This window comes from Oryx dammah, unplaced genomic scaffold (assembly GCF_014754425.2).
Source record: "Oryx dammah isolate SB20612 unplaced genomic scaffold, SCBI_Odam_1.1 HiC_scaffold_15, whole genome shotgun sequence".
Lineage (NCBI taxonomy): Eukaryota > Metazoa > Chordata > Mammalia > Artiodactyla > Bovidae > Oryx > Oryx dammah.
Genome location: NW_024070199.1, coordinates 7,383,617 through 7,455,705, shown reverse-complemented (window position 1 = coordinate 7,455,705; position 72,089 = coordinate 7,383,617). Strand labels below are relative to the sequence as shown.

General features: G+C 41.3%; 1 pseudogene; it reads right to left on the bottom strand.

The window, feature by feature from the left end:
* Nucleotides 1-53,212: 53,212 nt before the first annotated feature.
* On the bottom strand, nt 53,213-53,834 carry LOC120874232 (annotated as a pseudogene).
* Between the last annotated feature and the right edge of the window lie 18,255 nt (nt 53,835-72,089).

Here is a 72,089-nt window from a genome sequence, read left to right as displayed (position 1 = left end):
TCCTTCACTCTCTCCCAATCAAGAAAGGGTGGAATCATCCCAGATCACCAGCTTTTTGTAAAGACTGCATGAGCAATTGGAGAGAAAACATTAGGGCATCGTAGGGCTTCCCTGGTGGCTTAGATGGTAAAGCATCTCTCTGCAATGCAGGAGACCCGGGTTCAATCCCTAGGTTGGGAAGATCCTCTGGAGAAGGAAATGGCAGCCCACTCCAGTATTCTTCCCTGGAAAATCCCATGGATGGAAGAGCCTGGTAGGCTACAGTCCATGGGGTTGCAAACAGTCAGACACGACTGAACGACTTCACTTTCACTTTTCACTTTCAGGACCCTCACAAAGGCTGGGTGAAGATGGCCATGATTCTCAGACACCCTGAGGCCAGGTGAGCTGCTCTTATAAGAAGGCAGGTTCTGGATTCGGCAACCTCAAGTCATGCTAGTTTGAGTGACGTTGAGAATGAATTATTGCAGAACGGGAGGGGGTGGAGTAATGTACGGAATAACCGATACTAGCCTTTCAGCCAGTCATTTAGAACCTTGCTCTCAAAGCCTTGTAGGTAAGTCAGCACCTGGGGTGTCGTTAGGAAGACAGGATCTCAGGCTCCACACAGGAGCCATTGAACTGAAATCAGCATTTTAACTAGATCCCCAGTTGATTCCCGTGTTCACTGAACTTTGAGAAGCGCGGCAGTCTGGTAGAGTCCATACGAAACTGGCTTTCGGCAGGCTTCTAATTAGAATCATGGTACAAATCTCAGTATTGATCGAAAGTCCCTCCTTTCGATCAGCCAGGAAGAGGAAAACCCTTTTTCTTTTTAGCTCTCTTTTGAGCAAACATGGCCTTCAGCTGCTTTTTCTTTATATAATGAATTAGGTTTCAGATGAAAAATAATGCATGAGTTTCATTAGCACCTTTGACAGCAAAGGTTGATGAACGGCTCGCTTAGTCATATCTGAGAGGGAGGAAGGGTAGCCGAGGGAAATGGGAACCTACACCCGTGGGAGGAATACAATTTCCATACGCTTTCACTAATTTCTCACAAAAACGCTATTGGGAGTTTTATTGTCAGTACTTTACAGACCAGAAACAGGCCCAGCGAGGCTGAGTACTCACAAACTCTGTGTAGTGGCGGACAGCTGGAACTCATATGCAGGCCTGTTTGACTTTACATCCTATATACACTGTTTGTCCTAGGTGCTCCTTATAAAAATTATTGGAGTGTAATTGATTTACAATGTTGTGTTAGTTTCAGGTGTACAGTAAAGAGATTCAATTTTACATATATTCACTCTTTAAGATTCTTACCCATACAGGTTCTTACAGAATATTGAGTAGAGTTCCCTGTGCTATACAGTAGGTCCTTGTTGGCTATCTATTTTATATAAAGTACAGTGTGTATGTTAATCCCAAGCTCCTAATTTGGGCTTCCCAGGTGGCACTAGAGCTAAAGAACTTGCACGGCTATGCAGGAGACATCAGAGATGCAGGTTTGATTCCTGGGTTGGGAAGATCCCCTGGAGCAGGGCATGGCAACCCACTCCAGTATTCTTGCCTGGTGAATCCCATGGACAGAGGAGCCAGGCAGGCTATGGTCCATGGGGTTACAAAGAGTTAGACACGACTGAAGTGATTTAGCATGAATCCTGCCTCCCACCACCCCTCCCCCCCCACCACGTTGTTCCCTTTGGTAGTCACAGGTTTGTTTTCAAAATCTGTTAGTCTGTTTTTATTTTGGAAATAAGAGGTTACTCTTGCTGCTAACAGATTAATGCAAATGTAGCTGAAAACTACCATTTTATTAATATTAAGCCCATGGAGTCCGTGGGTCAGAAATTCCAGACAAGGCACTGTGGGAATGCCTTGTCTCACCCCTAAATGGCTAGGGTGAGTTTATGTCTGGGATGGGATTAGTAAGAAGGCATCTTTACCTCCACATCTGGCAGTTGACAGTGGCTACCAGCTTGGACCTCAGCTGGTGCTGTGGACTAGAAAACCCATGTGTGGCTCCTCCAGGTGGCCTGGACTTGCTAACACTCTGGCAACCTCAGGGGAATTGCACAGCTTCTATGAAACCCCAGGGGTCCAAGAGTGAGCGTCCCGTGAACAAGGCCGTGTCACCTCTGCTGACTGAGCCTAAGAAGTCTCCAAGCCTCTGTTCTGTCCCATTCTATTGGTTACAAGTAAGTCACAAATACTTTGGCCACCTCATGCGAAGAGTTGACTCATTGGAAAAGACTCTGATGCTGGGAGGGATTGGGGGCAGGAGGAGAAGGGGACGACCGAGGATGAGATGGCTGGATGGCATCACGGACTCGATGGACATGAGTCTGAGTGAACTCCGGGAGTTGGTGATGGATAGGGAGGCCTGGCGTGCTGAGATTCATGGGGTCGCAAAGAGCTGGACACGACTGAGTGACTGAACTGAAGTCACAAACTTGCCCAGATTTAACGGGAGAGGACTCAGATCCCATCTCTGATGGCGGGATTGTCAAAAGACCTGTAGCCATTTTTCTTTAATTTCCCCAAAGTTTGAGGGGACACCCGCAGGGTCTACTTTGCTAGAAGAAGGTAGATCACTTGCAGCTGTGTTTTACTTCCCACCATCACTCAGGGCCAACTCTATTAAGCAGGAAAGCAGCAAGTGGGACCACAGGCCAGGCCTCACCTGAAGGCTGACTTGTTGACATCACCTAGTTGTTTTTGTGGCTTTGCCAAGGTGGATAGGACTTTTGAGCTCTGGTGTGCATCAGCAGGAGCTAGAAACCTCCATGAAAGCTGCCAGCAGAGATTGAAGATGGCCAGGTGGAGTCTTTGTGTCATCTGGAAGGAAAGTTTAATGCCTGGGAGGTGGACATTTTGACAAAAGGCATTCATGCTTTCCCATTACTTTTGCTTTTTGCCCTTTCTTGACCTGATTTACTTTGACAACAAAGACTCCATTTTCCAAGATGTTGTTGCTTCTCAGTTTATTGGAGTTAACTGTCAGGGAGTCAATAGAAAAGATAATTTATGAACCTGAGGGGAGTTAGCAAATCCCAGGGAAGAAAGGCCTCAGTTCAGTTCAGTTCAGTTGCTCAGTTGTGTCCGACTCTTTGAGAGCTCGTGAATTGCAGCACGCCAGGCCTCTCTGTCCATTACCAACTCCTGGAGTTTACTCAAACTCATGTCCATCAGGTCTGTGATGCCATCCAGCCATCTCATCCTCTGTCATCCCCTTCTCCTCCTGCCCCCAATCCCTCCCAGCATCAGAATCTTTTCCAATGAGTCAACTCTTCACATGAGGTGACCAAAGTACTGGAGTTTCAGCTTTAGCATCAGTCCTTCCGATGACCACCCAGGACTGATCTCCCTTAGGATGGACTGGTTGGATCTCCTTGCAGTCCAAGGGACTCTCAAGAGTCTTCTCCAACACCACAGTTCAAAAGCATCAATTCTTCAGTGCTCAGCTTTCTTCACAGTCCCACTCTCACATCCATACATGACTACTGGAAAAACCATAACCTTGACTAGACGGACCTTTCTTGGCAAAGTAGTGTCTCTGATTTTGAATATGCTGTCTAGGTTGGTCATAACTTTCCTTTCAAGGAGTAAGCGTCTTTTAATTTCATGGCTGCAATCACCATCTGCAGTGATTTTGGAGCCCCCCCCCCCAAAAAATAAAGTCAGCCACTGTTTCCACTGTTTCCCCATCTATTTTCCATGAAGTGATGGGACCAGATGCCATGATCTTAGTTTTCTGGATGTTGAGCTTTAATCCAACTTTTTCACTCTCCTCTTTCACTTTCATCAAGAGGCTTTTTAGTTCCTCTTCACTTTCTGCCATAAGGGTGGTGTCATCTGCATATCTGAGGTTCTTGATATTTCTCCCAGCAATCTTGATTCCAGCTTGTACTTCTTCCAGCCCAGCATTAGAAAAGCCTAGATACGTGTAAAAAAGATCTCCTTAGCTTGATTCTGATGGATTGCAGTCATGGTCCAAATAAACGGTTTTTCTGTGACTCTAGAAGACCTGAAAACCATGACTCACTGAGTCTAGAAGGACGTGTCTCACCTAACATAATGCTTCAGTTCAGCTCAGTCACTCAGTCACGTCCGACTCATAGTGACCCCATGAATCACAGCACGCCAGGCCTCCCTGTCCATCACAGACTCCCGGAGTTTAGTCAAACTCATGTCCATTGAGTCGGTGATGCCATCCAACCATCTCATCCTCTGTTGTCCCCTTCTTCTCCTACCTTCAATCTTTCCCAGCATCAGAGTCTGTTAAAACATAATGCTTGTGTACATGCTAAGTCACTTCAGTCGTGTCTGACTCTTTACAACCCTGTGGACTGTAGTCCACTGGACTCCTCTGTCCCTGGGATTCTCCAGGCAAGAATACTGGAGTGGGTTGCCATTCCCTTCTCCAGGGGATCTTCCAGACCCAGGGATGGAAGCTGTGTCTCGTCATGTCTCCTGCATTGTCAGGCGGGTTCTTTACCACTAACACCACCTGGGAAGCCCACCTAACATAATGTTCAGTGTTGAAAAGGTCACTGTTGTTAGCCTCAGATGAGAATAACCATTGGCCTAAGAAGAGGGAAGGCCATGAGCAGAGCTGACAATAATAGTAGTGCATGTAACAGTCATAAATGGCTCTGCCGCGTGAGGAATAGCTCCCACATGCCACTCTGCTGGATGTCCATATCACCTCACTCCCCGACGGCCAGGACAGTTCCTGTTACATGAAGGCAGTCATTCAGCAGCTTTGTTCAATGACTGAATGACGGCGTAGAATCAAACAGGTTACAGAGAATGGCTTTGACAGCCTCTAAGTTGTCAGTGTGCAGTTGTGAGTAGAAGCCCAGTCCTCCAATTTGCTGCCCTATTTTGTTCCCACAGAAAACCACCAACATAAAGTCAAACCATTAGCAGAGTCATCCTCTCCCATTGTAGAGCTTCCCAGCATGTGGTGCTACGGCACCCCAGGGACTGACTTTCTTTTGCTATGTGAAGAAGTGACATAAGGACATTAACATGTATCCCTTGATATTATGATCTGGGGCTTAGCAGTGAGGAAAATTAGGGAGAACAGGGTAGGCACAGGATTTATTGAGATTTATGGGGAAGATACTGAACCCAAAACAAGACAGGTAGATCAGGCCATGAGTTCATAGCTGGCCCATGAACACAGAGGTTGAAAGGAGGGTGGTGAAAGCCTGTGCCTGCCACACATTTTGCTCTTAGTACTCTGAATCACAAAGGATTTGAAATCTTCTGACATGAGGAACTGCAGCAGAAGCAAAGTGGTCTTCTGTCTGAAGTTGCCTTGACTCCAATTGCTGTGCCCTGGTGGGCTGCCCTTCTGCCTCCGTGTAGATGGAAGTGATTTCCTCGCATGGAGCTGCGCTCATCATCAAAGGAACAGCAAAAAGAGCCTGCAAACTTTGAAGTGAGGGTGGTGCTTGCTGAGATAATGATGAACCACAGCCGTAGCTTTCAGGTTTACAGAGATCCTGGCACAGAATCAAGCAGTGGTGCTGTCCTCGGGCCTAGTTCCAGATGAAATTGGACCAGGTCCCAGACTCCATCCTAAGCCAGTTTCCCCACACTCTCTCTCTTCAGGATATGGAGAATTGGCTGGTTTGTTATCTTCAAGTAAAGAATACGTGTTGGGGACATGTGGGACCTAAGTTCCCCCGCCAGGGATTGAACCCACATCCCCTGCATTGGATGGTGGATTCTTAACCACTGGACCACCAACTAGACGAGCCCGTGTACCACCATGGAGACCCAGCAAAGCGTGTTTCTCCTTCCCTGTATCTAGTGTCCTCGTCTGTGGTTTGGACACATTAGAGGTCTAGGACTTAGTCCAGCTCTCTGGTCGGGGCTAGTGGACCCCACGGGCTGTTACTTCAGGCTGAGAGGCCAACAAGGTGTGTGAAGCCATCTCTCACCATAGACGTCTGCCGGCCTCCTGGTAGTTCTTGCTGCAAAGGGAGAAGTGAGAGTGTGGATGGATGAACACATCTTCCTGCTCACTCCCCACGGATGGGGTTCTACCTGATTTCATTCAATTCAGGGTAATGGAGTCCCTTGCTCTGCTTCCCCAGTCCATCCTCTCCCATTCCAGCTCAGCCCATCTCCTTCCATTCCATCCATCTGATTTGCAAGCTTCATTCCATTTATTAGATATAAAATTCTATTCTATTAACTGAGCCCCTCACCCACCATGGGAGGACAGAATATCCTATTAGCCATCCAGGGACACATGAAGGTTAGTAAAGCCCAGGCAGCCCATCATAGAAATGACTTAGGGAGTTTACCAAATTATCTTCAATTTAATCCACTCCAAGCTCCCCTTTCCGCTTCTCTTCCTTTGAGTCACTGTGAAAAGGAGGAAGGGAGCCCAAGAAGGAAGGCTGGCACCTTCGACTCTGACCAATTCTCATTTTCCCTCCAGAGTGTGTCCAATACAAGGCATATACACTAAGTCCTCTACACACAGACGTTTAAGTTGTGAACTTTCAAAGATGCAAACATAGGTTCCATCAACGTCAGGCACAGGCAAAACTGCAGCTTGCCTGCTGTCTCTGTTGCTGACGATCCTTCAGCTCTCCAATCACCCACCGCCTCCAATTGGTAACTCTTCTTGCCTGTTCACTTGATGCCAGACCCTATAAGCCAGATGTTGGACTGTGCTACTGCACTTTTCAAGGTACGGTACTGTAAGATTAAGAATGTTTTCTTTATTTTTTTGCGATTGCTTGTTTTTTTTTTTTTTTTTAATGTATTACTTGTGTGAAAGCATTACAAACCTACTACAGTACTATACTATATAGTGTTAGCCAATTGGTTAACTAGTTAGTGTTAGCTGATTGTGTTAGTTGGGTACCTAGGCTAACTTTGTTGGACTTATGAACAAACTGCTGTTATGAACACACTCTTGGAACAGAATGCATCCATAAGTAGGGGACTTACTGTCATTGTCACACTACGACATGTATGTGAGATGTCGAGTGAAGGTTATGTAAACATATGAGATGTTTACTTGACATCTCTGTTGGTTGAATGAACAATAACCTGTGTGGCCTTGGACAAGACTCTTCCACTCCCCGAGTCTGAGTTTTCCATTCCTGCAGACAGGTGGTTTGAATAGGTTAGTGAATTTTAGACCATGACAGTTTCTGAGTTAGGAGACTGGTTCCCTCGGGATCAGGCTCTGAGAAGCAGGCTAGCACAATGGTTAGAGGACTTATGATGAGCCCATGGGGCAACTTATACACATGGAGAATTTTCTTGGAAAATACTGTTTATGATTAACCCTATTACCTAAGAAGAGGGGTAGTGTTGGTGGTAGTTTAGTTGCAAAGTCGTGTCCAACTCTTTGTGACGCCATGGACTGTAGCTTGTCAGGCTCTTCTGTCCATGGGATTCTCCAGACAAGGATGCTGGAATGGGTTGCCATTTCCTTCTCCAGGGGATCTTCCTGACCCTGGTTCCAAACCTGGATCTCCTGTGTTGCAGGCAGATTCTTTACTGTCTGAACCACCAGGAAAGCCCGGAAGAGGTAGAGGCCTCAGTGAGTGTGTGATTTATGCTATATTATTCTGAATAAATGAATAAAAATAATTTTGTCATAGCCAATGAGATTTGTACAGGAACATGTTTTAATTTCCAAGTATTATTCATTGTTGTTGGGTGAGCATGATAAATTTGCTGAGGTTAAACTTATTTGTCCCTCTATTTTCCGCATGGACCTTAGGATGAACTAGCTCTACTTCTGTAGCTGCGCAAAAGGGAAGATTCCAGTGAATGTGCTGCTAGGGGTGTTGTTGAGGAGCTTCCATCTGCACGCAAGATGCCAGAACTAGAAACAGATGCTCTTCTAGCCCAGGGGCTGGGGAAGAGTCTTGGTCACGTGTTTATTTTCTAGATCCAACAATCAGACCTCTTTTCTTTTTATTGCCAACTAGTAAATATCAATTGCGAATCTACTAAGTATCAGGAAGTGATGGTGAGTAAGAGAGGCAGAGCCTCTGTCATCAGTATTAATTAGTATTTTTTATATGATGGGCACTAAATATTTTGCATGTATTAACCCATGTAATCCCTGCAAACTTAGAAGGGAAGTACTTTCATCATCTCCAGTTTAGAGAAGTGAAAATAGAGATACAGAGAGATCAAATATTTGCAGACCTTCACAGCTACTTAACTAGAGGGGAGATGTTGCTGGGATTTGAATCCACGCTTCATGGTTCCAGAGCCCAACTCCTAAACATTTATGCTATCCCACACCATATAGGTATATGGTGAGCCTGCAGAGAACCTCTATTGAGTGTATAATTCACAGGGGCAGATTAGAAAGGATTAAAACACACAGGGTAGAGAGGATTAAAATTGGCCATTAAACATCCAGCAAGTAATTTATAAACCACTTTGCAGTACTTTTTTTTTCTTTCTGAGCCTTTGCAAAAGCTGTCTTCCTGCTTAAAAAGCCCTTCTATCTACCCATAGATTGGCACCCTTAAAAATATGTCTGAGATATGATTTACATAAGGTGATGTGCCAGATCTTAAGTACACATAGTTAAATGAGTTTTCACAAATGAATACATTGGTATAGCCACCACCCCAAACAAGATTTTTATCACCTAGGAAAGTCCTCTGTGCACTCAATGACCCCACCCTCTACTCTTTCTCCCCTCAAACAAGGTTCTGATTTCTACTAACATAGCTTAGTTTTGCCTGTTCCAGAATTTCATGTAACTGAAATCATGTAGCCACTCTTTTTTTGTCTAGCTTTGTTCACTCACCATAACGTTTGTGAGATTCATTCATGATGCCATGGAGGTTATTTTGGTTTTGTTGTATTACTCAGTCTATTGCATGAATTTACCATGCTTCTAAAATTCATTTACTTATTGATGTTTTGGATTTTTTCTAATTTGGGACTATTATGAATAAAGTTTCTATGAACATTATTTTGTGTGAACACATGTTTTCATTTCTTTTGAGTATATACCTAGAACTCCAATCGCTAGGTCATATGGCAAGTGTATGATTAATGAGATTATTTTATAAAGGGGCTGCATCTCTTTTGCATTCCCACCAGCAAGCAGCCCAGGAGAGTTACAGTGGCTCCGTATCCTCACCAATATTTTGCACTGTTGATCTTTTTAATTATTCTAGTGACTGTAATGTGATATCTCATTGTGGTTTCACTTTGTATTTTTCTGATAACTAATGATGTTAAATATCTTTTCATGTCTTTCTGGGACAGTCATCTATCTTCTTTGAGGAACACTTGCTTGAATCTTTTGCCCACTCTTTAATTTGTCTGACTTTCAAAATATTGAATTATAGGAGTTCTTTACATATTCTGAATTCCATTTTTTGTTTAATATATGATTATGGTTTTTTCCCCCCAATCTGTGGCTTATCTTTCATTATCTTAATAGTGTATTTTGAAGAACAGATGTTTTGAATTTGGATGAAATTCAGTTTACCAAGTTTTTCTTTCATGACTGACGCTTTGTACATCTTAGGTAACTTGCCTTACACTAAGAATATGGAAATGTTTTCCGTCATCTTTCTCTAGCAGTTTTATAGTTTTATGCTTAGATCTGTGATCCATCTTAAATACATTTTTGCCTATTATGTGAGCTAAAAGTCAAAGATCAATCTGAATTATGTTGATATCTAGGTTTTCCAGTAATATTTGTTAAAAAGAATGTAATTTTCCTATGGAAATACCTTGAAAGCATTGTTGAAAATAAATTAATTGTGTATATATGAATCTATCTTTGGTCTGTATTCTTTGATCTACCTGTGTGCTCTTCACATATACCACACTGACTTGATTACTGTAGCTTTTCAGTAAATCTTTAAATCAGGTTGTATAATTATTCCATCCTTATTCATTTTCAAAATTGTTTTGTCTATTCAAAGTCCTTTGTATTTCTAGATAACATTTAGAAATGTTAGTCTTGCCATGCCTGCTGAGATTTTGACTAGATGAATTTGGGCAGACTTGGCAACTATGTAATATTGAATCTTCCTATTCATGAATAAAATCAATTTTTCCAAAATTTATTTGTCTTCTGTAGCATATATCTGTAATGTTTTATACTTCACAGTATAGAGATCTCACACATTTTTGTCAAATATATTCCAAATATATTTTTTAATGCTATTGTAAGTGGTATTGTTTTTTAATCTTCATTTTCCAGTTATTTTTCCTGCTATATAAATGCAGTTGATGTTTGGATATTGAACTTGTATCTTGTGTCTTTGCTTAGCAGTAGGTTTTGGGTAGGGTAGCTATGGCATTCCCCTGTAAGGAATCATACTGTCTATTATAAAGACAGTTTTACTTATACTTGGAGAAGGGATAGACTACTCACTCCAGTATTCTTGGGCTTCCCTTGTGGCTCAGCTGGTAAATAATCGGCCTGCAATGTGGGATCCCTGGATTTGATCCCTGGGTTGGGAATATCCTCTGGAGAAGGGAAAGGCTACCCATTCTAGTATTCTGGCCTAGAAATTTCCATGGACTGTATAGTCCATGAGGTTGTAAAGAGTCAGACATGACTGAGTGACTTTCACTTTCAATCTTCATACCTCTTATGTTTTTATCATGACTTATTGTACTGGCTAGAATCTCTAGGACAATGTTCAGTAGAAATGCTGAAAATGGATCAACATGTCCTATTCTCAACAGTTAACATGCATCATTAAGTGTGATGTTAATGAAGAATTTCTGTAGATATTTTTTATCAAATTGAAAAAATATTCTATCTTTTCTTTCCTGAAAGATACTTTTTAATTCCTCTATTTTTTCTTTGCTGAAAGATACTCTTTAATATGAATGAGTGTTGATTTATGTCAAGTGTTGTGTCTGTACCTATTACTGTGATCATATTTTTTCCCTTTATTCTGTTTATTGGCTGAAATTTTGACTAGATGAAATTGGACAGACTTAGCAACTTTATAATATTGACTCTTCCAATTCATGAATAAAATTAATTTTTCCTAAATATTTCTGACTTCTTTAGCATCTTTCTGTAATCTCTGTCCAAACTTGCAGGGTAACTCTCACTTGGTCATAATATATTATTCTTTTTGTATATTGCTAGATTTCATTTGCCATTATATTATTCAGTATTTTTGTGCCTATATTAATGAGGGATTTTTTTATTTTGCCACTTTATTTCTTTTTTAATTGAAGGATAATTGCTTTACAGAATTTTGTGGGTTTCTGTCACACGTCAACAAGAATCAGCCATAGGTACACCCATGTCCCCTCCCTCCCAACCTTCCCTCCCATCTCCCTCCCCATCCCATCCTTCTAGATTGTCACAGAGCCCCTGTTTGAGTCCCCTGAGTCATACAGCAAATTCCCACTGGCTATCTATTTTAGAAACATTTTGTAGATTTCCATGTTACTCTCTCCTACATCTCATCCTCTCCCTCCTCCCCTTCCCCTGTGTCCATAGGTCTCTTCTCTATGTCTGCTTCTCCACTGCTGCCCTGAAAATAAGTTCATCAGTACCATCTTTCTAGATTCCATATATGTGCTTCCATATGCAACACTTGTTTCTCTTTCTAACTTACTTCACTCTGTACAATAGGCTCTAGGTTCGTCCACTTCGTTAGAACTGACTCAAATGTGTTCCCTTCTATGGCTGAGTAGAATTCCATTATATGTATGTACCACAGTTTCTTTATCCATTCACCTGTCATGGACATCTAGGTTGCTTCCATGTTCTAGCTGTTGTAAATAGTGTGGCAATGAACACTGGGGTGTGTCTTTTTCAATTTTGGTTTAATGCGGGATTAAAAAAAATCCTCAAATATTTTTTATCAGGATTACAGTAACCTAATAAAATGAGTTGGGAAGAGGATATTTTCTGAACTGTAAAAATATTTGTACAGTTATTGTACAGTATTGTACAACTGTATAAGTATTAATACAGTTATTAAGATTTTCTATTTTTTCTTATTTTAGTTTGGCAAGTTGTGTTTTTAAGAAATTCATCCATTTTATCTAAGTAGTCAAATTAGTTTGCATAAAATTGCTCATAATATATCCTCATTATTCTATGGCTGTGGGATCTATAATGCAGATAACTTGTCTTCTCTCTTCTGTCTCTTTTGATTAAACCAGCCTTGTTTTCTTGCAAGACACAGTTAAGAGAATGAAAAGACTAGCCATAGATTGGAAAAAGACATTTGCAAATCGTAGATCTAATAAATAAATTTTATCCAGAATATGTAAAGTACATTCAACACTCAATAGTGATAGAACAAATGAGGCAACAACAAAAAAAAATGGGTAAAAACTTTTAGCGGACACTTTACCAAAGAAGATATACAGATAATTAATAAACATATGAAAATATAATCAAAGTTGTTGGTACTTAGGGAAAGCCAAATGAAAACTATAGTGAGTTAATCCAGCGTGCCGTTTAGAATGACTAAAATTAAAAAGACTGGTCATATCAAATGTTCGCAGGAGTGTGGGGTAACTGGGACTCATACATCTACTCACCAGTTGTGGCTGGTGGTGATGTAAAATGTATAACAAAAAGTTGTACATAGGGCTACCATAATTCACTCATTCCACTCAAGAGAAATAAAAGCATACATCCATACACAGATTTATACTTAACTATTCAAAGAAGCTTTATTTGTGTTATTACTACTATTTATATGCATAACAACATGGATGAATCCCAAAATAATTAAGCTAAGTGAAAAAAGAGTACACAATGTGTGATTCCATTTATATAAATTCTAAATAATGCAATCTGATCTAATGTTAGAGACAGAAAGCAGATCAGTGATTGCCTGAAATGGAGAATGGTAGATTACATTCTACCATGTAATGCTAAGATTACAAAGGTGCATTGAGTTAGCTGTGGGTAATGAATATGCTTATTTTGACTGTGGTGATGGTTTCACAGGTATATACATATATGACAAAATGTATTAAATTTTACTCTGTACATATGTATTGTGTATAGTATGTTAATTACATCTCAATAAGACAAACTAGATAATTATGCAACTTTCATGAGAATTTCATTATTTCTCTCTCTCTTTAGGATAAGAGATATATATACTAGGCAAAACATAAATGTAACCATTTAGAAATATTTTTATCTTTTAAATATCTTCATGGAAATAAACCTAAGATATATATACAGCATGATTCTATCCCCAAAGATGGAAAACAGAAAAATGTAGGTTCGAAAAACTGAAACCTTGGCTCCCACTGTCTCTTTGTTAGGATGTATAGTTGGAGCCGGGCATTTTCATAATGTTAATGATGAACATAACTGTTGAGTTGAATTTTAAGTCTTGAAGCTGAAATAGCTATCACCAGGAGCTATGTGAAGCCCAATTATAAATGAATTGAGTTGTAAGTGTAAGTTGCTGAATATAGTAAGACAGTGCAGATGTACAGTAATTAGCTTCTAGCACTAAGCTTTTTACTTTGTGATTTTTGCAATACCTTCTAAAAGAGGAGAAGTAACTATGGACAGGCAGAATCGGATTTGGAATCTGAAGTGTTTTTAGGAGTTATTTTTCTGCAGAGAGCCAGGGCTTGAATGTTGGCAAGCAATGCTATGAAAGAAGATTCTGGCTCAGGAATTACAGATGAAATAGAGCGTGGTGGTGAAAGAGCTAGATGCTACAGTTGGGCAAGGAAATGTATGATTTTTGAGTGGGATGTCAATATATAAAGGAATAATACCACTGATTCGCTGGTAATAGCTAATTGACAAGTTATAACAATTGTTGTTTAGTCTCTAAGTCGTGTCCAACTCTTTTCTGACCCCATGGGCTGAAGTCCGCTAGGCTTCTTTGTCCATGGGATTTCTCAGCAAGAATACTGGAGTGGGTTGCCATTTCCTTTTCCAGGGGATCTTCTTGACCCAGGGATTGAACCCTGAGTCTCCTGCTTTGCATGTGGATTCTTTACCACTGAGTTGCTAGGGAAGCCCTATCATTACAGTTAACAAAACTTTGAATCAAGTTCTGTCAGTATATTCATAGCCTTAAGGAATAGAATAGAAGTATTGATAGTATCAATAAGAAGAATCTGGGAGCTGGGTAAACAGGTTGGAATCCAACCAAGTGAGGAGTCTTAGCCACTAGACCACCAGGGAAGTCCCAAGAAGCTGGGTTTTAAATATCACCTTGTATGCATGTGTGTGTGCTAAGTCACTTCAGCTGTGCCTGACTCTTTGCAACCCTCTTGCCTGTAGCCCCCCAGGTCCATGGGGATTCTCTAGGCAAGACTACTGGAGTGGGTTGCCATCCCTTCCTCCAGGGGATCTTCCTGACTCAGGGATGGAACAGGCATCTCTTACATTCTGCGCACTGGCAGGCAGGTTCTTTACCATTTGTGCCACTTGAGAAGCCAGCTACTATGTATATTGTTAGAGAAACTTGGTTAGGGATCCAAACTAGGATTCCAAGGACCCAGTCCAGGTTGAAGTTCTACTGTAAACAGCTGTGTACCCTTGAGCAACTTATCACTTCTTTCTGTGCTAATGGCCACTAATGCCCCTTCTACCAATGTAATTCTATAACTTATTTCTTCTTCTGTTCTTAACTTCTTAATTATGATAAAACAATACAAAAACAAAAATTCCAACAGTGAGTAGAGAATGGTGTTGGTCTCTGTCATCTAGATCCTTAACTACTATCAATTGTCTTTTGTGTATTCTTTCAGGAAATGTTTGTGCTCTCTCTCTCTGTTTACTTTTACACAGTAAGATACACGTATTATTCTATGCCTCTTGTTCTATATCCTAATCAAACTTTCCACAAATGCAAGTTTATCTTGAAGACCTTTCCATGTCAACACACATAAATCTTCTGCATTTGCTTCATGTCAATGGCATGGTCTTCACGACCTAGATAATCACAATGGTGTGATCACTCACACTCACCTAGAGCCAGACATCCTGGAATGTAAAGTCAAGTGAGCCTTAGGAAGCATCACTATGAACAAAGCTAGTGGAGGTGATGGAATTCCAGTTGAGCTGTTTCAAATCCTAAAAGAGGATGCTGTGAAAGTGCTGCACTCAATATGTCAGCAAATTTGGAAAACTCAGCAGGGGCCAAAGGACTGGAAAAGGTCAGTTTTCATTCCAATTCCAAAGAAAGGCAGTGCCAAAGAATGCTCAAACTACCGCACAATTGCACTCATCTCACACGCTAGTAAAGTAATGTTCAAAATTCTCCAAGCCAGGCTGCAGCAATATGTGAACTGTGAACTTCAAGATGTTCAAGCTGGTTTTAGAAAAGGCAGAGGAATGAGAGATCAAATTGTCAACATCTGCTGGAACATCAGAAGAGCAAGAAAGTATCAGAAAAACATGTATTTCTGCTTTATTGACTATACCCAAGCCTTTGTGTGGATCACAATAAACTGTGGAAAATTCCTCAAGAGATGGGAATACCAGACCACCTGACCTGCCTCTTGAGAAACCTGTATGCAAGTCAGGAAGCAACAGTTAGAACTGGACATGGAAAAACAGACTGGTTCCAAATAGGAAAAGGAGTACATCAAGGCTGTATATTGTCACCCTGCTTATTTAACTTCTATGCAGAGTACATCATGAGAAATGCTGGCTGGAAGAAGCACAAGCTAGAATCAAGATTGCTGGGAGAAATATCAATAACCTCAGATATGCAGATGACAGCACCCTTATGGCAGAAAGTGAAGAGGAACTAAAGAGCCTCTGAAAGAGGAGAGTGAAAAAGTTGGCTTAAAGCTCAACATTCAGAAAATGAAGATCAGGGCATCCGGTCCCATCACTTCATGGGAAATAGATGGGGAAACACTGGAAACAGTGTCAGACTTTATTTTTTGCGCTCCAAAATCACTGCAGATGGTGATTGCAGCCATGAAATTAAAAGACACTTACTCCTTGAAAGGAAAGTTATGACCAACCTAGATAGCATATTCAAAAGCAGAGACATTACTTTGCCAACAAAGGTCTGTCTAGTCAAGGCTATGGTTTTTCCAGTAGTCATCTATGGATGTGAGAATTGGACTATGAAGAAGGCTGAGTGCCGAAAAATTGATGCTTTTGAACTGTGGTGTTGGAGAAGACTCTTGGGAGACCCTTGGGCTGCAAGGAGATCCAGTCAGTCCATCCTAAAGGAGATCAGTCTTGGGTGTTCCTTGTTAGGACTGATGTTGAAGCTGAAACTCCAGTACTTTGGCCACCTGATGTGAAGAACTTGTGGGGTCCTGAATGGGAAACCTTGAAGAGAAGGGCTAGCTTTGCAGTTTAGAGCTAAGATGGCACCTGGTGGAAGAGATGAGGGCGTGGCCTAAGTTGTCTGTCAAAACTTGTGATTGGCTCTCTTGATTTCCGTGCACGTGGACAGCACGTGATCACCATAGAATCCTGTTATAATGATGGCACATGACGATTTGACCTTTAACATGATTGGTGCAACTATGGAAAGTCCCTTGCAACCCCGCCCCCCTCCTTGCCTTTATAAGTCGGGCGCTTGCGGCAATAAAGCGGAAGTGCTTAGAGGGAACCCCTGTCGTGTCTGATTGTCTGTCGCTCACTGAGGGGCTGGGTTGGCGGACAGCAGGCTCACCTCTCCTCGGGACCCCTTGGCTTTGCTGAGGGAAGTTCCACTGCCTCTCTCTTTCTGCGGAGCGCCCCCCACAGAACTGACTCATTTGAAAAGACCCTGATGCTGGAAGGGATTGAGGGCAGGAGGAGAAGGGGATGACAGAGGATGAGATGGTTGGATGGCATCACAGACTCAATGGACATGGGTTTGGGTAGACTCTGACAGTTGGCGATGGACAGGGAGGCCTGGTGTGCTGTGGTTCATGGGGTCACAAAGAGTCTGACACAACTGTGACTGAACTGAACTGAACTGAATTACATGGTAATAGCTGCATGATATGCCAAATAAATGGAAGTAATATTGTTGTTAGTTTCCTATTTAGCTTAGTAATCCATTTCCTATTAATAGACTTATAGGCTATTTTCTTTGTTTTTAAAAATAATGCAGTAAACATCTGTGCACATTATTTTTTGTATATGCATAAATGGTGAGTATAATAAAATTTTAATAAATATTCTCCTATTGACCTCCAGAGAGGATGAACCAATTTATATAACCACTAACTATGTGTTTGTAATTATTTCCTCCCACACTTACCAACCTTGTGATAACTTTCTTTTGTGCAAAGAGTAATTTTTTTAATTGACATTATTCACAATTTATCCTCTATTAGTCTCACTTTTCCCCCTTCAGTGGAAATGACTTGATTCAACAAATATTTAATCTTGTAAAACTTCATTCTGTTGAAGTATAGTATCAGATATTTTCAGAAGTCAAAATTCATTAGATACAGTTTCTGCCCCTGGCCAGATGCTAATACTATTGAGAGAGGCAGAGACAGTGTGGCTTCAGATTATTTTTCCCACCTTGTCTATTTGTAATAACTTTTGTGACCATCGTGGGACTGAAATAAGCAAGTTTCATGAATATTTTAAGTGAGTACTAGAAGTTTCATGAATATGTTAAGTAGGTGTGAGAATTTCCATGAATATATTAAGTAGAAGAATAATGAACATGGATAGGGCATCATAGCTCACTAACCTCCATCTCCTACATGTTCTTTTAATACCATCTGCATCTTTTTTTCACGCTACAAGCTAGTACAAGGAGGTGTGACTGGGAATTTATGATTTCATGCCTCTTTCACAGATCTTCCTGGTCAGCTGACTTACAATCTCACCTGCCTATAATTACATTACAAAGGTTCTGCATCATTATGGAAAAGTGATCCCTTCTGGAAAATAACAATATCTTAATGAGCAGCCATTTGTCACGATTGGGACAACATACAAAACAGTAAACATGAATGAGGCTTGTGAAAGGTAGAAATGAGTGTCTGGAGTGAGGAGAGGATGGTTAGGGGAAATGAACGCACTGACCTCTGGCATCTATGAGGGAGGGACAATGACAAGAGCGAAATACACAGAGGAAGACAAGTAATGGCCGTGTGGAAGTTCTTGTGGGCCTTGTGTTCGATTTTTAATATTCATGTTCATTAATTTTAGGCTGCCTGTGCACAAGAGGTGTTCTATATGGGACACATTTTCCTCATTAAATGCGTCATAGTGAATATTGACACTCCAATACTTTGGCCACCTGATGCAAAGAACTGATTCATTGGACTAGACCCTAATGCTGGGAAAGATTGAAGGCAGGAGGAGAAGGGGACGGCAGAGGATGAGATGGTTGGTTGGCATCACCGACTCAATGAACATGAGTTTTAGCAAGCTCTGGGAGATGGTGAAGGACAGGGAAGCCTGGTGTGCTGCAGCCCACGAGGTCACAAAGAGCTGGACATGACTTAGTGACTAAAAACAAGTGAATAGTGTGCTAGCCTCCTCTTTGCCCTAAGTTTAGCTCTTGGGCTGATGGGATGAGAGTCATGTCAACTCTCTAATGCAAGTAGCTGGATACCCTATAGTTGAGGAGTGAGGAAAATAATTTTCTCTTCTTACAAAAGAGAAGAGGCAGGGACTTCCCTGGTGGTCCGGTGGCTAAGACTCCACACTCCCAGTGCAGGGGGCCTGGGTTCGATCTCTGGTCAGGGAACTACATCCCACATGATGCAACTAAGCATTCACATGTGACAACTAGAGATTCCGAAACAAAGGTCAAAGAGTCTGTGTACCTTAAGTAAGACCCAGTGCAGCCACATGAATAATAATCTAAAAAATGTTAAGTATTTTAATAAAAGGAGAAGGCAGTTGTCTCTAATCTCTCCTGAAAGAAGAGACAATAGATCTTTGGCTTGCAAAGGAGTTTGAGGGTTTCTTGCCTCTAGTTTCTTGTGACAAAAAGTACCCAAGGTAAGGGGCTCATTCCTCCTTGAAATGGAAGAGCCTAGGGAGACAATGCTCCCTTCTCCAAGCACCTTCTAAACTAATCCAGGGACCCAGCCTGGGGCATACCCACTTAACTTTTGGATCAATAGGAGAAATATTAAGCTATACATCTAATCCTTATGGCATGTAGAAATGTTTTTAGAAGCGAAAGTAAGTTTTCCTTTACTTGAGTGTATGCAAGTTTTCATAGCTCAAAGGCTAAGACTTTTTACAGGTTCACTGTCAGATTGTGGGAAATGTCAGTTCCCTACATCTTGTATGCTGGCATTCAGTGGCTTTTACTGAGATATATTAGTTTGTGGGGACTTCCCTGTTGACAAAAAATCCACCTGCAATGGAGGAGTTCGATCCCTGGGTTGGGAAGATCCCCTGGAGAAGGAAAGGACAACCCACTCCAGTATTCTTGCCTGGAAAATCTCATGGACAGAGGAGCCTGGTGGGCTACAGTCTATGAGGTCACAAAAGAGTCAGACACCACTGAGTGACTAAGCACATATGCACATATATATATGGAACATATATATATACATATACACATATAGTAATGTATGTAATTTAAAGAAAAAGAAACATGGATATCCCTCAATTATTTTATTGTTTATGTATTATCACATAGTATAGATGTACCAAAATTTATTTAACCATCCCTTTTATGATAGACATGTAGGTTGTTGGTAAGAATGTCTTCATTTAAAAGAAGCATCAGCTACTTGGATGCTAGTCACAGTGCAAATTAAGCCATCTGGTGAGTGAACAATGAATCCATTTAAAATTTCTATTTTAGAAAACTTACTTAAATTTGTTGTTTAAAATATTTGTTCACAAGATGATACTATTGATGGAGAAGATGAGAGAAAATGATCACTCTCAGATTCTGCTAGGAAGAGTGGAAATTAATGCAGTTTTGCTGAGAAAGAATTTGACAATGTGTACCAAGAGTTTTAAAAATGATTTATCCCCATTGATCCATTAATTCCATTTCTGGGGATTAATTTCAAGGTAATAATAAAAGCTGTAGAAAAAGATTTATGGATACAGACATTTAATAGTCTTATTTATAATGGGAGAAAAACATGGAAACATACTAACTAGTGATTCAGTAAATTATGGCCCATTAACATGACTGCATTGTAGTTTGCCGACAATATAACCATGTTTTCAAAAATTTAGTTGCATGAAAAACACTTGTGCTATAATGTCTAATGAAAAAACTAGAGTTATCTCTTGAAATGTCCATTTTACATTTTAAATTTCAGCTTTCTATAAGGAACACAGTTTTACACATAAGAAAATTTTTAAGAATAAACCTTATTGAGGTAGTTTGTGCTGGAGGAGATAGCAGGTGTTTATGAAGGGGATGTCTTTAGCTCCTTCCTGCTGACATTGTTTATAGAAACCAGGAAGATTCCTAGGGGGCTTCCCAGGTGGCACTAGTGGTAAAGAACCCACCTGCCAATGTGGGAGATGTAAGAGATGCGGGTTCAATCCCTGGGTCAGGAAGATGCCCTGGAGGAGGGCCTGGCACCCCACTGCAGTACCCTTGCCTGGAGAATCCCCATGGACAGAGGAGCCTGGTGGGCTGCAGTCTATGGGGTGGCAAAGAGTCAGACACGACTGAAGTGACTTTGCCCCTCACCTGCCACCCCCCCCAACACACGCAAGGTTCCTAATGATTGACTCCAAATCAGGGGAGTACCATTTTTTAAATTAATTTATTTTGTTTCCGTTTTTGTGGTAATGGGACAGCGTCTACTGGATATACTGCCTGAGGAAGGGAGAGCTCACTCTGGATAAGACGTTGAAGGACCCATTAGAGGGTTGTAGGGCAGAACGTGTTGTTTGCTGACTTGGGGTTTCTTGCGCATTTTTCAGACACAAAGCACATGTTCCTCTCATCCCCTAACAGCATTCCTCCCATGACTGAGATAGAGGACAAAGTCCAGATCCACCACTCTAAAAACATTTTATAGATTTGTATTCTAGGTGAAAGCATGTATTGGAAAATTGCTGTTCAAACCTCAAAGTTTTGAAACTTAAAGGCAAATAGGAGAGAAGCTATTTTCCTCTTTGAAGTTATAAAGTGAAAGAAGGCAGAAGGCACAGGATTCTAACATTTGCGAAGTACTGAGGGAGCACAGAGATTTATGTAGGGGTTATTTTATTTGAAACATAAAGTCTACCTATTACTTCTATCATAATTCTTGATATTTTTAACGTTTTAACTTAAATATGTTAGGAAGAAAATTCTGATCTGTAGTTCCAATAAAACTGCTAGTTGTTGTTCAGTCACTAGGTCACTTTTGACTGCTCGTAGCTTAGTTATTTCTTTGGATTGTGTGGTTAAGACACCTACCATTACTTGGGTCTCCCTGGTGGCTCAGATGGTAAAGAATCCACCTGTGATGCGGGAGACCTGGGTTTGATGCCTGGATTGGGAAGATGCCCTGGAGAAGGGAAAGGCTACCCACTCCAGTATTTTGCCTGGAGAATTCCATGTACAGAGGGGCCTGGCAGGCTACAGTCCATGGGGTCGCAGTCAGACATGACTGAGTGACTAACACTTTCACTTTCTTTTTTTCCACCATTACTTGATGGTGAACTGTAAGTTGAATAAGCAAATCTGAAGTGTCAGATGGATGATTGTAGCAGACTGGTCCAGATTTCTGACTATTCATTGAGTGCTTTTATGTGTCCTGACCTTTTCCCCTCTCCCCTCATCTTCCCCTTCTTTTCTTTCTAATTGGGGTATAGTTGCTTTACAATGATGTGTTAGTTTCTGCTGTACAACGAAGTAAATCAGCTAGATGCATACATATATCCATCCCTCTTGAATCCCCTTCCCATCTGCCCCCAAACCCCCTCTAGGTCACCACAGAGCACTGAGCTGAGCTCTCCGCACGCTATACAATAGGCGCCCACTCGTGTTCATGCCGCGTGCTTGGTGGTATCCCACTCTTTGTGACAAAGTTGTTTTTGCAGCTAACTCTCAGTAGTGCCTGACTCTGTGACCCCATGCACTATAGCCCGCCAGGCTCCCCTGTCCACGGGATTTCCCAGGCAAGAATACTGGAGTGGGTTGCCATTTCCTTCTCCAGGGGATCTTCCCGACCCAGGGATTGAACCTGAGTCTTCTGCATCTCCTGCAATGGCGAGAAGATTCTTTACCACTGAGCTACCTGGGAAGCCCACCAGCTATCTATGTTACACATGGTGGCGTATCTCCTCCTCCTCCTTCTTGCTTATTTTAAATAGCTCCTTCCTCATCCAAACTATGTGATTTTAGTCAAGTTTTTTTCATCTTTCCTACCACCATGAGAATGCCATTTTCTAAAAAAGATTATCATCATCTAGATATCCCTTAGATAGATTTCTATTTTTAAAAGCATGCTGAAATATTTGAGATTAATATGTCCCATATCAAAATCTAAGTGCTGTCAGTCACAAAAATCATTACACCTCAGGCTTGGGATATAGAAATCAGAGTTCTTTCTGAACATCTCTTGAGTTGGAGGTAGACAGTAATCTTTCTTGCTTTCTGGCCATGGAAATAAGTCTGGGGTTGCTTACAGCTATATTCACAGGCTTGCAGGAAAAAATCCTATATATAATGGGGAAGAATAAGCCACAGCACAGAAAGATGCGGAGATGAGTAACACATACCCACACACACACAGAGCAAAAGAGAGAAGCTTACCACCCTTTTCCTTTTTTGCAGTTGTAATACTTTTCCCTTTTGGCATAAACTCATTTGGGTTGGATTTCTGTCACTTGCAGTCAGAGAGTTCTGATTATTTCAATGACCATATGGGATTAGCAGTCAGAATCAGATATAGCAGCAGGTATATGAAGTTATCCTTGGATATACTAACTTCACTTTTTTTGTTTTAACTGCCAGAGAAAGATAAGTATTTAAGGAGTTAAAAAAAAAAAAAAAAGCGAAACTTCAGTTTCTTTGAAACTGTTTAGCTTGGGGCAAGTGCTAGGGATGATTAGGACAAAGAGTTTGACTTATAAATAAGAAATGAGAAGGGAGCAGTGAGACCCTTATACAGCACAGAAGCTGTGTCTTGAAAAGGAATAAAAGAAATTAATTTAGAATCCCAGGCATCCCACTTTTCATCTGCTCTCAGACACAGAAATGTGATTGAATACATTATATAGTGATAATACAGAATTTGCCCTTTTCATATTTAAGAAAGATGAGTCTGTGGATAGATTTTTTTTTTTTTTTTACTATCAGTTCAGATAAAGAAAATCCTCTTTCAATCTGTATTCCTCATATCAGGAAGGCTGGTATTGCACAACGTCCGTGTATCCTTCCTGATAGGAGGAATACAGGACTGAAAGATTTTTCTTTATCTGAACTCCAGTAATCTTGCCTGGAGAATTCCATGGACAGAGAGTTTGGTGAGCTATAGACCAGAGAATCACAAAGAGTTGCATGTAATTAACACTTTCACTTTCACCTTAGGATTTATAACATACACCTTTAATTTATTGTGCCCTTCAAGTAATGTCCCATTTGGCATATAGTAAAGAACCTTAACAACAGTATACTCTCATTTTCCCCCTCCTGAATTTTGGGCTATTCGGTCACATATTTTACTTTTATATATGTTACAAGCATCATACTGCATTTTTTTCTATTTTTGTTTAAACCAGGGATTGGAAAACTTTTTCTATAAAGAGATAATCAATATTTTAGGCTTTGTGTACCACATGATCTTTATTACAAGTTACTTCTACCACTGTAGCTCAAAGAAGCCTTAGATAAAAAGTACATAAATGAATAAGCATAACTCTGTTCCAATAGTTCTTCATTTAAAAAAGAGCAAGAAGGTTTGGTCTGTCTTAGTCAATTTGGGCTGCTATAACAAAATACCACAGACTCATAAACAACAGAAATTTACTCCTCATAGTTTTGGAGACTGGAAGTCTGAGAATAGGGTGCTGGTATGGTCAGGTGAAGGCCGTTTCCAGGTCATAGACTTCTTGCTGTATGACAGAAGGAGTTATGGATATTTCTGGAGTCCCTTTTATAATGTATTAATTCCATTCACTAGGGTTCTACCCTCATGACCTAAGTACTTCCAAAAGACCCCACCCATAAATACTATCATCTTTGAGCATTAGGATCTCACCATGTGAAGTTTGAGGATTTTCAGACCATAGCATCGTCTGTGAGCTATGATTTGCTAATCCTGGTTTGCTGTTGTTCAGCTGCTAAGTCATGTCTGACTCTGTAACCCCATGGACTGCAGCACACAAGGCTTCCCTGCCCTTCACTATCTTCTGGAGTTTGCTCAAACTCATGTCCATTGAGTTGGTGATGCCATCCAGCCATCTCATCCTCTGCTGTCCCCTTCTCCTCCTGCCTTCAATCTTTCCCAGCACCAGGTTTTTCTCCAATGAGTCAGCCCTTCACATCAGATGGCTGAAGTATTGGAGCTTCAGTTTCAGTATCAGTCCTTTGACTATCAAATCCCTGGTTTAAATAATCATTTACCTTTTGAAAGATTTTACTGGTGTTCTTCACTCCTTTATGTAGATTCATATATTCCTCTGATATAATTTCCCTTCTACTTGAAGGAATCACTTTAAACTTTCTTGCCATGCAGATCTGTTGATGTTAAATTTTTTCAGCTTTTGTATGTCTGAAATATTCTAAATTTCACCTTCCTTTGTAAAAGATATATTCTGGGTATAGAAGTCTAAATTAGCAGTGTTTTCCTATTGTTGTTTAAAAATATTTCTGTACTCTTTTTATGTTTGTGTTTTCCAGCAAAATGTCTCTTGCTGTTCTTGTCTTTATTCTTATTTGCACGAAACTTGCATTTTTTTTTTCCTTTTGGTTGCTTCCAAGATTTTTCACTGTATTATTGTTTTTGAGAAATCTGATACATGGTATAGTTTTCTTCATGTTTCTTGTACTTGGGATTCTTTAAAATTCTTGGTTTTATAGATTTATGGTGCTTGTGCTCAGTTGCGCGATCATGTCCGACTCTTAGTAACCCCCGAACTGTAGCCTGCCAGGCTCCTCTGTCCATGGGATTCTTTGGGCAAGGATACTGGAGTGGGCTGCCATTTCCTTCTCCAGGGGATCTTCCCAACCCAGGGATTGAACCCAAATCTCCTGCATTGGCAGGTGGATTCTTTACCACTGAGCCCCTGAGAAGCCCTTATAGACAGTTTTCATCAAATAAATAAAAATGTTGACCCTTATTCTTCAAATACCTGCCAGCATTTCAGAGACCCACTCATTTGTGATTTAGGGTTCTTGATGCTTTCCTCCCCTCTCCTCCTTTCCCTTCTCTTTCCCTTCCAACACATTCTCTTTCTGTGATTCATTTTGCAGAGTTTCTGTCACTGTGTCATCAGGTTACTAGCTTTCTCTTCTGCATTTTCTAATTTGCCATGCATTCCAGCCAGCATATTTTTCATTTTATGCATTTTAGCTTTTAGTTCTAGAAGCACCATTTGGGACTTTAAAAAACATCTTCCATATCTCTAGTTAACTTTATAACATATGGAATACCATTATAATATCTGTTTTAATTTCCTTTTCTGCTAACTTTAACATTTATGTCAGTTCTGGATGGGTTTTAATTGAATGATTTTTCTCCTCATTATGGGTTATATTTTCCTGCTGCTTTGCATGTGTGACTAGATGCCAGACATGGATGTTTACCTTGTTGGATTCTGGAGAACTCTATATTCTTATAAATTTTCATGAGTTTTGTTTTGGATGTACTTATGTTACTTGGAAATAGCGATACTTTTGGGTCATGCTTTTATGCTTTATTAGGTGGGTCTGAAGTAGTGCTCAATTTAGAGATCACTATGTCCCACAATCAGACTTTTATTTTTTTTGACCTATAAAGTTTCCCAATGTCCCCATGTGTGGTCAGGCCCTATTTCTCCTAACCCTTTTGAGTGGGTTTTTCCGCAGTCTCAGGTAGTCTCCTCACATGCATATGTTGATCTATACTTAGCTAAATAATCTAAGAAAGTGTTTTCAGATCCCCAGGTTCTCTCTCTGCACTATTCTTTCCTCACCAATCATCTGTTCTCCAATTGCTGTGGTCTTTCTGGACTTTTAGCTTCATTTCCTCAACTTAGGAAGCTGGGAGGAGTCCAGGGGACTCTGCCTGGTTCCTTCTCCCTACACTGAACTCTCAAGAGATAGGGATAATTGTAGCCCTTACCTTTTTTAATTTCCCATCTCTCATGGTACACTGTCCTTCTTTGCCTGATTTCAAGTATCTTGAAAACCATCATTTCATACATTTCGCCCACTTTTTGATTATTTCAGAGGCAGGGTACATTGGCCCCTCTCTAGAATTTCAGTGACATGTATGCCTTAGTAGGACTCCAAGGCTGTAGGTGTCAGACACTGTGGTGGTTAAAATTTTTACGTGTCTCAAGGGCACCTAGTGAATAAATTTATTTCCTTTTCTCGTATTTAGATTAACTTTCACTTTTCACTTTCATGCATTGGAGAAGGAAATGGCAACCCACTCCAGTGTTCTTGCCTGGAGAATCCCAGGGACGGGATTCTCCAGGCAATGGGGTCTATGGGGTCGCACAGAGTCGGACATGACTGAAGCGACTTAGCAGCAGCAGCAGCAGAAGCAGCAGGAGACAGCTGTGGGGTGAGAGAGATGGTGACTCTGAGATCTGCTCATTTCTTAATAAAAGTTGGAGAAAGTAGCCAAGATTTGAAGTCAGCTCACCATCATTCCACTTTGATTTAGACAGACTTACCCAGCCACAGATAGCCTGAAAAAAATACAGGCCAACCTCAGGTACCCACCCAGATAAACTTGCAGCCTGAAGGGGAAGTGAAAGTTTCCCCAAGACAAGTAGGGACATGCCATAATGAAACAGAAGAAAGAGCTGGGTAAAGCTCTAGCTTCCAAATTCTACAGATAAACAACTCCTCCTCCCATGGGGATAACTAGTGTGGACTTTGAAAGAGTTTTTGAATGTCACAGTAAGAAAACTACCTCCTTGTGGAACCTAGAGGGATGGAGATGAATGGTCTCATAAAGAGAGCGGGTTCAGTGGCAAATGGCTCTTCCAAGTGACCTTGGACACATTAATCCCTAACCTTATTTCTTCCTTTTTGAAGCTGCCCCACAACCTTATAGTATGTATTCCTCTTCTACCTCCTATCATCCCTCTCCCTCTCTTTCTGTCTTTTTCTTTAGGACAATAAAGCGTATGTGATGATGAGTCGCCTTATATTTCTGACTTCCACAGGATCATAACCAGCCCCTAAATTTGTGTGAATGGGAACTGTCACGGTATTAAAGTTGCTTCTCCTCCCTGGAGAAGTAATTCTTTCCTATCTTAACATCGAGGTTTCATAGCTATTTAAATTCAAGATACATACAAGGAAGTTCCGAATGTGGACCTCAGACCCTACTCCAACCATGGCATTATCTCGAGCACCTCCCCACCCACCCTGCATCAGAGCAGTAGTTAGTAAGGTATTTGGGAAACATCCTGCCAGCCTGGAGCTCTAGAACCCAGTGATCCTGTTATGCCTAAGTCGCAAAATCTCCCAATGACCACCAAGGAGCCGATATCCAATGCAAAAGCAAGAGAGTCTTTATTACCAAGCTCGAGCTGGGGCTCCCACCGTTACTGACGCAGCGGCTATAGGGAGGAGCCCCGGGTTTTGGGTTACATTGCTTGTATAGGGAGTCTTCATGAAAAAAAATTTCTAGGTAGGGGGACGTCTGATTGGTCACTTTCTTTCGAAGGATTGTGTGTTGGTTTTCGATTGGTCCCTATTACCTAGGTAGACCACAAGTTCCTGAACGTTAAGTCAGGAGATTCTGGTCTGGGGTCCGATTGGCTCGTGAGTGGTGGGGTGAGGTCAGGGGATTTCCAGAGGCTCTTTCCCGGAACCTTACAAGATGTAGTTTTTCTGTTAACAAAATGGAGTAGCTTAGATTCTTCAATCCCTTCCTTGCTGTCTGTCATCTGTCCATTGGGTATTTCAGATCATAGGGTAAAACACATTTCTCCTGCCAGATGCTTGGTAATCCAATCTATCCAGAGGGCTTTAAAAGCTCAATAACAATAAACCTCCATTCATTTCACTTCAGTTAATTAGGAGTGAACCAGCAGGCTGATAAGGGCTAGAGTGAAATTTACCTTTGGTTTGAAAAAAACTTTCTTCATACAGTGAAAATTAACTGGGAAAATAGAATATCAGGTGAATGATGGGAGGCGGGGAGGAAACAGAAGAACAAGAGGTGTTAAATTGTTCTCTTGATAAAAGCGTTTTACAAACAAGTAAGGGCAATCTCATAGCAGTGGAAAGGGTAGAAAGGCTAGGTGTTTAGAGCTCTGAGTATGTAACTTGTTCTAGCTCATCTGTCACAACTGTGCAACTCAGCATTCTGCTTCCTTGCCCTGGGACTCAGTTAGCTCCACCATAAAACCAGAAGTTATTCTCCATGGACTTTTATAACTTAATACAACAACAACAGCTGATGTGCTCACTCTAAAACTAAACCCTAAGTTTTCATTAAGCCAGGCAACCCACCCAAACATTGTAGTAGGAAGGGGTATCCTGCGCTAAGACTTCTAGATAAACCACCATACTCCCAGAATGCCAGTCTCTCCCAGCTCCGATCTATTCTCCTCACTTTAGCCAGCAATCTTTCCAAGAGTCAGTTCTGACCTTGTCTCTTCCCATGCAGTGGCTCTCAGGCCCTTAGGATAAAGTCCATACTCTCTAGCAAGGCACGTAAAGTGAAAGTGAAAGTGTTCATTGCTCAGTCGAGTCTGACTCTTTGCGACCGCATGGACTGTAGCCACCAGGCTCCTCTTTCCATGGGATTTTCCAGGCAAGGATACTGGAGTGGATTGCCATTTCTTTCTCCAGGGGATCTTCCCCACCCAGGGATCGAACCCAGGTCTCCTGCATTGCAGGCAGATCCTTTACTGTCTGAGTTATCAGGGAATGATGAAAGGCATTTCATAAGAGAACCCACAAAATCTCCTGCTTTGTCACTTGCTCCTCACCCAGGCCTTCCCCCTCATCATTCACCTGGTGCTCTCTCATCCTTCAGACTCAGCGTGCTTGCACATGCTAGTCCTCTGTTTGCCTGAGAAAAGTTACAAGTCCTCCAAATCCTAGCTTAAGCAAGTGCTCTTTGTAAATTCTCCCCCAACTTCCCCCCTACCCTAAGCTGGTGACTTCTGCCTCAATGCTTTCCTTGAGTCCAATAGAAAGGTGGCCCGCTTGCTTCTTCTGACTGCGTGTGGATCTTTAAGCATGGGGATTTTGCCCCATTCCATCTTTGCATTTTCAAAGTTCAGCCTACAAAAGGGCTTGTTGCCTGAATGAATGAAAGTAGTATTTAAAAGTAATAAAGAGGCAATTTTAGAGCTGTGCCATACTTTAGAGATTTCTTTTATTTGAGACTGGCCTTCCCCTGATGATCTGAGTTAATGAAGGGTACTGACATTTCTGAGAATTCTCTAAGAACCATTAGTCAGGAATAGTTTGCTTTGAAAATTGCATTTGAGATGAAGAAATGGTTTAGTTAGTGAACTGAGACTGGATGTTAAAGAAAAGTCATTTGGAAAATGTCATGAGCAATTTTTTAAACAGTGCTTTTATCAGCCCACAGTACTAGAGCCTGGTTTATTTGCTGTTACGCTGAGCAGAGTCATAGCCATGCCTGTACAATTAGAAATTAAAATGGGTGGTTCTGGAAATGGGTGGGCTTCCCCAGAGTCTATACTTTTCTGGCCTCTGAAGATGAGCTGTTTGGGTAGATGCTTAGGGCCAGCTGATAGGGTTGCTAGAAAGAAAATGCAAGCATTAGATGAGAGTGCTTTCAACTCAAAGATTGTGTTTTGGAAACCATGGACTTCCAGATTTATATATGAGAAAACTGAGGTTCAGAAAGGTGCTCCATATTGACTGAGTGAATTCAGAGTTCCTGGATCTTGGCGCTGTTGACATTCTGGACCGAATAACTCTGTTGTTAGAGGCCGGCCTGCATATGTAGATGCTGAGCCACGAACCTGGCTTTTGCCCACTAAGTGCCCATCCTTAGCTGTGCAAAAGGTCTCATGCCATACATTAACAATAGGGAAAGAAAATTACCCTATTAAGAACCATTGGATTAAATGAATCAATTAAAAAGTCTTACTTGAAGAAAGGGTTTCCCCGGGTGGCTCAGTGGTAAAAAATCTGCCTGCCGACACAGGAGCTGCAGGAGATGTGGGTTCGATCCCTGGGTTGGGAAGATCCCCTGGAGGAGGAAAGGGCAACCCACCGGGAAATCTCATGAACAGAAGGAGCCTGGTGGGCTCCATGTCCTTGCAAAGAGTCAGACATGACTGAACGACTGAGCATGCAATCACCTGAAGAAAGCTGAAAGTGGCATGAAGTTCATGGTTAAGTTTTTGGTTTTATTTGGTGTTAAAATTAATTAGATTCAATGGACACACATTGCACCTTTGCCTGTGAGGCAATGAACAAGACCCTATCATAGAGAGAGCTGAAGAACGACTCTGTCCCTTTAAAAACAGCATAGTGGGGAGGGTTCAGTGAATTAAAATGAGATCATTATAGACAAGCTAGTATCTCTCCTCTTTTCTTGTACAACCGGTGCCCAAACAGTAGTTGTCAATCAATTCTCGCACCTTAGTGATCAAACACATGATATGTTATATCCATAGTAAACCTGGACTAGGCATATAAGGATATACACATAATTGTTACTACTTTCAGTTATTTTTAAAGAAAATATTATATCAACCAATGAAAGAGGAGCATGATAGAAATATTGTCTTCACTGCTGCATAACGAAAAGAAACTAGATCCATTTCCAATCTTTGAACAGTTCCAAAAAGGCTGTTTTGATAAGCCAAAGGGATGATGCAGAGTGGATAAATGGGAACTGAACAGAATTGGGGAGCAGATTCTGTCCCTTCGTCTTTTGCTGGGAGAACCAAGGCAATCAAAAGGGATTATCAAGTGTAATATAATTCAGAGGTTCACCCTCCAGCTCTGATGTTTATTGGCCATGAGGCCCAAGCTCAATCTCTACAGGGCAGCTGTAAAAATTCATCAAGGAAAATATAGTATTTGGAACATGGCAGGCAGGCAGTTCTAAATGGGTTTTATTTTCCTCTTAGACCTCTGAATCATTTAGTAACTCATATGTCATGCATTTACTCAACAATGAGACCCCACAGAAACTTGTCAATAGAGAGCAATGTTATTAGAAAGTGGGCTAGAAATGCTGGTCGAGATCAGATTGTAGGGGTCCTTGAAGAACATATCTTGGTGGACGATGGGGGCAATTCAAGGGTTTTAGGAAGGTGGTGATAGGAAGCTCTATTTCTAATTTATTTACATAAAATGACTACCACTATTTCTCTCCTTCTTCCACTCCTTACTCTCCTCTTCTGTTATCTCTATAATGTTCTATAAATTTTGTTAAGCATTCGTTCCCATTGTTTTGATCCCCAAAGCAATACACTGGTATATGCATTATTACTATCTACATTTTACCACTGAGGAAATGGACATTCATGTACTTTGATCAAGATAACACAGTTGGTAAACAGGAGATGGTGTTGGAGAAGACTCTTGAGAGTCCCTTGGACTGCAAGGAGATCCAACCAGTCCATCCTAATGGAAATCAGTCCTGAATGTTCATTGGAAAGACTGATGCTGAAGCTGAAGCTCCAATACTTTGGCCACCTGATATGAAGAGCTGACTCATTGGAAAACAGAATGCTGATGCTGTGAAAGATTAAAGGCATACATGCGTACATGTGTTCCCACCCATGGTGGATTCATGTCAATGTATGGCAAAACCAATACAGAATTGTAAAGTAAAAAAAAAAAAAAAAGATTAAAGGCAGAGGGAGCAGGGGAAGACAGAGGATGAGATGGTTGGATGGCATCACTGACTTGATGGACATGAGTTTGAGCAAGCTCAGGGAGATGGTGATGGACAGAAAGCAATCCATGGGATTGCAAAGAATCAGACATGACTGAGTGACTGAACTGAACTGAACTGAATGCAAGAGATGCTGGTTCCATCCCTGGGTCAGGAAAATCCTCTGGAGAAGGGAATGGCTACCCATTGCAGTGTTCTTGCCTGGGAAATCCCATGGACAGGGGAGCCTGATGGGCTATAGTCCAGGGGGTTGCAAAGAGTCAGACAGAACAGAACATGCACAAGACACACAGTTGGTAAGAGGTCAAATTTATACTTGAACCCCAATCTTAATATTTCAAACTTTGTCATATTTCTTCTATACTCCACTACCAGAGGAAAATAAAAACCAATATAGGGCTTGTGTGTCATCTACCTACCAGGGAAAAATACAGAACGTCTCTAAACATCTTGCTTGAGGCCGTAAAAATAACTGTTAGACTCTGAATAACTTCATCTTTGGGTTTTGTCTCACTAGTATTTATTTAGTGATTTTTCTCTAAATGTCTTTCTGATGGCTATCATTTGATTTACAGACCCATTGTGAAAAGAAGTAATTTCAAACTGTTACTATTTCACAAAATAGCACTGTATTTTAACAGTGCCAATTTTGCCCCTGGCCCAATGCCTTTAAGAATCTGTGCTTTCTGGACCCATATCTATTGCAGACAGTATTCTGAACACCTCAGTAGCACTACTATATCTTAGTTTAGTTTAGCATTGCTACTAAATCCTGGTTAGTTTTTCATAGGGTTCACAACACAGAAATGGGGTACATCTTGTCAGCTAAGTTACTAGATTTCAGCTCTCCATTCATACTATTAGAAATGGATAAAAACCTCAGGATCTGTGGGGTCTAGTTGTCTCATTTTACAAATAGAGACACTGAGACCCAACCAGGGAAGTGAACTAACCGTGTCTGAAGAGAGGTAGTGACCGAGGCGCTATTCTAACTTAGATGACCTACCTCCTGGTTACCCTTGTGACTCAAGAATGGCCCAGGGACCAGCAACATCAGTGAAACCTGTGAGATGATAGAAATTCAGAATCTGGGGCCCTATCCCAGGTTTACTAAATCAGAATCTGAATTGTAGCAACATACCAGATGACTGATATGTATATTAATGTTTAAGAAGCACTGTTTTATACTAAATTGAGCTTCTGCTTTTGTAGGGGTTTGCAGCTGTGTGGCTTAGTGATAAAGATTCCATTTGCTAATGCAAGAGATGAATGAGATGCACATTCAACCCCTGGGTCTGGAAGATCCCCTGAAAGAGGAAATAGAAATGCATTCCAGTGTTCTTGCCTGGAGAATTCCATGGACAGAGGAAACTGGTGGGCTGCAGCCCATGGGGTCGCAGAGAGTGAGCATGCACACATGCATAAGTGTATGTGTGTGAGGGGCAACAAGGAAGGAAAGGACGGGAAGAGGGTCAGGGTGCGAGGTGGGGTGGGCGGGAGAGGCAGGGAGAGAAAAAAATGACTCAGTGATTGACTCCGGGCTGGAGCTAATGAAATGGGCACACGCTGTCCTTGAAGCATGTGACATATGGGGCTGGCGTTCAGGGCTGAGATCTGGGTCAAGACACTAATTTGCATGCAGGGCATTTGTAGATAGGTGGTCAATAAAACATGGAGGGAACAAGATTATTCAGAGGGAGTGGGAAGGAAACACTAATACTTGGAAGCTGACAGACTGACTAAAAGAGCTGTCGAGAAAAGGCCAGGACATAGTCATGAAGACCTCAGTGTCCAAGAAGCCAAGAAGTGTTTTTAATTCTTTGGTTAATGTGGTCAGATAACCAAAAAAGAAAGATCAGAGAGATGAAAACTGAAAATTTTCCTTTATATTTTGTAGCGAGTAGGCCTTTGGCTAGTTGGCCATCGAAAGCTTTTGTCCTCTGGATTCCAGAAGCTTTCGTTCAGCAGATGTCTCGGATACTAACTTCAGGCCATTCTTGCCCTTGGCCGGAGGACCTTGCACCAGCAAAGCTCCATCTGCCGCTTCTGCTGCTGCTGCTCCTGGTCTCCTGCCTGCCTCTGACCTGTTGGCTCTTGACATGCCTCTTGGTCACTGGACTAAACTTCCCATCTGACCCTTTTCCTTCTCTTTGTGTATCCCCTTTTTCCATCCACCAGTGGCTCCTAACTTTAGGTTTGCTTGGCCTGGTCTTCACTACCTGATTGTTTCGATTCCTGTCAACTCCCAGCATATATTCTTTTCATTGAAATGATCTGAGCTGTTAAGTTCCTCATACAAAATTGCTGGGACACAAGACTCTGTTTAGAACAGAGTCATTCTCAACAGATCATGTGATAGGAACACCTCCTCTCATAGAGCAAGGAGATTATGGTTTAAACTAGGCTCTTAGAAACAAGTCCAGGTTTGCCCTTGGTGCCAATGGCTTAACTGATCCATCAGGAGGGAGGTTTTCAAAATTTAAGCCATTTGTGCCAACACAATTGCCTGCACATAATTTTTTACATGTGTTTTGGGCATCAGCATGATTCTGGAGAGAAATAGAAGACACTTCTCAATTTCTGAAAACAGCTGGTAGAACTTAGATTCCTAGCTACTGCTTTAAGAACAGGATTATTGACAGTTACTGCCTCGAGTCTCCAGTTGCTGGTTGCCTTCTCTCTTTTAGGCTGGAATGGCTACTATAGACAGTTTTTATGTCAAAGATGTTAGCAGAGCTACGAAAAGTCAGGAGGAAGAAGGATGTCAAGAATGGCCAAATATAGCCAATTTCATCTGTACCAGCTCCAGACTATACTTTCGTGTGTGTGTGTTTGTGTGTGTGTGTGTGCAGGGCACTAACTGGGTGCCTTCACACATCACCTTGTTTAGTTCTCAAAACAGCCATATGGAGTAGGTGTTATCTCGACTTTGTAGATGCATATCAGCAAAGTTACAGAGCTTGTTAGTGACAAGAAGTGCTTCCCAGGTGGCTGGCGCTAATGGTAAAGAACCTGCCTGCTAATGCGGGACACTTAGGAGACACAGGTCCAATTCCTGGTTGGGAAGAGCCCCTGGAGGAGGGCCTGGCAAGCCACTCCAGTATTCTTGCCTGGGAAATCCCCTGGCAGTCCATAGTGCTGTAAGAAGCAGGACATGACTTAGTGACTTAGCATGCACTCATAGTGGCGAGAAGCCAAATACCAACACTCTGTGTACTGGTAATTTAAAAACTTGGGTCAGAGTCAAAGGTTAAAAGTATTAGAGAGAAGAAGAGTCAGAGGGAGAGAAGTATTACCAAGTAAAGGAGTATTTTCTATATTTCCTTTATAAAACATTACACACCTATTATATTTCTCCAGAGGTAAGGTTGTCCTTCGAAATGTGACACAGCTCTAGGATGATGAAGGCAAAGGAGAGTCCCCCCAAATTAAAGATCCCGGGCCAGCCAGGTCCTCTCTCAGCTCTGCACTTCCATTTAGGCTTGAATGGCTCTTCCTTGCACCTGGAATGTTCGTCAGCGTCTTTCTTTCTTTCTTTAAAAAAAATTAATTTATTTTTTATTGCAAGATAATTGCTCTACAGAATTTTGCTGTTTTCTGTCAAACCTCAACATGAATCTTCATCAAGTTATCATCTTCAATAAGTGTCCTTCTTAAAGTCACCTATGAAGCCATTTAGGTGCCATGAGCCTCAGTTTTTCCATCTATAACTTGGAAGTGATAGAACTAACCCATGAAATCATTTGGTGTTTGAATCACGAAATGTAAAACTAACGTGGCAGTTTTGCTAAAGAGTAATGGGAAAATATGAAACACTGAGGACAGCAACTAGTGCACTTGAAAACTAGTTCAAAACTTTTTAGAAAGAAATTTTGGTGCATTGAATGGAAAAATCTTATAAATGTTAGGTGGATTCAATGACCAAAAATGAAAAAAAAAAAGTGGCTGAGCAAAAACTGAACTGGATTTCTGAAAGAAACATAGAAAAACCTGTTTAAAACTGCTTAAAAAATGGCTAACTAGCCCACTATGTTTAATGACTATCTCATGTGTAGACACATTTCTTTACAAATGAGGCAACTCAATGATGAGAGACATTTGAGACATTTCTGGTTACCTTTGGATATTATCATCAGTTCTCTTCCTGCTCATGTACCAGTTATCTTATATTTCCCTGGAAGCAGTGATTAAAACAAGCATTTTATCAGAATGTGCATTCCTGACTCTTTTCATAATTATAACTCAATTTAATAAATGCTAATTTAGTACCTTAAAATGTAGTCTATAGGGCTTCCCTGGTGGGTCAGCAGTAAAGAATCTGCCTGCCAATGCAGGAGACGTGGGTTTAATCCCTGGATTGGGGATATTGCTCAGAGGAGGAGGAAATGGCAACCCTCTCTGGTATTCTTGCCTGGGGAATCCCACGGGCAGAAGATCCTGGAGGGCTATTGTCCATGGGGCACAAAGAGTCAGACACGACTGGGTGACTAAACGGCAACAGCAACAAATGTAGTCTATGGTATCAGGCACTGTGTAGATTCAGAAAATTCACACAAAATTTGCCTTCATCCTGAGTTCTATTTTTAAGGTAAGTCTTAAGAGGGCTGGCACTGTGTTTTATTCGTATTTTCCATATGTAGCCAAGGCAGAGAGCGGTGGTTTAAGAGGCCAGAAATAATATAAGTAACTTTAGGTTGCTTAGAGACTCTGTTAAATAAAAAGTAAATCAGGAATTAGGCAAAGGCTAGGGCATTTATGTTAGTTGCTCAGTCACGTCCAGCTTGTTACGACCCCATGGATTGTTGCCCAGCAGGTTCCTTGTCCATGGGATTTCTCCAGGTTAGAATACTGGAGTGGGTAGCCCTTCCCTTCTCCAGGGGATCTTCTCGACCCAAGGATCAAACCAGGGTCTCCTGCACTGCAGCCCCAAGGGAATTTGAATATATTATGTTACAAACAGAGAAAGCTGCTAGCAGAGGATGGATGGTGGATGGAGAGTCAAATCTTTGCGGTTGTAGAATCGGGCTTCCCAGGTGGGTCCGTGGTAAAGAATCCACCTGCCAGTGTAGGAGACACAAGAGGTGCGGGATCTATCCCTGAGTCCAGGAGATTCCTTGGAAGAGGAAATGGTGACCCACTCCAGTGTTTTTGCCCGGTTAGTCCATGGGCAAAGAAGCCTAGTCCCTGGGGTCGCAAAGAGTCGGACACAACTGAACAGCTGAGGACTGAGCAGACACTGGGCTTTTAGCAGATGCTAAAGCGGGTGAAAGATTTCGTCGCTGTCTCATTGTGGAGAATGAGAATGCACTGATTCTCTTGCCCCCGCTAAAGGCCCATCACTAGACCAAAACAGGAAATGAATTAAATATTTATAAATTAAAAACATTTTGTATAAAATATTTATAATAGAAGAAAATATTTTATAAAATATGTGGAAATGTGTTCTTGCGGAGCACCCTCCATAGACAAGGTGGCTATAATGGTAATAAAAGTGAAAATATGTGCTTTATTGATCTCTTTCATATTTGAAATGTGATGGGACAATTGACATCATTCCCCTCAAATTGGGAGGGACTGAGGGAAGAGGGCCTGGCAACGGCCTTGGGCTCGTCTTGAATGACTGGCACAGTCAAGTGCTTAATTTTTATGGAACAAGTAATGACAAACATCAGTTTGAGGGTCACTGGGAAGAAAACGGTCAGAAATCAAAAGTGAGAAGACAAGATTAAAGCCCGACTCCCTCGTTAATTACCTATGTGATCTGAGGAAGTAAGGCTGAGCTCAGTTTCCTAGTCACAGAAATGGACCTAAGAACTGTATCCATTTGGTAGGTCATGTGATGATTTCTGCGAAGGCCCCTTGTAAGTTACAAATTGTCCTATGAAATTTGTAATCTCTGCTTGTGGACAGGGCTTCCCTGGGGGCTCAGATGGTCAAGAATCTGCCTGCAATGTGGAAGACCTGGGTTCGACCCCTGGGTGGGGAAGATCCCCTGGAGAAGGGAAAGGCTACCCACTCCAGTATTCTGGCCTGGAAAATTCCAGGGACAGAGGAGCCTGGCGGCTACAATCCATGGGGCCACAAAGAGTCAGACACGACTGACAGACTTTCACTTCCACTTGTGAACAAGAGGGTATCGTCGTAGGGCAGGGTGAGTTCAGGTGGTTTCATTGAAAATCATATTTCCTACTTTTCAAATATTAAATCAAGTCTGCTGGTGAATATACTATAAATCTTTTCTTGACGTTTTCTTTTCAATGATCTTCACTTTTTGCTAAATTCTGACCAAGTATGGTCTCAACAGAATTGTACGTAAAAAGTCTGGAGACTGACTTCTGAGAGTGGAATCATATTTTAATTTAGTTGGAATATAGGCTGTCTTTCTATAATCCCATCTCTTGGTTTCATTCATGTTGTTCAGCTATTCAAAACAGATCTCCCTGAGACTGCTCCTCACAGACCTGTCAGGAAGCAGCGGGAGAACAGCCCAGAGCCAGTGGTAGACGCTGAGGTAAGAAGAGGACGATGAACTGCCCTCCCTAGATTTCAGCTTGTCTCTGGTGGCCCAATTAAAAGGCGATCACTGTGACGATAAGAAAGGAAAAAGGAGGCAGAAGAGAGACTGCTAAAGGAGGGGGTGCTCAGGTAGCTCTGGCCATAAACTGAATGAGAACAGCTGGTTTACTTTGGGGAGTTTTTTTTTTTTTTTTAAGTGACTTAAAATGGAGAGCTTAAAAAGTCATCTCAGAAAGAAATTCATTTGAAGTAAAGTGAAAAAGTATGAAATGAAAGGTGCTCAGTCATGTCTGACTCTTTGCTACGCCATGGATTATACAGTCCATGGAATTCTCCAGGCCAGGATACTGGGCTGGGTAGCCTTTCCCTTCTCCAGGGGATCTTCCCAACCCAGGGAGTGAACCCAGGTCTCCCGCACTGCAGGCGGATTCTTTACCAGCTGAGGCACCAGGGAAGCCCTCATTTGAAGTAAACCAGGGTGGAAATGTCTGGTCCAAAATATTGTGAAATATTTTTGTAGCACTGAGTAACTGAGTATGAAATTTTTAAGAAGTTATAAAAAGTGATTTAGTTGTGCCTCTCGTGTTATGGGAAATAACTTATTGATAAAGTAGGTTTTGCAGCTTGAGCTGACTCTAAAATTTTAGCAACCAGACAGGAGCATGAAGATTAATTAATAGGGTATCCTGATCCCTAAGGTGGTGCCTGCATTTCTGCAAGGATGTTACAAAAGTTTGAAAATCATATGAAGTTTTTGACTTACCGGTCATTAAAGTACTAAAAGAAATCTGTCCAAGTTAGCTTTGCAGTCTCAGTGGGAAAGCCAAGCCAACTGGAACAGATTTCCTTCCCCCCCACTTTTTTTTTTTAAATTGGGGAATTCTTTTTACAAGCTTTTACAGTGTCTTGTTAGAGTCCTCTGTGTAACAAAGTGAATCAGCTCTATGTGTACATATATCCCCTCCCTCTCGGGCGTCTCTCTCCCCGCACCTCCACCCCATCCTCCAGGTCATCACAGAGCAGCGGGCTGAGCTCCCTCTGCTGTACAGGGTCCCACTAGCTGCCTGTTTGACACAAGGCAGGGCACAGACATCAGTCCCAGTCTCCCCACCCACCCCCCTCCCCGTGTCTACCTGTCCATCCTCTGTGTCTGATTCTCTACTCCGGCACTGTAAATAGGTTCATCTGTACCATTTTTCTAGATTCCACATATATGTGTTAATATATGACATTTGCTTTTCTCTTTCTGACTTCGCTCTGTGTGACAGACTCTAGGTCCATCCACGTCTCTACAAATGACCCATTTTCATTCCTTTCTAAGACTGAGAAAGGAAAAAAAAAAGCTGAAGGAATCAGGCTCTCTGGCTTCAGACTATACTACAGTAATCAAGACAGTTTGGTAATGGCACAAAACCAAAGATATGGATCAACGAAACAGGGTAGAAAGCTCAGAAACAAACTCATGCACCTGTGGTCACCTAATCTATGTCAAGGGAGTCAAGAATATACAGTGGAGAAAAGACAATAGCTTCAAAAAATGGTGCTGGGAAAACTGGACAACTACGTGGAAAAGAATGAAATTAGAACACTTCATAACACCATGGTGGTGGTGGTTTATTCACTAAGTCGTGTTCGACTCTTGCAACCCCATGGACTGTAGCCCACCAATCTCCTCCATCCATGGGATTCTCCAGGCAAGAATACTGGCATGGGTTGCCATTTCCTTCTCCAAGGGATCTTCCCAACCCAGGAACACCATACACAAAAATAATCTCCCCTCATTTTGTCTTGTCTGCTTATTTCCTGATTGGCAGATGGGCAGATGTGTGAATGTAAATGCAAATCACTCTGACAGCTACTGGAAAGAAAGAGTTGCTTATGACGATAAAGTCCTTGTAGTCAGCAAGCTTCTGCTGTCTGTAATATAGCAGGTAGATGGATAATGGGCATCACATTCTGTGGCCACTGTCTTAGATAACAAAAACCTGTGCTCATACCGCAGGGAATTACATGCAATATTTTTCTTTTTTCAGGTTTATTGAGGTGTAATTGGAAATGAAAAGTACATATATTTAAAGTTTGCAATGTGGTATTTTGACATACATTGTACATTGTGATATACGTGTACAATGTGAAATGACTACCACAATCAATCAATAGATTCGTCATCTTTACATTGTTAACTAATTTTTTAAAACTAATTTATGTTTTAGTTGAAGGATAATTGCTTTACATGTTACCAATTTGGGGGCATGGTGAGAACATGTATGGCCTTCTCTCTTACCAAAAATAAAGTGTTATTAACTGTAGGCAAAACTTGTTCGGTCGATCTCTAGAACGCATTCATCTTGTGTAACTGAAACTTTACACTCTTTGAACGGTAAGTCTCCATTTTCTCCTCCCCTAGTTCTTAGCAACTATGCTTCTCCTTGCTGTTCCTGTGAGTCTTGCCTTCTTAGATGCCACATGTAAGTGGGAGCATATGTGTCTTTCTGTGTCTGGCTTATTTCAACTGGCATAATGACCTCCAGGCTTATGCATCTTGTAAATGGGAAGATTCCCTTATTTTTCATGAATGGATAATAGTCCATTGTATGTGTACGTATGTGTGTGCACGTGTATGTGTCTGTGTTTGTATGTGTGTGTGCATGCTCAGTCACTCAGTTGTGTCCTACCAAGCTCCTCTGTCCATGGAATTTTCCAGACTAGAATACTGGAGCGAGTTGCCATTTCCTACTCCAGGAGATCTTCTAGACCCAGGGACTGAACCTGTGTCTCTTGTGTCTCCTGCACTGGCAGGCAGATTCTTTACCACTGCCCTACCTGGGGTGTCCATGTGTGTATATATATATATATGGTTTAGTTGCTAAGTCGTGTCCAACTCTTTGTGATCCCATGCACTGTAGCCTACCAGCCTCCTCTATCCATAGGATTTTCCAGGCAGGAATACTGGAGTGGGTTGCCATTCCCTTCTCTAGGGGATCTCCCTGACCCAGAGATCAAGCCCGGGTCTCCTGCCCTGCAGGCAGATTCTTTACCAACTGGGCTACCTAGGAAGCTCATATATATATATATATACACACACACAAATGAATGGACAAAGAAGATATGAGCTATATCTATATATCTATATCTACCTATCTGTCTAAACCATGCATCAGTGACCATAGGAGTGCGATATTTCTCTGAGATACTTATTTCATTCTCTTTGGATATGTGTCTAGGAGAGGAATTGCTGGATCATATGGTAAATGTATTTTTAACTTTTCGAGGAGCTTAAATACTGTTTTCCATACTGGTTGTACCGATTTATATTCTCACCACCAATTAGCAAGGGTTCCCTTTTCTCCAAATCCTTGCTAACGCTTGTTATTTGTTGTCTTTTTTTTTTTTTTTTGAGGGGGGAATATATAGCTTTTTTAAATTAGAGGGTAATTGCTTTACAATATTATATTGGCTTCAGCCATACAACAATGTGGATCAGAGAACAGCCATTCTGACAGGTGTGAGGTGGTATCTCATCATGGTTTTGATTTGTATTATGCTAATGAAAATCAATCAGCTATATATATATACATATACACACACACATATACCCCTCCCTCTTGAACCTCCCTCTCACCCCCCATCCTCTAGGTCTTCACAGAGCACCAGGCTGAGCCCCCTGTGCTATACAGCATGTTCCCACTAGCTGTCTATGTTGCATATGGTAGTGTATATGCTCAGAGAAGGCGATGGCACTCCACTCCAGTACTCTCGCATGGAAAATCCCAGGGACGGAGGAGCCTGGTGGGCTGCCGTCTGTGGGATCGCTAAGAGTCGGACACGACTGAGCGACTTCACTTTCACTTTTCACTTTCATGCATTGGAGAAGGAAATGGCAACCCACTCCAGTGTTCTTGCCTGGAGAATCCCAGGGATGGCGGAGCCTGGTGGGCTGCCGTCTGTGGGGTCGCACAGAGTCGGACACGAGTGAAGCGACACAGCAGCAGCAGCAGCTGCTGCTCAGTCGCTCAGTCATGTCATACTCTTTGCAACCCCATGCACGGTAGCCCGCAAGTCTCTTCTATCCATGGGATTTCTCAGGCAAGAATACCAGAGTGGGTTGCCATTTCCTCCTCCAGGGGATCTTCCGAATCCAGGGATCAAACCTGTATCTCCTATGTCTCCTTCTTTGCAGACGATCTTTTACCACTGAGCCATTCGGGAAGCCCATGGTGGTGTTGCCAACCTTAATCTCCCGTTCAGCCCACCCTCACAGTCTTCTGCTGTGCCCACAGGTCCATTCTCGACCTCTACATCTCTATTCCTGTCCTGCAGATAGACCCGTCTGTACCATTTTTTGCAGTCCATGATGTTGCAGAGTCAGACATGACTTGGTGACGGAACAACAACTTAGCTGGTTCACTTCATGTACTATAGAGACTAAAATAACATTTTAAAGCAATTAAACTCCATTTTTTTTTTTTTAAGTTGTACATCGTCACACTTGTGCCTGTTTAGAAGTTATACTTGGTCTGACTGGTGCTAGATTCTTTCTTGGTTTGGAATGGTGCACATCCGTACTTCATTTGCTTTTCTGTTAGTTGCTTTATTTACATTGTTTCCAGTCTAACCAGCTGCAAGACTCCCCATAGTAACAGGCCTAAATGAACTTGTTGGACTCCATTGCATCTATTATGTTTTTTTAATACTAGTTTTTAACTGATAATATTATAAAACCTGATAACATAGTTGAGACCGAAGCAAAGAGATGAGTATTTTTAGAAGGAAATCGTAACCCACTCCAGTATTCTTGCCTGGAAAATTCCATGGACAGAGGAGCCTGATGGGCTGCAGTCCATTTGGCTGCAAAGGGTCAGACTCAACTGAGCACAAACACACACACCTTTACTATGATGATGTCAAGCCTTTTTGTGGGATACAGGATCTGCTGTACAAAACCTCTTTTCTATTATCCATCCAGAGTCAACCATACATCCCCATCTCATGAACATTTAAAAAAATCTACTTCCCTCTTTGGTAATTTAACACTATGACAATAGTTTTATATACTATTGAGTAGAAAATTTGAGGAGGAGAAACACATTTTTGGATGACCAAGGAACTCTCATTTGCTGTGATCCTTAACTGCTGTTTAAATATGTCTGAAATCTTGATGTTTTAGGAGTCAGCATAAAGGGGAAGCAGGGTACAGTACCCAGATGAAATGGTGCAATTTCACCTTACTGTCCTCTCTTAATTAATTTCAAGGTGAAACACACAAGGCCATGAAGAGGTGTAATGAAAATGAGACACTTCAATCCTGTCCTATTTTTGCTTCCTGAGTTCAATATGTCTTAAAATTGGAAGGCAGAGTCCAGGTGTTAGCGAGGTATTAGCCTGGGGAGATGTGAGAGTGGAGGTCAGACAGTAAAGGGCATTAAACTATGCATATTACATGAGGGATTAATTGCCAGGAGCATGTGAGAAGAATTATGGCAGTTAATATCCAAAGCCTGAGCAAATACCAACATGAGAAAATCATCCCCTGTCTGCAAACATAGGAGGGTTCCAAGCCAGCGGGTAAAAATTAGATTAGCTTTTTTCTTTATAAATGATAGAAGATGCTTTGGGGGGAAAAACACCAAAGACAGAACTGCGTGGTGTAGCCTAGATATTTTCAAGTTCAATTCAGAACCATGATCATGCTAATAGGGACTTAAAAAAAAACCAAAAACTGGAGAGAGGCACCCTGGAGTTTCTGGCTTCATGGTACACCTTCCAGTCTAGCTTTCCTCTCTTGTAAATCTGCAGCTCTAGTGCTAGAATGAAGAGTCAAGTTTATCACCCAGAGCCTGAGGCGCTATTAGACCTAAGTGCTAAATGGGAATTCAATTACGTTCTCTCTATCCTATTTACTAAAGCAGAAAATTAGAATTATTTAGTTTTAGAGCAGCGTTTCTCCCTTGTGGGTAGGGAGTGGGCAGAGACACTCTTCCCCTGGAGGACGTATCATACTCTGCCAGAGGGAGTATGAAAATAATGTATTTAATATTACACAAATTTTAAAACTGAGACGCCACCCAAAGTCATTATTTTTGTGATGTAAACTCCATCAGGAAGGCGGAAGGAAAGGTCTTTTATATAAGAAAATAAACTTTCCTCTGTCTCACAGTGATTTCATTAGGAAGACAAGAGCAAGACCTCTGGATGCATGCTGAAAAGTGGAAGAGCTTTTGCTGTTCATCAAGGAAGAGCCTAGTGTGGTCTTCCTTGGTGGCCCAGCAGTTGTGAATCAGCCTGCCAATGCAGGGGACACGGGTTTGATCCCTGGTCCGGGAAGACCCCACATGCCGTGGGGCAACTAAGCCTGCGCAACACAACTAGGGAAGCCTGCGCGCCTAAAGCCCTGCTCCACAACAAGGGGAGCCACCGCAAGGAGGGGCCTGCACCCTGCATCTAGAGAGTAGCCCCTGCTCCCTGCAATAGAGAGAAGTCAGTATGCAGCAACCAAGACCCAGCACGGCAAACAAAAACACACACAAATAAAAAGAATGCAAAGGCAACCTGACAAATCCTTTTTTTTTTTTTCTTAAAGAAAATAGTTTAAAAAGCATTGAAGAGCGTAAGCCCACAGCAGAGTCTCATACAACAGGGCTCATAAAAATGGTGCCGTGCTTTCCCTTCACTTAAACTGGCAAATTCAATCTAATGGAGGCTTCCTAAGCATTTGATTAACAGAAGATTAACTGTTACCCATTTGATTTTTTTTTTTTTTTGCATTAATCATTTTTGGTAGTATATACACCTGATCTTCATGGTAACGGTCTGTTTGAAGCCAGAACGGTTCTTTCTGGCATGGCCGAGTTCTTTCACTGCTGGTGGCAGCTTGCCGGTACGGGAGAGGAGTCATTGAGCACAGATGTCCTTTATGATTTGATTCTTAGCAAAATGAGGTAATGGAGTGCTCACTAAAGCATGGAATCTGTTACAGTTCTCCTGCTTCGCTTGGAGGAAGCATGGAAATAAGAAATTTCTTTCTTCTTTTCATTTCTCACTAAGCTTGTTAGGAGTAGAAATGACATTAAGCAATTCTTAGTGTTGAATTTGTGCCTGCTTCTGTATCTAGCAAGCAATGTTTTCAGTTATAAAACCATTGACAAATTTCAGAAAAGGAAGCAAAGCCTGTCATGTAATTATCAGATAGTTTCAAGATTAGTGGTTTCAACTATGTTTTCCTTAAAACTCCAAGATCTTATACCAAAATTAAAGTGCAGAATCATTAATTTATGATTAATCATTCAAGAATTGTCATCATTTGTTGGCAAATTTTGCCAAGTTTGTGGGCAAAATGTTACATTAGCTCTAAGGATCATATTTTTATTTCTCTTTTACCTTTGAAAGTCTTGAATGTGTTTTCAGTAAAAACACTTTCTAAATGTCCTTTTGATGACTGTATCTGCTGTATTTGGCAGAAATGTGTCCTCTGATATGCCTGTAGAACTACAGGGGTAATCTTTCCATTAAAAGCAGCAGGAACATCATGTTTAGGAGGGATCTATGTTCTTTCCTGGGTTTCTCAACTTAGAAAGGATTTGGAGAAATACAGAGGAAGCCAAAAATATCAATAGAAAGTTGAAAGGATCTGAGTTCAAATGCAGACATACTTAGGCAAGAACAAGAGGCTAAGAAAGTTGCCATATGAGGATGCAAACCCGTATTTGTCACGAATAATCTGAGTGATGCTACCAGCTCTTTCATGAAAAGTGGCCTCTTCCACAAACAGTTCCATAGCAACAGCTTCCAGGAATAGTTCTAACACGTGCTCTGCCAGGCACTGTGACAGCAAAATGCAGGGCTAGACAGCACATCACAGTGTATGTCCTACTCTGCTGACCCTGGAATATATGGGCCAGGCTTACTGGAAGGAGCTGGAAGCTTGCCTGTGGAATGTTCTTCCCATCATCAGATATGTAACATTGTAAACAGGATTCGGTTCTCACAAATGCCTCTGTTGTTCAGTCACTAAGCCATGTTGGACTCTTTGCGACCCCATGGACTGCAGCATGCCAGGCTCCCCTGTTCTCCACTATCTCCTGGCGTTTGCTCAAATTCATGTCCATTGGGTCGGTGATGCCATCCAACCATCTCATCCTCTGTTATCCCCTTCTCCTCCTGCCTTCGATATTTCCCAGCATCGGGATCTTTTCCAAAGAGTTGGCTTTCACGTGGCCAAAGTATTGGAGCTTCAGTTTCAGTATCAGTCTTTCCAATGAATATTCAAGGTTGATTTTCTTCAGGATTGATTTTCTTCAGGATTGATTTGTTTGATCCCCTTGCAGCCAAGAGATTCTCAAAGCTCTTTTCTAGCACCATAATTTGAAAACATCAGTTCTTTGGTGGTCAGCCTTCTTTATGGTCCAACTCACATCTGTACATGATTACTGGAAAAATCATAGCTTTGACTTTATGGACCTTTGTTGGTAAAGTGATGTCTCTGCTTTTTAATATGCTGTCTAGGTTTGTTGAAACTGTTAATAATATAAAACAGTATTTGATCAACCACGCTAGAAAAAGTACTCTTTTTATTTTCTTCTACAAAGAATAATACAACAACATTGTCAAATAAAGAAGCAATCAAAGAGGAAGCAGCAAAAACATATACAAACTATAACAGAAATGGTTCAATCAGTCATAGTAAGTGTTATTTTCCTGAATGTTGGTGACGTTTGTGGTATTTGTCAGCTTTTTAAGATTTGCAATTTATTGGACTTTCTGTTTTTCAGTTTGAAGTTTGTACCCAATTTCCTATTTATGTTTTAAAACTTCTTTTTCTTCAGAATGGCCCTCCAAACTGGGTAAGATCCAGGATTCCCCAAACCTGGTTTGGTAACTAAGACTGTGCTATCCCAACTTATAATGACATGGTCCAGATGTGTTGTCTCTCTTGATGTGTGTGCAAAGGTTTGTAACACACCCCAAGGAAGGCATTTCTCAAGCTTGTCTGGACAGCTCATCTGTTCTGTTGGTGTCCCCATCACCCCATTTTCCATTAGTAAGTCTTGGGTTCTATAGAGCTCCTGATTAAGTAGCTCATCCAATGCTTGGTCCTTAGTGTTGTCCAAAAGGATTCATTCAACACAATTTATAAGGAAGAAACAAATCCTATCAATTCAAATGGGTGTAAATAAGAGCAAATCTTCCATGTTCTTAGAGAAAATAACTGTGGATAAAATAAAATGAGGAAGAATGTAAGGATTATCCATCCATTAACGAAAGGAGTAATTTTGTTTGCACTGGGTACTGATGTGTTTCTGCTGAGTGTCACCTTAACTATTGCTTGAAGTATATTCAACTACAACAGCCACAGCAAAATAGAGCACTCCATTCATCATTCAGCGGCTGTTTGCCCTCAGAACATAAGGGAGCCACAGCGCTTTGGTTTCCAGTGAGTAATTTCTCTTTGGGGCTTGGTGAGAACTCAGATTCCCTTGGTACAGATATCAATCTTAATTGAATAGACACGATGACAAAACACAGACAGTAGAACAGAGAGGCAAGGGGAGATAAATAGCTCTGCTGGAGTGAGTTTCAACGCAGCACTTGCTAAAGAGAAGTCTGTGAGACAACAATGGCATTATTGTCATGTGCCCCAAGAGTGATGGAAATGCTGCTGCCTTCCCAATGCCAGGCCCGGGAAGTCATGACCTCAGGTTAGAGCTCCTAGCTCTCTGGTACTGTGCTGTGAGCTTGTTATTAGGACTGCTCCCTTCTCTTCATCTTTATGTCTAAAGCCTATACAAAGACTCCAACTAGCCCGCCCCACTTCTCTTTCCACTAAACAACCTAACTGGATTTCTTTTTACCATTATTGCTTTCTCGCCTGTGTTGTGTTGGTTATCGCTGTGCCAGTCATTGGGTAGGTTCTCAAACATTTATTCAATTAATGGTCAGGGTCACCTTACATTAGTGACAGCAAATGAAATTTGTTATTAATGATAATGATGAAAATTATATGCAAAGAGCAATAGTAGCAGGTACTAGGTACCACATATTAAATGCCAAAAACTTTTCACATATTGTCTATTTGAATCTTCACAGAAAGTTTTCAAGGTAGTTATCACTGTTTCTCTGTAACATTTCAGAACACTGGGCTTCAGAAATTTAATAATGTATCCAAAATTTTTAAAGCTAAGATTTTTGTTTGGGGAGGGGGCAGGGTGGCAAATCTAAACATCACATTATTTTTGCATTCATTTTCTATAGAACAAAATTATGTTTTGCATATAATGTAAATTTTGTTCCTTTTCAGTTACTAAGTCATAGTCAGCTCTTTGTGACCCCATGGACTGTAGCCTGCCAGGCTCCTGTGTCCGTGGGATTCTCCAGGCAAGAATACTGGAGTGAGTTGCCATTTCCTCCTCCAGGGGATCTTCCCAATCCAGGGACTGAACCTGCATCCCTTGCATCTCCTGCATTGGCAGGCAGATTCTTTACCCCTGAGCCACCAGGGAAGCTACCATCACATAAGTATACTGTGTTTGATATATTGTACATGCATATGTATGTATGTATATGAATCTATCATCTGTTTCTCTTACCATAAGTTCAGTGAAGGCAGTGATGGCTCCTATTTCATATTTTCAAATATTCATGAAATCTAATAGTTTAGTAAATTCATCACTGGACCTTTGTTTTCTCTCAAAAAAATCTTTCTGGGCATTTTATCTGGTGGATAATTGAGACTAGCAGAATGTGCAGGTACCTTGATTTAAGGCAGATTAGTTCAACTGGATAGAAAGAATTTAATGTCAAGTGCTTAATGTCCAATATTGTGCAAAAATATATCAGAATAAAAATGTTGGTACTCATTTCCAGTGGGAAAGTAGACACAGACTTGCTCTGCAATTGGAAAGAATAGACTCATTAAATAGGTGATAGCCTTGCAGTTGTTGTTGCTCTACACAGACAGTAGAACAGAGAGGCAAGGGGAGATAAATAGCTCTGCTTGAGTGAGTTTCAACCCAACACTTGCTAAAGAGAAGTCTGTGAGACAACAATGGCTACCAGTGTACTCAATGGTTACGTTCTTCAAAAGTATCTTTATTTTATCATGAATTTCCCTGAAAACAGAGCCTGAGTAAAACAGTCTGAATGCAGGTGGTTTATTTGGAATATGTTCTGGGAGCAGAAGTGAGGAAGAAAGGGAATAAACAGAGAAGGAGAGACAATACACTGAAGCTAATGCATTGGCTACTGTGATGAGTGATTTTTTGCTTAATCCCAAATCCCTTATGATTATACAGTGGAAGTGAGAACTAGATTTAAGGGAGTGAAATCTGATAGATAGAGTGCCTGATGAACTATGGAATGAGGTTCGTGACATTGTACAGGAGACAGGGATCAAGACCATCCCCATGGAAAAGAAATGCAAAAAAGCAAAATGGCTGTCTGGGGAGGCCTTACAAATAGCTGTGAAAAGAAGAGAAGTGAAAAGCAAAGGAGAAAAGGAAAGACATAAGCATCTGAATGCAGAGTTCCAGAGAATAGTAAGAAGAGATAAGAAAGCTTTTCCAGCAATCAATGCAAAGAAATAGAGGAAAGAACAGAATGGGAAAGACTAGAGATCTCTTCAAGAAAATTAGAGATACCAAGGGAACATTTCATGCAAAGATGGGCTCAATAAAGGACAGAAGTGGTATGAACCTCACAGAAGAAGATATTAAGAAGAGATGGCAAGAATACACGGAAGAACCGTACAAAAGAGATCTTCGTGACCCAGATAATCGTGATGATGTGATCACTAATCTAGAGCCAGACATCTTGGAATGTGAAGTCAAGTGGGCCTTAGAAAGCATCACTACGAACAAAGCTAGTGGAGGTGATGGAATTCCAGTTGAGCTGTTTCAAATCCTGAAAGATGATGCTGTGAAAGTGCTGCACTCAATATGCCAGCAAATTTGGAAAACTCAGCAGTGGACACAGCACTGGAAAAGGTCAGTTTTCACTCCAATCCCAAAGAAAAGCAATGCCAAAGAATGCTCAAACTACCACACAGTTGCACTCATCTCACATGATAGTAAAGTAATGCTCAGAATTCTCCAAGCCAGGCTTCAGCAATACATGAACCGTGAAATTTCTGATGTTCAAGCTGGTTTTACGAAAGGCAGAGGAACCAGAGATCAAATTGCCAACATCTGCTGGATCATGGAAAAAGCAAGAGAGTCCCAGTAAAACATCTATTTCTGCTTTATTCACTATGCCAAAGCCTTTGACTGTGTGGATCACAATAAACTGTGGACAATTCTTCAAGAGATGGGAATACCAGACCACCTGACCTGCCTCTTGAGAAATCTGTATGCAGGTCAGGAAGCAACAGTTAGAACTGGACATGGAACAACAGACTTGTTCCAAAGAGGAAAAGGAGTACGTCAAGGCTGTATATTGTCACCCTGCTTATTTAACTTCTATGCAGAGTACATCATGAGAAACGCTGGACTGGAAGAAACACAAGCTGGAATCAAGACTGCTGGGAGAAATATCAGTAACCTCAGATATGCAGATGACACCACCCTTATGGCAGAAAGTGAAGAGGAGCTAAAAAACCTCTTGATGAAAGTGAAAGAGGAGAGTGAAAAAGTTGGCTTAAAGCTCAACATTCAGAAAACGAAGATCATGGCATCTGGTCCCATCACTTCATGGGAAATAGATGGGGAAACAGTGGAAACAGTGTCAGACTTTATTTTTTTGGGCTCTAAAATCACTGCAGATGGTGATTGCAGCCATGAAATTAAAAGACACTTAATCCTTGGAAGAAAAGTTATGACCAACCTAGACAGTATATTCAAAAGCAGAGACATTACTTTGCTGACTAAGGTCCATTTAGTCTAGGCTATGGTTTTTCCAGTAGTCATGTATGGATGTGTGAGTTGGACTGTGAAGAAGGCTGAGCACTGAAGAACTGATGCTTTTGAACTGTGGTGTTGGAGAAGACTCTTGAGAGTCCCTTGGACTGCAAGGAGATCCAACCAGTCCATTCTGAAGGAGATCAGCCCTGGGATTTCTTTGGAAGGAATGATGATAAAGCTGAAACTCCAGTACTTTGGCCACCTCATGTGAAGACTTGACTCATTGGAAAAGACTCTGATGCTGGGAGGGATTGGGGGCAGGAGGAGAAGGGGACGACAGAGGGTGAGATGGCTGGATGGCATCACTGACTCAATGGACGTGAGTCTGAGTGAACTCCGGGAGTTGGTGATGGACAGGGAGGCCTGGCATGCTGCGATTCATGGGGTGGCAAATAGTCGGACATGACTGAGAGACTGAACTGAACTGAACTGAACTTGGGATAAAATAAGTCTAAGATCTACCCACTTGATTGGAGAAAGAGGAAACCTGTATCCATGACCTCGCCTTTCCACTGGTCAAGGATGGCCTGCATGTTGTTAAACCCCCTGCTTCTGGACTGTGATATGATGAAGCAGGGGTGAGTTTGTGTGGGCAGGGCAGAGGAAGGAGTTTTCCACTGGGAAAAAAAAACAACCCCAGGTGTTTGGAGCAGTGGCTAGAATGGTACCTGAAGCTGGGAGGATTTTAGTTGTATTTAAGAAGTCTAAGTTACGCTTGGGCAATTAAAAATGCTTTTTTTAAGATTGATTTTTATCAACATTTAAGAGATAAAGAAACAGTAGGATATATTGAATAGGGTAAAGCAAGTTCTGTTTTATCATTACGTTAACATGAACAAAGGCTCCCCACCTTGATGCAGTAGTAAAGAATCCACCTGTCAACACAGGAGACACAAGAGATGTGAGTTCAATCCCTGGGTCGGGAAGATCCCCTGGAGAAGGAAATGGCAACCCACTCCAGTATTCTTGCCTGTGAAAGTCCATGGACAGAGGAGCCTGGAGAGCCACAGTCCATGTGGTCACAAAGAGTCAGAAACGACTGAACAACTGAACACACACACACGACACGAACCAATCACCAGCTTATGGGGAAGAAATAAATGTTAAAAAAATCCAAATTTTTTCTAGTAATGTCCAGCTGATCCAGATGACACTAGCATAGTCTATTAGCTATATCACCCTCTATCTTCTAGATTAAAATAATTTTGCATGTGAGGTTTTTATCATAACCAATGACAAGTTCAGAACAATGATCTCCTGAACTTAATGCTTTTGTTACTATTGATGATATCACCTGCTGTCATTTCACCAAGGTGAACTATTCATCTGAGGCTGATGACATTTTTACTTTTTTTGGTTTAAAATAACTTTTTATTGCCCAGGATATTTTTTTCCTTGTCTTATTTTGTCTGTCTTATTTGTTTTTGTTTTCTTTTTTCATAACTATAAATTCAAGCTTAGGGAAGCTTGCCTTTGTCTTGGAAAACAAAACAACAAAGCTTTCATATCATTTGCAACCTGGTCTCATTTGAAGAGACAGGTGGGTTATCTTGCAAGAGTAAGATTTATACTATGAATGGTGCAGGTCTAGGGTTGGTGGTACTGAGAGAAGACAATGGCATTCTTGACAAAATTAAATTCTGCTGGTGGCTTTTGCGGAAAAGAAGCCCTTGCAAATTTCTAAACAACAGTAAACTCTTATTAGAAAATTCTAGAGTTTTACAGGCCAAAAAGGGAATGAGGTTATTAGCAAAATGCCTCAACAGAGTTGGAATAAAATACTGGATTTGAGAGTTACTGGAACTTGGATATGTAAAAAGAGGGTGGAGGTTGGGTCACGCTTACAATGGTCTCAAGTTCAAATAAACTACTGTGGCAAGATACCACTTCACAAGTCACACGCTGGCCCAGGGCCTCCTCTTCCCTTAGTAGGTGCTGGCAGAAGGCATGCTCAGCTGTTTTGCAATGTAGATGCTTAGCCCCAAAGCCAAAACATGGGAGAGGAAGAGAAATGGAAAGAACACCTGAAGAAACTCTGCGGAGAAGGTCCCCCCTTTCCTCATAGCTCCACTTTCCCTCATGCTTAAGGAAACGGAACGTTTAGGGTGCCTGAAGTGGAACTCCTTGGGTGGAATGTTTTCAGGTCTACTGGACCAGTCGGACACCCAGTCCACGCTTTTCTTCAGAGCATCCACTTCTTTGTCTTCTTCTGCAACTTCTTCTTCTGACTGAGAGTACTTGCTGGTATGCATTTCCACATCAAACATGATCTGCCCATCTTCTTGTGGGGAAGGGCTGTCACAGTGAGAGCTGCCTCTTGAACTGCTCTGTCCGGGTTCATGCTGTGTGTCCAAAAGAATCTTCTCCACGTCCCCATCGAGGAGGGTACGTGCTCCAGCCCCCCATTCTTCCCATTGCTGTTATCACTGCCATTGCTGCTGTTCATGGGGAGCTGTTGAGGCCAGCGGGCGGTGGCAGAGACTGTTCACCTTCCTCACAGTTGTTGTTGTGCAGGGACGGCGGCTGTTCTACTAAGTGAGACGACATTGTCAGGCGGCTGGAAGAGCTGCGGCCCCGCAGCGAGGACCGAATGCGGTTCTCCAGCAGCAACACAACCAACATTTTACTTCCAAACTTGACAGTTTCTTGCTCCCTTATCCCTGGAATGTTAACTAATGTTTTATAGTCTAATATGTTTAGCTTAAAACCTGTTTTAAATTTATACATTAAAACAAAACACTGGAAATATATGTGCATTTACAGAATATAATCTTTGTACATCTGAGCAATGCAGAGTAACATGAAAACCAAGGATGCTTTTGAAGGTGAGGAAGTCACCTTGCATCATGTTATGAATGCATTATGCTGTTTTTATTTCATGACCTAGCAGTCTTCCTTAACTGCACTGCTTTTTCGTATTTTCTAGTGACTGAAAAAAAAACTGCCTAGACATCTCAATAACATCATTTTGGGTAGGAATTCTGATCTACCACTCTAAGATCTTGATTAAGCCTGGGACCCCGGTGTACTGGATGGAACGTATCATAAAAGTAAACTATTAGACCTAGAGAGGAAAGGGAAGGAAGGAAAGGGAAAATGAAAACAAAGAGAAAATACTAAATAGTAACATGGCAGCAGCCTGACATATGAATGATGAAGAATATCTTAAGAATAACAAATTCTCATGTCATAAAACACTGAATATTAAGTGAAATTAGTAAAAATGTATCAGTTTCTAGTCAGAGTCCTGAAGATGAAAAATGTCGAGGATGAAGATAATTCTGGGATTTCCCTGGTGGTCCAGTGAGTAAAGACTGTGTTCCCAATGCAAGGGGCCTGGGCTCAATCCCTGATCCAGGAACTAGATCCTGCATACATGCCACAACCAAGAAGCCCGCGTGCTGCAGTGAAGATCCCACAAGCCAGGACTAAGACCCAGCACAATGGGATATTACCTAGCCACCAAAAAGAGTGGAAATAATGCCATTGGCAGCAACATGGAAGGACTTAGAGCTTGTCATACTAAGTGCAGTGAATCAGACAGACAAGGAGAAATACTGTATGAAATCCCTTAAATGTGGAAGCTGAACAGGAATGATACAAGCTGAACTTGTGAAGCAGAAAGATACTCACAGACTCAGAGAATGAATTTATGGTTTCCAGGGGGAAGGATGGAGGGAAGGGATAGTTAGGGAGTTTGGAGTGGGTACGTACACACTGCTATATTTAAAACGGATAACCAGCAGGGTACTACAGTATAGTACCTGGAACTCTGCTCAATGTTATGTGGCAGCCTGGATGGGAGGGGAATTTGGACGAGCATGGATACATGTATATGTACGGCTGAGTCTCTTCACTGTTCACCTGAAACTATAACAACATTGTTTGTTAATCAACTATACCCTATTACAAAATAAAAAGCTAAAAAAAAAAGACCCCGTATAGCCAAAATAAATAAATAATAAAATTTAAAAATGAATAAAATAAATCCAACTACTTTTAATTCTTAAAAAAGATAAAATTATAAACTATCAGAAGGAAAAGCAAGATTGACTTCAAAGAAATAGCAATTAGATAAATCGTAGATTTAAGACAAGGGATAGTAGATGTGGGAAGAAAGTAAAGTAATATTGTCCAATTCTTGAAGGAAGTTTATTGTTAGCCTAGAATTTTATATCCAGTTATCATTATAGAGGGAGTGCAGCTGACATTCTTAGGTGTACAAAAAGCAACCTCTAAACCCTCACTTAAAGAACTGCTGCTGCTGCTGCTAAGTCGCTTTAGTCATGTCCAACTCTGTGCGACCCCACAGACGGCAGCCCACCAGGCTCCCCCATCCCTGGGATTCTCCAGACAAGAACACTGGAGTGGGTTGCCATTTCCTTCTCCAATGCATGAAACTGAAAAGTGAAAGTGAAGCTGCTCAGTCATGTCTGGCTCTTCGAGACCCCATGGACTGCAGCCCACCAGGCTCCTCTGTCCATGGGATTTTCCAGGCAAGAGTACTGGAGTGGGGTGCCATTGCTTTTTCTGCACTTAAAGAACTATTAAAGGACAAATGTCACCAACGAGAAGGAATAGGGTAATATCATGACACAGATACTGATAAAATTTAATTAATGAACATAAAAGTGCTAATCATTTAACTCATTTTTAGATAAAAAGAAATTATAATATTCTAAGCAAAAACAGATTAAGAGTGTGAAAGTTTACTAATGCTCTTGTAATCTGGGAGAAGGATAGAAGAAAAAATTGGGGATTCCAGACCAAGATGGCGACACAGAAGGCCCCTGAAGTTTCTTCCCATGGATGCACCAAGCTACACATGGAGCAGTTCCCTCTGAGAGACATCCACCAACCCACTGAGTGATTTCAACACTTTGGTGACTGAAAATACCCACATTGATATTTCAGAGAGGTAGACACACTCTCACCATAAAATAAGCCCCCAGCAGAGCACCATACAACCAGGGGATTTCCCAAATCCCAGCTTCTCTCTGAGGAGCAAATCATACACCTAGTGTGCCAGCTTCTAAGGCTGCCACTGGAGGGCTGCCACCTAGATCTTCAGCTGCCACCTAGCTTAAAGTCTGGAAGGGGCTTTCATGAGCCCCCTCCCTACCGCCCCAGACTCTAGAAAGCAAAGGTGTCACTTGTTTTGGCTGTACCCCAGAGCTCAGTGCAGAGGGTGAAGGCAAAAACATCCATGTCTTAGTCTTTCTCCGAAAGAGGTTTGACTACATACCTTACAAGCTGCTGACTGAGGATCAGTCATCTGAGTAGCATGCATCTGAGAAATGAAATGTATCCTGCCATATCAGTAGACAAGGGTGTCACAGTCATCAGCGATTGCAGCCTCCAACTCCGAGGGAACCCAGGAAGGAAAAGAAGACTTGCTATCTAGCAGCTACAGACTACTCGCTACACTCACTCCCGGGGAAGCTCCAGATGTGAAAAACACAGGCCCTGGCCCCAGAGAGCTGTGGGGCACAGCAGAGAAATGATTCCAGTGAGCCCAGATCTTGCATCTTCCCATACACAGGGAAGTGCTGAATTCCTTACCTTGAGTTATCCAGTTTTCCCTAAATAACAATCATCTTTTGATGTTCAAACTACTTGTCATTTGTCAAAAAACTGTATAACCTGGCTCCTCCCTTCGCCTCCTCAGAGCAGTTCTCTTAGGCTTACTCAAGATGCTCTCTCCTAGCCTTGAAGTCCTAAAAATCTGCACTAAATAAAACATAACTCTTAGATTATGATTATTTTTTTAAGTTGATAAATCCTACCTGGATCTGGCTGAAAAGAGCCGGCGGCACTTTGCCTTCTCCCTCTGACTTGCTCCAATAGAACTGTCACCAGCTTCTCCCTGGAAGCAGCTTGTCCACACACGTAGCACCCCAACTTTCACAGCTGCCATCCAAAGAATGAGTCCCCAAACCATCTAGCTCTGACAGCCAATGGAGTGTTAAATAATAAAAATTCAATTGAGTAAACTTGAAGGTCCAATTGGTTCTATGAAATGGTTCATGCATCAAGAAGAATCCCATTTAGCAAGAGAAAGGAGCTCTCCAAAATGAGCAGCAGAAAAGGCAAGGTTTTCAAAGGCAAAGAGGGAGCAAAAAAAAAAAAAAAAAGGAAACTGTTAGCAAAGAACCCATTGTTTAGGCAAGTTCTTCTGCCTAATAGGAAAGGAACAACGGGACTGTCATCAGATTTCCCAGTGCTGACCAGGAAATTCCAGGCTGGCCAGTTAAAGGTTAACACTTCCGGGGAAGTAATTAGATTAGATATTAAGTCTCGGTCTGCTGCCAAGAGACCTAACACAAGTGACTTCATTTGGGGCCCATTTCCTTTTCAACAGTTCCTCTGTTTTGATCAGACTCTCAGCTTAACTGAGAGATGTGATCAAAATTTTAGGCGCCAGTGCCATCCTGGGTGCTGCTCTGTAGTTCCTGCAGCTTTTGTGAAATTTGGTTGATCCTTTGCGTGGTATTTGCAGGTCATGACCTTTTGTTGTTGTTGTAGTTTAATCTCTGTTATATTTACGGTCCATGACTTTAGGTTCACAAATTTCAAGTCGGTTATCCTTTTTATTCCTTTTCAGAAATTCCTGTCTTAGATCATTTGCTTGGTATTTAGCAACTGCAAACATGCATGTAAAGCCTTTGAGAGAACTCAGTGCACCATGGAGATTATTATGATTATTGTAAGCAGGATAATTCCCAATGTTTGGAGAGCACTTCAGAGCCATGGTCTCTAATACCTAAGCCAATCAAAATAAAATAAGTCAGAGAAAGACTCTGTGGAAGGGTCACCTTTTTAAGCCAAGTGCTTAGCTTGGTGAGTGAACATAACTGAGTTTCAGTGTCCCCAGAAATGTTAATCTTGGTGCAGCAGGTGGTGTTGGCCACAGGAGCACAGTTAGCTCCTTGCTCAGCTAAAACATAACCGAGGGCTATCCTATTAGAGCTATGGTCTATGGTTTTCCCAGTAGTCATGTACAAGATGTGAGAATTGGACCATAAAGAAGACTGCGTGCTGAAGAATTAATGCTTTGGAGCTGTGGTGCTGGAGAAAACTCGAGAGTTCCTTGACTGCAAATCAGTCAGTCCTAAAGGAAATAAACCCTTATTATTCACTGGAGCTCCAATACCTTGGCCACCTGATGCAAAGAGTCAACTCACTGGAAAAGACCCTGATTCTGGGAAAGATGGAAGCCTGAAGGAGAAGGGGGTGACAGAGGATAAGATGGCTGTATAGTATCATAGACTCAGTGGACATGAGTTTGAGCAAGCTCCAGGAGATAGTGAAGGACAGAGGGGACTGATATGCTGAAGTCCATGGGGTTGCAAAGAGTCATATATAACTTAGCGAGTGAACAACAAATTCTATTATAGGACTTTCATGGCTCAGTGGTAAGGAATCCTCCTGCCAATGCACAAAATATGGATTCAAACCCTGGGTAAGGAAGAACCCTTGGAGAAGGAAATGGCAACTTACTCCAGTATTCTTGCCTGGGAAATCACATGGACAGAGGATCCTGGTGGGCTATAGTCCATGGGGTTACATGACTCAGTGACTAAACAATAGCAACATCCTATTATCAAGAATAGCTTTAAAAAAGTATTTATCTATTTGGCTGCGAGTCTTCGTCATGGTGCATGGGAACTTTACTGCGTCATTTGGGATCTTTGTTGCAGTGCACAGATTCTCTAGGTGTGGTGCACATGCTCATAGTTGTGGCTTAGGCTTAGTACTCGGGAGCATGAGGGATCTTAGTTACCTGATCAGGTATTGAACCCAGGTCCCGTGCATTGCAAGGCAGATTCTTAACCACCAGGCCACCAGGGAAGTCCTTTAAGAACAAGTTTAACCAGAGAGTCTAAGGATCTTTTGGGGGCAGATACTGTATTAGCAGCAAAATCTGCAATATCTCCAAAAATAAGGAGAGGTTTCTGATCACATTCTCATTTCCATTTACTCCTGGGAGGTCCTTTCTAACAGTTTCTTCGCCAGATTAGGGGTATCAGAGGAAGCCTTCAACTCACCTAGAAAACACACATAATATTAATACAACATGACCATATTGATGACCTACACTAGATGGAAACTGAAAGAAGTTCAGCTGCAGGATCCAGAGGGATCCAGAGGGAGGAATTTTGAGCCCCCAGGGAATAAAAATAGTTTTCTAGGATTATGGACCTAACAAGTTAGACATTCTTGGTGAACTATTTTCTTAGCTTTATAGAAGTCTTGCCACCAATGGTGATGGTGGTTGTTTAGTTGATAAGTCATGTCCAACTCTTGTGACTCCATAGACTATAACCTGCCAGTCTCCTCTGTCCATGGGATTTTCCAGGCAAGAATACTGGAGTGAGTTGCCATTCCCTTCTCCAGAGGATCTTCCCAACCCAGGGATCAAACTCAGGTCTCCTGCATTGCAAGTGGTCTCCTGAATTGCCGGTGGATTCTTTACTGACTGAGTCACCAGGAAAGCCCTTTTTTCCACCAATGCTTAGTCATAAGTTGAATCATCTTAAATGCACCTTGATGGATGCAAAAAATGGTATTTACTAAGGAACAGGGAAGAAGAACCAAACAGCTGTCTTGGGTTTCTCATAAACCCACCTGTTCATTTAATTTATAACCATTATTTTCCCACTTTAATTTCTCTGAGAAGACAGCTACCATGCTACAAGGACATCAGGATGCAAAAATCTGACAATGAGGAGTCATTTTTTGTAGAAACTGGATGGGCTTCATCCATGTCATAACTTTTACAGATTCTGTTGCTGTTCCCTTTGCATGTAAGTTGGCTAGGGCACATCTCTGGCATTTGGGTTCAGTCTTCTAGTGTAAGCAATTTTATGACCACAATTTCAGAAGGTAAGAGAATAGCAATAAGAATTTCATTTACTTGTTGCCCATTTTTGATTGGGGTCTCTGTGGACTTAAGACAACCCCTTTGTTTCCATAACATCTTAAAATCATGGATGACCTGAAAGGCATATCAGCTCTCAGTATAAACATGAACATTAACAGTTTACCCTTATGATAAGTGGCATGCTCTGGTCAAGGCATAGAGCTGTGCTTGTTGGTTGGATTTAGTTTGTGGGAGATTCTCCCTTTTCAAGTAGTTTATATCAGATAGTAACAGTATAACCAGCTTCGAAATTCCTTTTCTCATTTTTACAATATGACCCATGAACAAACAAAATGAGGGCAGGACTAATTAAATGGTGTCTCATATCAGGACTGGTGTCATGAAATGGGACATATGACCTCACAGTCGAGGGGTTCGCCTTCGTCAGGTAGAAGTGGTGATGTGGCTGGATTAAGACGGTTGCCATGTTTGGAATGCAAATTCAGTGGTGAAAGCAGAAAGATCTCAGAGCAGGTTACTCTGATCCCAGAGAGATATTGAGTTAATTTGAGTTAAGAAGACTCTGGAGAGCATGTGGGGTTTATAGATAAATGTCATACCCTAAGTTTGAATTGCAGAGGCTTTTGCTAGTTTTGCAGCTGTGGCTCTAGCTTTAAGACAGTTGGGATGGGCAGGAACAACCAAATCAATGGTATGCTCTAACAGGAGCTAGACTCATGCTTATTGCCATGTTCTTGTGTGAGCATTCCCAGGGCCTGGTTATCTTTTTCAAGAACAAATAAGATGACATTTAAAAAATTTATTTTTTATTTTTGGCTGTGCTGGGTCTTTGTTGCTTCTTGAGGGCTTTCTCTGGTTGTGGCGCACAGGCTTCTCACTGTGATGGCTTCTTGTTGCAGAGTACAGGCTATAGGGTGCTCAGGCTCAGTGGCTGTACTATAAGGGCTTAGCTGCCTGACATGTGGACTCTTCCTCAACCAGGGATCAAACCCATGTGCCTTCTTAACCGCTAGTGTATTCTTAACCACTGGACCACCAAAGAAGCCCCAGTTCAGTTCAGTCATTCAGTCATATCTGACTTTTTGCAGCCCCATGGACTACAGCATATCAGGCTTCCCTGTCCATCACCAACTCCCGGAGTTACCCAAACTCATGTCCATTAAGTCAGTGATGCCATCCAACCATCTCATCCTCTATCATCCCCTTCTCCTCCCGCCTTTAATCTTTCCCAGCATCAGGGTCTTTTCAAATGAGTCAGCTCTGTGCATCATGTGGCCAAAGTATTGCAGTTTCAGCTTCAACATCAGTCCTGGTGAAAGGTTTTGAATAGTTTGGCAGCCCTAGGGCAGATGGCTCTTGTGGTGCTTGTTCTAGTCTTGTAAAGGCCTGCTCATGGTTATCTTCCCATGGAAAAGGTTCAGGGACTGAAATATTATGAAGTTCATAGATTGGGGAAGCCAACAGAGGAAAAATTTAGAAACCCATAGTCTGCAGTTTCAGTTTAGCCTTGCCTAGAAATCCATGGAGCTGAGGCTGTCATTTAGTTGTGGGCCATGGAAGTTCTTCGGTGAGTTTAACCATTATTGGAGATAGCTCTTAGATTCCTTAAGTAACGAACAGTGTCCAATTTGTTGTTGTTGTTCTGTTGCTCAGTCGTGTCTGACTCTTTGCAACCCCATAGACTGTAGCAGACTTGCAGTTTCCCTGTCCCTCACTACCTCCCAGAGTTTGCCCAAGTTCATGTCCATTGAGTCAGTGATGCCTTTCAATCATCTCATCCTATGCCGCCCTCTTCTCCTTTTGCTTTCAATCTTTCCCAGCATCAGAATCTTTCCCAATGAGTTGGCTATTCATTATAATTTAATGTCCCTTCTCAGCTAACTATTGCAGCAAACAAATTAAATCTTTTATGAACGCCTCTTTGGTACCTGAGCCCAGGATGAGATCATCTACATATTATAAAAGGGCTGGGTTTCTAGGGAACTGGCAGGTGCTTAGATCTTGAGGGAGCATTTGGAAGAAATGAGAAAGGCCTCAGTAAACTCTGAGGTATGACTGTCCAGCTACATTGTTAACTCTCTCAAGTAAAGGCAAATAGATACTGGCTGTTCGGGTTTACAAGAATGCTGAAAAAGGCAGGAAAAGGTCTAAAACACTCAACCATTTTGAGTCAGATAGAACTTGTAACAAGAGTGTTCAAGTTTGGAACAACTGGGAAATGGGAATTGACATCTTGTTAATGGCTCTTAAGACCTAGACAAATTACCATCCCCATGGGGGTGACATGATATGACACATCACCCATAAGGCCTCCAGACTGGAGAATCAGTGTGTTAGGGAAAGTGGTCAGGAAATAAATAGGTCTTTTACTATTGGTGTGAGGCCTTGTAGACCTCAGATTTTAATGGGGAGGTTTAGTCACATTTATTGGAATCCTGGAGGCTTCCCAGAAGCCACAGTGGTAAAGAATACATCTGCCAACTCAGGAGATGCCGGAGACTTGGGTTGGATCCCTGGGTCAGGAAGATCCCTGGAGAATCCATGGACAGAGGAGCATGGTGGGCTACAGTCCATGGGGTCACAAAGAGTCAGACATGACTGAGGGATTCACTCTTTGACTTTCATAGTTTCTGAACTTTTCATTCTCCCAAGGTCAGCATTAAAGGTAGCCCATGGATTTTCAAATGCCTCAATTAGATTTACTGTAATTATTCCTCTTCTACATCAAGGAAATATTGTAAAGAACATAAAAGACCAGATTCAAGCTATTCAGCAAATTCTAAGGTGAGGTCTCCATTAGAAGTAAAATGTATTAGCGTTTTTAATTTAGAAAGGAGATCTCTACTTCACGGATTGACGGGGGCTGTGTCACAGAGCAAAAAAATAATTCCTTTCAATCAAAGGTCCCAGAGTTATTTGTACTGGTTGAGATAGAAATCCTCTCTGAACTTGATTAAATACCTCCAAAATGGAAAACTTTAGTTGACTCTGAGGCATCTGTTGTTTTGTGAGTGGGGTTTAAAGTAGAAAGTATAGCCTGAGTATCTACCAGAATTTTGAAAGATTTTTTTTGATTAATTTTTAGTTTCTCCTTGGCTGTTTAAGGGTATTACTGGTAGCTCTTTACTAGAGGGTCCCACGGAGCCCCATCAGTTCTGAGAGGGTCTCATAAGGGGGCTTTCCCTTGAGGAATTATGAGTGGATATTGAGGGATTTGTATTGGACTGAAGAGTACAATTTTTTCCTCCAGTGCCCTAATTGCTTAAATGTGAGACACTGAACTCTGGTTCAGCTGTTGTGGTTGTTTTAATTTTATTTTTTGGGCTGTGCCAGGTCTTAACTGTGGCATGTGGGATCTAGTTCCCTGACCAGGGATGGAACCGGGCCCCCAGCACTGGAAGCATGGAGTTTCAGCCACTGAACCACCAGGGAACACCCTGGATCAAATTTTGATGATGGGCCCCTAAGGGGGTGCAGTGAGAGAGGTCTAGATATTATTTGAGGTCTCTAGCCTTGGAGCTGTTGCAATTGTAAGACCATTAGTTTGATGAATCTTTATTTATGGTCTTGGTCCAAAGTCCTTTCAAACTGCTTAGCTGTGGTCATGGGTTCAGTCAGGCCTGTGGCCTCCAATTCTATTTTCTGCCTTTTTACCTACTGATTAACATCAAATTCCATTCATTTACAAATGAATGGAATTCATTTGTAGAGCAGGTTGGGTGACCTTACTTATTGTACGGAACCCAGAGTATTGTAGGAGGAGCCCTTCCAAACAGGATCTAAAGCCTGCCATGGTTCATCTTTCATTCGCATGTTTGAATAATAGACCAATCAATGTGAGCAAGGAAGACTCTAGGAATGGTTTTCAAAAGATCAGTTGTTATTTTGGGATCTTTTTCTGGTTGTTAGGGAACCATGTTGGAGACCGAAGATCCTGACTACCATCCTCTGGATAATTTTATTCTGCTTCCCACATCCATTTTGGGGCTTCACCTGGTCCTACCAACATATGCATAAGCAATGTTCTGGCAGCCCAGGATCATAAGCCCTGATAAGAGTTTTGTAAAGTGAAAAAGTTAGTCACTCTGTCATGTCCAGTTCTTTAGAACCACCAGGCTGTCCATGGAATTCTCAGGCATGAATACTGGAACGGGTAACCATTCCTGTCTCCAGGGCATCTTCCCAACCCAGGGATTGAACCTGGGTCTCCTGCACTGCAGGCAGATTCTTTACCTTTTGAAGCTCTGATAAGCATTCTAAATTTTTTGAAAAACTTTTATGGATCCTCCCTGGGCTTAGGAATTTCTTTAACAATGGCTCTTAGTTCTGTCTTTGACCAAGAGTGAAAGATATCTGAGAAGGATTGCCTATAACCTCGGGTGGTTTTATTTTTATAAGTAACTCTTTAATAGTCTCTTAAGAGTAGAAAGGCAGTTCAGATAATTAGTAAAACGTCCTGGGTACTCAGACGAAGAAGGAGAGACAGGCGCTGTAGAAGTCACATCATTGCTATCGTCTTTTGTTTTGGGTATCTCTTGTGTATTTAAATTTTCATTAGCTTTCTGTAAGGAGTCTTTTAATGAAGTTATTTGGGAGTCTTGGCATCTTTTGGAGGCTTCTGCATACCAATTAAAATAGGCATCCTTTTCAATTTGTTTAATTTGGGAACCATTCTTAAATGAATGATATTGCCTAATTAAAATGTTTCCTATAATGGCTATTGTAATTTTATGCTGCTCTTAAAAACATTTTGCCATTTCTGTAGATGTTTATAGCTCCTGGGGCCATAGTTTTAGACATAAAATAAACAGATATGTTGGAAAGTGGAACACTTGACCCTTTAGAACTTAAGGGTCCCATTGGCTCAGACTTTGAATTTTTTGGAGATGAAAACCTAAAAGGGATGGACTTCTGGGTTAGGAATTGTGCATGTTTTACAGTTTACATCGTTGCATGGAAATTTTCTTGAGGTTGGTAGGTGACCTACTATCAATCTAACCCATTCTGAGTTTAACCTACCCTAACACAAAAGTCTTGGAGTTAGGTGGAAAACAGTTTAACTGCCTTTCAGTTCTTGACTTTTGCCCAATTTTTGTTGATTTTTGGCTTATGAGCTCTGTTGACAGTAACCTTTATTTACATAAAACAAGACAAATAAATGTATACCTTAACACACTGGCAGTAAGCAAAAGACGTTACTGCAGACTGACAAAGACAAGGTCATGCCCACCACCAACAATTCAAAGTAGGGTGGACTAAACCAACAGACTCTGAGAAATAGAGACTGTGGGCTAGAACTGGGGAAAGGGATTCCAAACAACTGGGGATCTGTGGATGGAACCAAGGACCAGGGACTTAATTTAGAGATGGAACACAGGTCTGCCACTCCAGCTGACCTGTTAAGCCCTGGACTGGAAAGCCAGTTTAGATCAGGAATGTGACCTGTTCTTCACTGTCACCTGGAGTTAGCTCAGGGTCTTAACTCAAAGAAGTGGAGCTCAGAACCAAGAGAGAAATCCCCATGACCCTCGGGACTGGTGAGAAAGACAGTGTATTATGTAAGGTATAGTTTGGGCCAAGGCAGAAAAGAAGGAGAGACGACCTCAACGGAGGTAGGTTACCTTTATTCAGGCAAGGAGGGGCGATAGTCGGCCTAATGGCCAGGCTGAGCATGAAAGTGATCAGGGAGGCTTCATATTTAAAGGGAGATTTGTGGAAGCAATAAGGGAAAGTTAGTCAGATGATCTCAACGGAGGTTCAGTTCAGTTCAGTTCAGTTGCTCAGTCGTGTCCGACTCTTTGCGACCCCATGAATCACAGCATGCCAGGCCTCCCTGTCCATCACCATCTCCCGGAGTTCACTCAGACTCATGTCTATCGCGTTGGTGATGCCATCCAGCCATCTCATCCTCTGTCGTCCCCTTCTCCTCCTGCCCCCAATCCCTCCCAGCATCAGGGTCTTTTCCAGTGAGTCAACTCTTTGCACGAAGTGGCCCAAGTACTGGAGTTTCAGCTTCAGCATCAGTACTTCCAATGAACACCCAGGACTGATCTCCTTTAGGATGGACTGGTTGGATCTCCTCACAGTCCAAGGGACTCTCAAGAGTCTTCTCCAACACCACAGTTCAAAAGCATCAATTCTTCATCACTCAGCTTTCTTCACAGTCCAACTCTCACATCCATACATGACCACTGGGAAAACCATAGCCTTGACTAGATGGACCCTTGTTGGCAAAGTAATATCTCTGCTTTTCAATATGCTATCTAGGTTGGTCATAACTTTTCTTCCAAGGAGTAAGCATCTTTTCATTTCATGGCTGCAATCATCATCTTCAGTGATTTTGGAAACCCCAAAAAATAAAGTATGACACACTGTTTCCACTGTTTCCCCATCTATTTCCCACAAAGTGATGGTTCCAGATACCATGATCTTAGTTTTCTGAATGTTGAAATTTAAGCTAACTTTTTCACTCTCCTCTTCCACTTTCATCAACAGGCTTTTTAGTTCCATTTCACTTTCTGCCATAAGGGTGGTGTCATCTGCATATCTGAGGTTATTGATACTTCTCCCAGCAATCTTGATTCCGGCTTGTGCTTCTTCCAGCTCAGCGTTTCTCATGATGTACTCTGCATAGAAGTTAAATAAGCAGGGTGACAATATACAGCCTTGACATACTCCTTTTCCTATTTGGAACTAGTCTGTTGTTCCATGTCCAGTTCTAACTGTTGCTTCCTGACCTGCATACAGGTTTCTCAAGAGGCAGGTCAGGTGGTCTGGTATTCCCATCTCTTTCAGAATTTTCCACAGTTTCTTGTGATCCACACAGTCAAAGGCTTGGGTATAGTCAATAAAGCAGAAATAGATGTTTTACTGGAACTCTCTTGCTTTTTCCATGATCCAGCGGATGTTGGCAATTTGATCTCTGGTTCCTCTGCCTTTTCTAAAACCAGCTTGAACATCTAGAAGTTCACAGTTCACCTATTGCTGAAGCCTAGCTTGGAGAATTTTGAGCATTACTTTACTAGCGTGTGAGATGAATGCAATTGTGCGGTAGTTTGAACATTCATTGGCATTGCCTTTCATTGGGATTGGAATGAAAACTGACCTTTTCCAGTCCTGTGGCCACTGCTGAGTTTTCCAAATTTGCTGGCATAATGAGTGCAGCACTTTCACAGCATCATCTTTCAGGATTTGAAACAACTCAACTGGAATTCCATCACCTCCACTAGCTTTGTTCGTAGTGATACTTTCTAAGGCCCACTTGACTTCACATTCCAGTCTGGCTCTAGGTGAGTGATCACACTATCGTGATTACCTGGGTCATGAAGCTCCTTTTTGTACAGTTCTTCTGTGTATTCTTGCCACCTCTTCTTAATATCTTCTGCTTCTGTTAGGCCCATACCATTTCTGTCCTTTATTGAGCCCATCTTTGCATGAAATGTTCCCTTGGTATCTCTAATTTTCTTGAAGAGATCTCTAGTCTTTCCCATTCTGTTCTTTTCCTCTATTTCTTTGCATTGATCGCTGAGGAAGGCTTTCTTATCTCCCTTGCTATTCTTTGGAACTCTGCATTCAGATGCTTATATCTTTCATTTTCTCCTTTGCTTTTCGCTTGTCTTCTTTTCACAGCTATTTGTAAGACCTCCTCAGAGCCATTTTTTTAAATTAAATTTTTATTTTTACTTTATTTTACTTTACAATACTGTATTGATTTTGCCATACATTGACATGAATACACCACGGGTGTACATGCGTTCCCAAATATGAACCCCCCTCCCACGTCCCTCCCTATAACATCTCTCTGGGTCATCCCTGTGCACCAGCCCCAAGCATCCTGTATCATGCATCAGACATAGACTGGTGATTCATTTCTTACATGATAGTATACATGTTTCAATGCCATTCTCCCAAATCATCCTACCCTCTCCCTCTCCCTCAGAGTCCAAAAGTCTGCTCTACACATCTGTGTCTCTTTTGCTGTCTCGCATACAGGGTCGTCATTGCCATCTTTCTAAATTCCATATATATGTGTTAGTATACTGTATTGGTGTTTTTCTTTCTGGCTTATTTCACTCTGTATAATTGGCTCCAGTTTCATCCACTTCATTAGAACTGATTCAAATGTATTCTTTTTAATGGCTGAGTAATACTCCATTGTGTATATGTACCACAGCTTTCTTATCCATTCATCTGCTGATGGACATCTAGGTTGTTTCCATGTCCTGGCTATTATAAACAGTGCTGCGATGAACACTGAGGTACATGTGTCTCTTTCAGTTCTGGTTTCCTTGGTGTGTATGCCCAGCAGTGGGATTGCTGGGTCATAAGGCAGTTCTATTTGCAATTTTTAAAGGAATCTCCACACTGTTCTCCATAGTGGCTGTACTAGTTTGCATTCCCACCAGCAGTGTAAGAGGGTTCCCTTTTCTCCACACCCTCTCCAGCATTTATTGCTTGCTGACTTTTGGATTGCAGACATTCTGACTGGTGTGAAATGGTACCTCATTGTGGTTTTGATTTGCAATTCCCTAATAATGAGTGATGTTGAGCATCTTTTCATGTGTTTGTTAGCCATCCGTATGTCTTCTCTGGAGAAATGTCTATTTAGTTCTTTGGCCCATTTTTTTGATTGGGTCGTTTATTTTTCTGGAATTGAGCTGCATAAATTGCTTGTATATTTTTGAGATTAGTTGTTTATCAGTTGCTTCATTTGCTATTATTTTCTCCCATTCAGAAGGCTGTCTTTTCACCTTGCTTATAGTTTCCTTTGTTGTGCAGAAGCTTTTAATTTTAATTAGATCCCATTTGTTTATTTCTGCTTTTATTTCCAGGATTCTGAGGGGTGGATCATAGAGAATCCTGCTGTGATTTATGTTGGAGAGTGTTTTGCCTATGTTCTCCTCTAGGAGTTTTATAGTTTCTGGTCTTAGGTTTAGATGATTAATCCATTTTGAGTTTATTTTTGTGTGTGGTGTTAGAAAGTTTTCTAGTTTCATTCTTTTACAAGTGGTTGACCAGTTTTCCCAGCAGCATTTGTTAAAGAGATTGTCTTTACTCCATTGTATATTCTTGCCTCCTTTGTCAAAGATAAGGTGTCCATATGTGTGTGGATTTATCTCTGGGCTTTCTATTTTGTTCCATTGATCTATATTTCTGTCTTTGTGCCAGTACCATACTGTCTTGATGACTGTGGCTTTGTAGTAGAGCCTGAAGTCAGGCAAGTTGATTCCTCCAGTTCCACTCTTCTTTCTCAAGGCTGCTTTGGCTATTCAAGGTTTTTTTGTATTTCCATACAAATCTTGAAATTATTTGTTCTAATTCTGTGAAAAATATCGCTGGTAGCTTGATAGGGATTGCATTGAATTTGTAAATTGCTTTGGGTAGTATACTCATATTCACTATATTGATTCTTCCAATCCATGAACATGGTATATTTCTCCATCTATTAGTGTCCTCTTTGATTTCTTTCATCAGTGTTTTATAGTTTTCTATATATAGGTCTTTAGTTTCTTTAGGTAGATATATTCATAAGTATTTTATTCTTTTCATTGCAATGGTAAATGGAATTGTTTCTTTAATTTCTTTTTCTACTTTCTCATCACTAGTGTATAGGAATGCAAGGGAATTCTGTGTGTTGATATCCTGCAACTTTACTATATTCATTGATTAGCTCTAGTAATTTTCTGGTAGAGTCTTTAGGGTTTTCTATGTAGAGGATCATGTCATCTGCAAACAGTGAGAGTTTTACTTCTTCTTTTCCAATTTGGATTCCTTTTATTTCTTTTTCTGCTCTGATTTCTGTGGCCAAAACTTCTAAAACTATGTTGAACAGTAGCGGAGAAAGTGGGCACCCTTGTCTTGTTCTTGACTTTAGGGGAAATGCTTTCAGTTTTTTCACCATTGAGGATAATGTTTGCTGTGGGTTTGTCATATATGGCTTTTATTATGTTGAGGTATATTCCTTCTATTCCTGCTTTCTGGAAAGTTTTTTATCATAAATTGATGTTGAATTTTGTCAAAGGCCTTCCCTGCATCTATTGAGATAATCATATGGTTTTTATTTTTCAGTTTGTTAATGTGGTGAATTACATTGATTGATTTGTGGATACTCAAGAATCCTTGCATCCCTGGGATAAAGCCCACTTGGTCATGGTGTATGATTTTTTTAATGTGTTGTTGGATTCTGATTGCTAGAATTTTGTTGAGGATTTTTGCATCTATGTTCATCAGTGATACTAGCCTGTAGTTTTCTCTTTTTTGTAGCATCTTTTTCAGGTTTTGGTATTAGGATGATGATGGCCTCATAGAATGAGTTTGGAAGTTTACCTTCCTCTGCAATTTTCTGGAAGAGTTTGAGTAGGATAGGTGTTAGCTCTTCTCTAAAGTTTTGGTAGAATTCAGCTGTGAAGCCATCTGGACCTGGGCTTTTGTGTGCTGGAAGATTTCTGATTACAGTTTCAATTTCTGTGCTTGTGATGGGTCTGTTAAGATTTTCTATTTCTTTCTGGTTCAGTTTTGGAAAGTTGTACTTTTCTAAGAATTTGTCCATTTCTTCCACGTTGTCCATTTTATTGGCATATAGTTGCTAATAGTACTCTCTTATGATCCTTTGTATTTCTGTGTTGTCTTTTGTGATCTCTCCATTTTCATTTCTAATTTTATTGAGTTGATTTTTCTCTCTGTTTTTTGATGAGTCTGGCTAATGGTTTGTCAATTTTATTTATCCTTTCAAAGAACCAGCTTTTGGCTTTGTTGATTTTTGCTATGGTCACTTTTGCTTCTTTTGCGTTTATTTCTGCCCTAATTTTTAAGATTTCTTTCCTTCTGCTAACTCTGGGGTTCTCCATTTCTTCCTTTTCTAGTTGCTTTAGGTATAGAGTTAGGTTATTTATTTGACTTTTTTCTTGTTTCTTGAGGTATGCCTGTATTGCTATGAACTTTCCCCTTAGCACTGTTTTTACAGTGTCCCACAGGTTTGGGGATGTTGTGTTTTCATTTTCATTAGTTTCTATGCATATTTTGATTTCTTTTTTGATTTCTTCTGTGATTTGTTGGTTATTCAGAAGCGTGTTGTTCAGTCTCCATATGTTGGAATTTTTAATAGTTTTTCTCCTGTAATTGAGATCTAATCTTTTTTTTTTTTTTGAGATCTAATCTTAATGCATTATGGTCAGAAAAGATGCTTGGAATGATTTCATTTTTTTAAAAATTTATCAAGGTTAGATTTATGGCCCAGGATTTGATCTATCCTGGAGAAGGTTCGTGAGCACTTGAGAAAAAGGTGAAATTCATTGTTTTGGGGTGAAATGTGCTATAGATATCAATTAGCTCTAACTGGTCTATTGTATCATTTAAAGTTTGCGTTTCTTTGTTAATTTTCTGTTTAGTTGATCTGTCCATAGGTGTGAGTGGGGTATTAAAGTCTCCCACTATTATTGTGTTATTGTTAATTTCCCCTTTCATACTTGTTAGCATTTGTCTTACATATTGCGGTGCTCCTATGTTGGGTGCATATATATTTATAATTGTTATATCTTCTTCTTGGATTGATCCTTTGGTCATTATGTAGTGTCCTTCTTTGTCTCTTTTCACAGCCTTTGTTTTAAAGTCTATTTTATCAGATATGAGTATTGCCACTCCTGCTTTCTTTTGGTCTCTATTTGCGTGGAATATCTTTTTCCAGCCCTTCACTTTTAGTCAGTATGTGTCCTTTGTTTTGAGGTGGGTCTCTTGTAGGCAGCATATATAGAGGTCTTGTTTTTGTATACATTCATCCAGTCTTTGCCTTTTGGTTGGAGCATTCAACCCATTTATGTTTAAGGTAATTATTGATAAGTATGATCCCATTACCATTTACTTTATTGTTTTGGGTTTGGGTTTATACACCCTTTTTGTGTTTCCTGTCTAGAGAATATCCT